At 49.0% G+C, this 58,640-nt stretch overlaps 2 protein-coding genes across 2 annotated transcripts; both read right to left on the bottom strand.

Annotated features, from left to right (window-relative positions):
• Positions 1 to 24,349: 24,349 nt before the first annotated feature.
• Positions 24,350 to 40,560, bottom strand: ACADS (acyl-CoA dehydrogenase short chain). The gene is made up of 10 exons (XM_020901576.2): positions 40,437 to 40,560; positions 39,001 to 39,164; positions 27,415 to 27,564; positions 27,084 to 27,195; positions 26,574 to 26,725; positions 26,125 to 26,295; positions 25,893 to 26,030; positions 25,620 to 25,715; positions 25,366 to 25,422; positions 24,350 to 25,187 (listed from the first exon to the last, which is right to left on the bottom strand). Exons 1-10 carry the CDS (start codon positions 40,480 to 40,482, stop codon positions 25,035 to 25,037), a joined length of 1,239 nt encoding a protein of 412 aa, XP_020757235.1. The 5' UTR covers positions 40,483 to 40,560; the 3' UTR covers positions 24,350 to 25,034.
• Positions 40,561 to 42,454: 1,894 nt separating this feature from the next.
• On the bottom strand, positions 42,455 to 54,465 carry UNC119B (unc-119 lipid binding chaperone B). Its single transcript, XM_020901575.2, has 5 exons — positions 54,163 to 54,465; positions 51,435 to 51,548; positions 48,519 to 48,639; positions 48,216 to 48,388; positions 42,455 to 46,138 (listed from the first exon to the last, which is right to left on the bottom strand). Exons 1-5 carry the CDS (start codon positions 54,404 to 54,406, stop codon positions 46,026 to 46,028), a joined length of 765 nt encoding a protein of 254 aa, XP_020757234.1. The 5' UTR covers positions 54,407 to 54,465; the 3' UTR covers positions 42,455 to 46,025.
• Between the last annotated feature and the right edge of the window lie 4,175 nt (positions 54,466 to 58,640).

Raw genomic sequence — 58,640 nt, 5'->3', positions numbered from 1 at the left:
ATGGGGGTCACAAAGAGTCGGACACGACCGAGTGACTAAACTGATTATCAATTCTAAACAAATTCTTCCAGAAAGTTAAACAGAAGGAAATACTTTCTCTATTAGGGAAGCATTTACCTGATAACAAAACCAGACAGATGCTGCCAGATCAGAAAACTACAGATCAGTATCCTTTATGAACCCAGACATACAAATCCTTAACAAAATTTTGGCAAACTGAATCCAACATATAAAAAGGATAATGTATCATGACCAAGTGTGGTTTATTCAACAAATGCAGGTTCGGCTTACCATTAATTATTCAGGGATTTCCTGGTGGTCCAGTGGTTAAGAATCTGCCTTGCAAAACAGGGGACACAGGTTTAACCTTGGTCTGGGAAGATCACACGTGGTGCGGAGCAACTAAGATGGTTCTCCATGACTAATGAGCCTGTGGTCTCGACCCAGCACACCACATGCTGTGGCAACTGACCCCAGTGCCCTGGAGCCCATGTTGTGAGCCCACGCTCCACAACAGGGGAAGACCAGCATGCCACATTTTTTTTTTAATTTATTCATATCAACAGACAAGAAAAATTCCAGACACCCAAAAGGCATTTAACGAAACCCAACATCCATTCATTTTAAACACTTTCGGCAAACTAGCAATAGAAAGGAACTTCCTTGATTGATAACAGCACCTACAAAAAATGAGTTATGCTTTATACCTATACTATTGATACTATGTAGAAAATAGATAATTAATGAGAACCTACTGTATACCACAGGGGAACTCTATTCAGTACTCTGCAGTGATCTAAAAGGGAAGAAATCCAAAAGGGGAATATATGTGTACCTACAGCTGATTAATTTTGCTATAGAGTGGAAACTAACAATACTGTAAAGCAACAATGCTCCAGTAAAAATTAATTTGAAATACAAGAGTCATACTAAATGTTGAAGGAAATCAACAGAAAATAGGGATCTGAGAAATAAAATGATATCCAGGAATTCATGTTTCTGGATGTGCACAGATAAGTTTTTCTCATGATTTCCGCTAGCATTGCTTTAAATCAATCAGCTATATAACTGATACCATCAGATGTTTTATCTTCTATATAGTTGTGTTCTGGGAAAAACTTAGCCTCAATAAGGGGGATAGTGTGAAAAATAGGAAAGTGAAGGTCAAGTGACTGGCACTAATCTAGGAGGGAAAAAGTCATTTACTAGAAGAAAAAGTTCATATTTGACCAAAAAGATAAATTCAAACGCTTGTAAAGTGACTCAGTTCCAAAGTAAAAGAGTAAAGATACACCCAGCACATGCACGTGAAAGCAAGGATGTGACAGTCATACCCAGAAGAGCTGGAATTCGGTGAAAAGCATGAAGCACAACAAAAGTTTCACAGTCTGAGGACCATACTCCACTCAGTATTTCATCATTCAGCTCAAGCTGTGAACCAGCATGACTTTCAGAAAGGGGAATGGGGCTGGGGCTTCGCAAATACGGGCTATCCATAATTTCAAATACTTTGTAACAGTCTCAAGCATTACTACAAGAATTAAATATAGAAATCTTAAGATCGGACATTGTTATGAACCTTAACTGTCAAACATATCAAACTCTCAGAAAAAAATGCAAGACAAAAAATTGATAGCAATTAAAATGTAGTGGAATTACATAATCTCTTTCAGTCCTGGACAAGTGGGGAGCGGGGAATAAAAGAACTGTGCATAGAAAAAGCTCATCACGCCTGAGCCAGATCAGTGCTGTCCCCAGCTCCACCTCTGACAGCCATGTCCCTCTTCTGTACCAGTGACTCCACCATCCACGCAGCTGGACGAGCCCCACTACCCCCATGACCAACCAATCCATCACTGTCCACTTAACCTCCTGCATGCCTTTGGAATCTGTCCATTTCTCTCCATCACCTCTGTCTCCACTCTGATACCAGACACTAGTGCCTTGCCCCTAGATTATGACAGGAGCCTCCTAACTCACTCTGACAAACTTCCCTTTCCACCTCTCATCACCTACTCTGCACACCATAGCCAGAGCCATCTTTACAAAATGGAAAACTCTTTACCACTCTGCTGGGTCCACGATCCAAGGACTTGCCCTTACTCTCAGGATATGGCAGAAATCCATCCTGTGACCCTTAGGGCCGTGTCCACCATGGCCCTCCCCGCCTCTCCAGCTCCTCTCACATCGTGTCACTACTCCGTCCTCTGGACATCTTTCCGTTCCTCCAAGACCATGCTCCTCTCCCATATGGGCATTCATCTGCACCAGCCATATCCTGGACCTGGACTGCTCACCTCCGGCTCTGTCTCACTAAGGCCAATTCATGCGTCAGATCTCAACTCACCTGTCACCTTGTCAGGAAAGCCTTCCATGACCTTCCACTCTAGCTCAGATGCCTCTGTGTCTAGAGAGCTCGGCTCCTTTCTCGCACAGGACTTCTCCCATTGAGGCTATTATCTGATTAATGTCTGCCCCCACCACGACCTCCACCACCAACCTATTAGAGTTCTGAGTAAAGGAATCCTGCTTTTGCTCACCTACCATTTCCCCCAGTGGCCTGCACAGTATCTCAAATATAGTAGGTGCTGCAATAAACATGGGAGCCATGAATGAACCTGAATCAAAGTATCAATACTTATTAGATTGATCTGATTCAACTCATTTACTATCACAGAAAATATAACCTCCTTAGTGTCCCATGGAATAGCAATGGAAACATCATAAACTAGACCCTCACAAAATCACGTATTCTATAATGTGCAAACAACTGATTGCTTTCTCTCCAAAGCACTAGAATATGCTAGCATATTGCTTTGGAATATCACTAGAAATACATGGGAAAATTAGAAGCAGCAAGGGCATGGGACTTATTCATTGCTGTATCACCAGCACTTAAAATAGGTTTTTGATACATATTTGCAAATGAACATACAAAAACATGGAGATGAAACTGACAACCCCCCAAAGAGTAGGATGGAGAGACAAGAAGGAAGATAGGAGAGAAAATCAGAGGTTCAGTCAAGAAGGAATAATCACAGGAATTTTAGAAAGAAAACAAAATAGAATAAAATGATCAAAGAAATAATGTAATTTTCTGAGAAGTTGAGAACATGAATCTCCAGATTGAGAAAGCCCAACAAGCACCCAACTAGATGGATGAAAAAAATATGCGACATACACACAGTGGAATACTACTGAGCCATAAAAAAGCATGAAATAATGCTATCTGCAGCAACAATGTTGGATCTAGAGATTATCATACTAAGATGGGAAGAAACATATATGCTATCACAGGCATATCTAAAATATGAGTAATGAACTTGTTTATAAAACAGAAACAGACTCACAGACATAGAAAACAAGCTTACAGTTTTACCAGAGGGGAAGAGGAGCAGACAGTTTAGGAGCTGGGACTCACAGGTCACTCTACTATATATAAAACAAGAAGAACAAGGACCTACTGTACAGCACAGGGAACTGTGTTCAATATTCTGTGATAACCTAAAGTCAAAAATAATCTGAAAAAATATATATATGCACACATATACATGTATAACTGAATCACTTTGTTCCAGAAACTAACACAACACTGTAAATGTCAATTTAACAAAAGGAAAATCACCCACACCCCAAATGACCACACATTACCTTAACATTGCAGACACTGGAAACAAACGCTATAAGCTTTCCTAGAGAAAATACAGGTCACCTACAACCACTGAGAATCAGAAGGACTCTGCATTTCTAAGTCATGTCCCAACTCTGCAACCCTATGGACCCCTAGCCCGCCAGCCTCCTCTGTCCGTGGGATTCTTCAGATAAGAACACTGGAGTGGGTTGCCATGACCTCCTCCAGGGGATCTTCCTGACCCAGGGACCAAACCCACGTCTCCTGTGTCTCCTGTATTGGAAAGCAGGTTCTTTACCATTAGCGCCACCTGAGAAGCCTAAATGGTAACACTGGAAGCTAAGAGACAATGGATACCTTTAAAATTCTGAAGAAATATAACTCCAAACTAGAGTTCTACACCCAGCCAAACATAAGGGGTTAATAAAGGACAGAATAAACACTGATACACAGGAGTTGTTTTTTGCTTTTTTGGCCACACCATGCAGCTTGTGGGATCTTGTTCCCTGACCAGGAATCCAACCCGGGCCCCAGCAGTGAAAGTTCCTAGTCCTAACCGCTGGACTGTCAGAGATTTCCCAAGAATTTATCTTTTAAATGCTAATAATTAAATGAAGAAAAGTCTCAAATTACCTAAGCTTCTATCTTAAGAAAGAATACAAAGACCACAGTCGGCACAAGAGGAAATAATACAGATAAAGACACACAAATTGATGAAATCAAATACAGAAAAAGAATAGAAACATGAGTTAAACCAAAAGCCGACTGTTTGAGAAGATCAAATTAAAATTCATAAACACTTAGGGCTTCCCTGCTGGCTCAGTGGTAAAGCCTCTGAGCCAGCCAATTCAGGAGACATGGGTTCGATTCCTGGTCCCAGAGGATTCCACGTGCCACGGAACGACTGAGCCGCAGCGCTCCAGTCCTGAGCCTGTGCTCTCCAGCCTGAGCCCGGCAACAGGAGCCACCCCAATAAGAAGCCCGCACACTGCAGTGAAGAGCAGTCCCTGCCCCCCGCAATTAGAGAGAAAGTCCTCACAGCAACGGAGAGCTAACACAGCCAAAGATAAATAAAATTGAAAACTTACTAAAAAAGATTAATCTTCAAAATATACAGACAGCTCATGCAGTTCAACACCTTTCCTCCCTCCCCCCCCCCCCCACAAAAAACACAACCTGATCAAAAAATAGGCAAAAGACCTAGTCATTTCTCCAGAGGAGATAGACATGGCCTCTTCGAAGCACATGAAAATATGCTCAACATCACTAATAATCAGAAAAATGCAAATCAAAACTACAGGGGGTTACTACCTCATGCCAGTCAGAACGGCCATCATCAAGAAAATCTAAAAACACTTAATCTAAAAATCTAAATGCTGGAGAGGCTATGGAGAGAAGGGAACCCTCTTGCACTATTGGTGGGAATAAAATGGATCCAGGCACTATGGAGAACAGTATGGCGATCCTGGCTCCGGGGGGTAAGGGGCCCAGAGCCCCACACAGCACGTGGCCGTGAAGGCGCCACCTCGTGGGAGGGCGTTCAGATCGGGCACCGCCCAGAGGCGGCCTGGGGGGACACTGGAATAGCCTAAAGGCAGAGCCGAAAGGCCAGCTGAGGAAGCACTCTCAAAGGATGAGTGCTGTCCGGATGCCGCGTTTTTATTAAATCCGAGGTTTCTATCCGGTTCTGAGTCCCCAAAGGAAGGACACACGGCTCTTGGCTGGAACAGACAAGGGTAACAGGGGTGGCCCACTCCCGTTTTGCCACCACTCTGGGCTCTGCAGGGCTGCATGGCCTGGGACCAACAGCCCGGATCCTATCGTGCAGCAAGCTGCAGCTCCCGCCAGGACACGGTGGCTCCTGCTGCCCAAGGATGGGCTGCCCCACGTGGGTGGGGGTGACCCTCAGCAGGCGGGGGCGGGGGACAGGAGACGATGTGGGTGGGCCTCAGGTGATCCACCTGGACATGGCTGGTCTCCCCTCACCCCACCACAACGGCCAACAGACATGCAGAACCCCCACCGGAGACGCACATAAGTGTTCAGACACTTCAGAAACGAAGGCCTGGGCCGCGCCTCCAGGCAGGCCCCCAGCGCCTGCTCGGGTGATGCCCCGGGGTGAGAGGTGTTTGGAACGGACGTGGGGGCGGTGAGGATGAGCACACCTAGGAGTGTCCCCTGCGGAAGGAGGGCCCACAGAAACCACGGGATTGCTGCTCCCCAAACCGGGTGGAGAAGGGGAACTGAACACTGAAAGTCCTCCGATTTCAGGCACGGTGGTTGACCAGGCGCCCCAGCCGCTGCCGCAGGAGCTTTGAAATCCACCTTTCAGTCTGTGTTGAGGCCACGCCTCCCACAGGCCTCCCCCCTGCCGAGGACACAGGACATCAGGGACACTGAGGCAGGCTGGTTGCTGGGGACCCAGGATGCCTCTGAGCCAACTCTGGTTTGAGGACTCCCTGGCAGCTTTGTGGAGACTTCCTAGGGGTGCACGGCCGTCTCAGGAGCTTCTGTCCACCCTTCTCTGCTGCTCGTTTTCGCTGGAGGCCGTGCAGCCTTGACCAGCCCCTTCCCTGTCTCTCTGGGTATTTCCCCAGATAACCCCACCACCACCACCCCGCACATTTAGTCGCACCCTGGTGTCCCTTCTTGGAGGTCCTGGACCAACACAGGAGGCCTTCTGAGGGGATGGTACCAAGAAAAACTCAGAACCTATAGGACAAGTGATGTGTGTGACTATGTAGAAAATCAGAAGAGCTGTTTCCTTCTGTTGCAGAGATGAGAAAACTTAGTGATAGATACACAGAGCTAATAAACAGGAAAATGAGGCCATTTCTAACTCCAGGAAAAAAGAGCATTGTTTAAAAAAAAAAGGAAATCATGACTTGGCTCAGTGTGACAAGGGTTGACGTCGAGTACTAACTAAGCCGGGAATGAAGACGGTAAACCAGACAGAGGGTGTGATGGACAGGGTGGGGAGCATGGTTTGGGGAAAGAGTGCTACAGTTTCAGCCTTTACAACCAGGACATGAACAAGGAAAGTCAACAATTATAAATCGACAAACGGACTAGGGGTCTTCTCTGGTGGTCCAGTGGCTAGGACTATGCGCTCCCAATGCAGGGGGCCTGGTTCAATCCCTGATCAGGGAACTAAATTCTACATGCTGCAACAAAAGACCCCACGTGCCACAGCTGTTGATGAGGGTAAAAGAAGAGTGGAAAAGCTGGCTTGAAATGCAATATTGAAAAAACTAAGATCATAGCATCCAGTCCCATCACTTCATGGTGAATAGAAGGGGGGAAAGTGGAAGCCGTGACAAATTTTATTTTCTTGGGCTCCAAAATCACTGCAGATGGTAACTGCAGCCATGAAATTGAAAGGAGCTTGCTCCTTGGAAGGAAAGCTATGACCAAACTAGACAGCGTATTAAAAAGCAGAGACATCACTTAGCTGACAAAGGTCCGTATAGTCAAAGCTATGGTTTTCCCAGTAGTCATGTATGAGGAGAGTTAGACTAAAAAGAAAGCTGAGTGCTAAAGAATTGATGCTTTTGAATTGTAGTGCTAGAGAAGACTCTTGGAAGTTCCTTGGACTTCAAGGAGATCAAACCAGTCAATCCTAAGGGAGATCAACCCTGAATACTCATTGGAAGGACTGATGCTGAAGCTGAAACTCCAATACGTTGGCCACCTGATGCAAAGAGCTGACTCATTGGAAAAGACCCTGATGCTGGGAAAGATTGAAGGCAAAAGGAGAAGGGGGTGGCAGAAGATGAGACAGTCTGATAGCATCACTGACTCAATGGACATGAATCTGAGCAAACTGGGAGATAGTGAAGGACGGGGAAGCCTGAAGTGCTGCAGTCCATGGGGTCGCAAAGTCAGACACAACTTAGCAACTGGACAACAACAAATGCCACAACTAAGACCAGATGCAACCAAATAAATATTTTTTAAAAAAACAGGCTAAATGGAATAAATACGTAAACATCAGCATTCACTTATTTTTAAAAAGCATATATATATCAGTACTGAACCAATCTGGGGAAGTGAGAAGGTGAGGCAGGACACCAAGGGTTTTGTTTTGTTACAAGCCTTGCAATACAATTTAACCTTTGCATATTGTTTTTTGGGAAAAAAATTACAGTAAAATGAAAACAGTATATGTCAAAACCTGTAACAGTTACACCAGTGAAATTTTAAATCTACATAAACGGCCCTACATAAACAGGGAAACATAAATTAACAGAATTGATCCTAGAAGAAGTGGGGTGGGTGGGGAGAAAAAAGGAATAGACCAGTTAGTACAGAACAAATTGAAAAAACAGGTAAGAACCTGCCCTCTGAGGGAAAACACCATATGATACTATAAAGGAGGGTGCATGTCAGTATACACTTGTCCAAACTATGTAACACCAAGGGTGAACCATGGTATAACTCTGGACTCTGGGTAAGGGTGTTTCACCCTAGGGCCATGACTAGTGACAGAAGTCCCCCTCTCAGCAGGATGACAATGGTGGAGGCTGTGAGTGTTGGAGGGTGCGGGGGATGGGGAATCTCTGTACTTTCCCCCTCGTTTTACTGTGAACCTAAAACTGCTCTAAAATGAAGTCTTAGGTTCAGTTATGCTTGGGGTTTTTTTGTTTGTTTGTTTTTACCACAAATTGCCTGTTCTCCTTTGCGCGGCCCTGCAATAAATCTCTCTCTGCTCCAAATAAGAATAATAATAATAGGACTTCCCTGCCCTGATGGTCCAGGGTTTAAGACTCCATGCTTCCAATGTAGGGAGGGCAGGTTTGATCCCTGGTCAGGAAACTAGATCCCACATGCCATGCTGTGAGGCCATAGTAATAATAATAAAGTCTTAAAACGTAATTTTTAAAACAAGACCTGCCCCTTGCCCTGAAAAAGGCATCTCATAACAAGGGTCAGTTGAGACATGGAGCCGCTGGAATTGTCCCTCTTGTGAGCAGGACAGTAAATAGGTAGAACTGCTGTGGAGAAACAGTGCCCAGTAACCCCTAAACATATCCATGCCCCATGCCCAGCAATTCCACACCCCGAGCATACCTCCAACACAACTGAGAGCTATGCCTCAAAAGACACAGGCAAAAAAATGCTATCTGCATGATCTGTAATAGTGAAAATCTAGAAACCACCTAAAAACCCATCAACGACAGAACGCATAAATAACTCACGGCACATTCATACAGTTAATACACAGCTTGGGAAAAAGAATAAACTACTCAGCATACTTTGACATCACAGATGAACCCCACAGACAATGCTGAGTGAAAAAAGACTCCAAAGAGTTCACACTGTACCGTAATTATATGAAATTCAATGCAGGCAGAGGTCATCTGTGGTATGGAAATTAGGTTTTGGTGGTGGTGGTGGTGGTGGTGTGGTTTTCACTTTTAAACCAACCAAACACATTTAATATAAAAATCTGAGAAGGGAAAGGCTACCCACTCCAGTATTCTGGTCTGGAAAATTCCATGAACTTTATAGTCCATGGGGTGGCAAAGAGTCGGACACGGCTGAGCGACTCTCACTTTGGTGGCCCAGGGGTAAAGAACCTGCCTTACAATGCAGTAGACGCAGGTTCAATATCTGGTCAGGGAACAAAGATCCCACATGCCATGGAGAAACTAAGTCGACTCATGACACGGAATGAGCAGTCACGGATCTTTGCTTAAAGATCCCGCCTGACGTGACCAAGATTCTGAGAGGCACAGCTAAGACCTGACACAGCCAAATACAGTAATTTTAAAAGTCCACCATTATCTCAAAGGCTATTAAAACATCCCTCCCTTGGACTCCCCTAGTGGTCCAGTGGTTAAGAATCCACCTGCCAGAAGACCTAAACCCACATTTCTCCAAAGAAGATATACAGATGGTTAATAAGCACATGAAAAATTACTCAACATCACTTATCATTAGGGAAATGCAAACCAAGGCGAAAATGGTGTATCATCTCATACCAGTCAGAATGGCCATCATCAAAAAATCTGCAAACAACAAATGCTGGAGAGGATGTAGAGACAAGGGAACCCTCTTGTGCTGCTGGTGAGAATGTAAACTGATACAGCCACTATGGAGAAGAGTATGGAGATTTCTTTAAAAACTAGGAATAAAACTACCATATGACCCAACAATCCCACTACTGGGTATGTACCCTGAGAAAACCACAATTCTAAAAGACACATGCACCCCAGTGTTCATTACAGCACTATTTACAGTAGCCAGGACATGGAAGCAACCTAGATGTCCATTAACAGATGAATGGATAAAGAAGTTGTGGTACATATATATACCATGGAATATTACTCAGCCATGGAAAGGAATGGATTTGAATCAGTTCCAGTGATGAACCTAGAGCCTGTTATAGAGTGAAGTAGGTCAGAAAGAGAAAAATAAATATCATATATTCATTGAGAGAGTAGCACTGAAAAATATACCTTACCATATGTAAAATAGATAGCCATCAGGAATTTGCCATGTGACGCAAGGAACTCAACCTGGTTCCATAATAACTTAGAGGGGTGGGAGGGGGGATCAAGAGGGAGGGGACATATCTATACCTATGTTGATGTATTACAGAAACCAGTACAACATTGTAAAGCAATTATTCTCTGATTAAAAATAACTTTTTTTAAAAAAAGAACCAAGTTCAGTTCAGTCAGTCAGTCGTGTCCAACTCTTTGCAACCCCATGAACCACAGCACACCAGGCTTCCCTGTCCATCACCAACTCCCACAGTTTACCCAAACTCATGTCCATTGAATCAGTGATGCCATCTAACCATCTCATCCTCTCCATCCCCTTCTCCTCCTGCCTTCAATCTTTCCCAGAATCAGGGTCTTTTCAAATGAGTCAGCTCTTCGCATGAGGTGGCCAAAATATTGGAGTTTCAGCTTCAACATCAGTCCTTCCAATGAACACTCAGGACTGACCTCCTTTAGGATGGACTGGTTGGATCTCCTTGCAGTCCAAGGGACTCTCAAGAGTTCTCCAACACCACAGTTCAAAAGCATCAATTTTTTGGCTCTCAGCTTTCCTCACAGTCCAACTCTCACATCCATACGTGACCACTGGAAAAACCATAGCCTTGACTAGACGGACCTTTGTTGACAAAGTAATGTCTCTGCTTTTTAATATGCTGTCTAGGTTGGTCATAATTTTCCTTCCAAGGAGTAAGCATCTTTTAATTTCATGGCTGCAATCACCATCTGCAGTGATTTGGAGCCCAAAAAAATAGTCTGACACTGTTTCCACTGTTTCCCCATCTATTCCCCATGAAGTGATGGGACCAGATGCCATGATCTTAGTTTTCTGAATGTTGAGCTTTAAGCCAACTTTTTCACTCTCCTCCTTCACTTCATCAAGAGGCTTTTTAGTTCCTCTTCACTTTCTGCCATTAGGGTGGTATTGTCTGCATATCTGAGGTTATTGATATTTCTCCCGGCAATCTTGATTCCAGCTTGTGCTTCCTCCAGCCCAGCACTTCTCATGATGTACTCTGCATATAAGTTAAATCAGCAGGGTGACAATAGACAGCCTTGATGTACTTCTTTTCCACCAGGGGGGCGGGGGGCGGGCGGGAAGAGTCCAGCTGCCAATGCAGGGGACACGGACCTGACCCCTGGGCCAAGATGATTCCACATGTTGCAGGGCCACTAAGCCTGTCGCCACAACTGCTGGAGCCCCTGCCTTAGAGCCCTCGCTCTGCAGCAAGAGGAAACACTGCGCTGAGAAGGCACAGACAGAGAGCAGTCCCCGGCTCGCCACAACTAGAGAAAAGGCCACGCAGCAGTGAAGACCCAGCATGGCCAAAAACAAATAAATAAAACACCCCTCCCGTAAAAAAAAAAAAAAAACTTCAATACACAAATGGTAGTCAACAGCATCGCATGGCGGCCAGGAGCATGGCAGGGGAGGGGAGGTTTTCACTCCTGCTCCCCCTGCCCGAGCTCTGTGACCTGTGCAAGCATGAGGTCTTGGCAGAGGGCAGACCAAAGCCAGCACTTCCACTGCCACGGCCCAGGATCAATCCCTGGTCAGGGAACTAAGATCCCTCAAGCCCTGGGGCATAGCCAAAAAAAGGGGGGGGCAGCCAGAAGTAGGAGGGGAGGTTCCCGAGACTGATGCTGAGACAGACCGAGCACAGCAGTTCCCCCCAACATGCCATGCCCCCGAGTGGCCGCTCCAGGGAAAGCCAGGTCCAGTTAGGAGGTAGCGGAAGGTGGCTGTGATGGACAGGACACTCAACCACCATTCCTCAGCATCGCGCTGGCCACATCTTTGGGGAACAGCACCTTCTGAGGGCCTTCTGAGATTGGTTCTGTCAACCACAGACGTGTGCGCTATCTGCCCAGGGAAAGCCGCCCAGGTCTTGGAACATTGCTCTCATAAGAAGACGGGTAACACAGAGGACTTCCCTGCTGGTCCAGCAATTAAAACTCCATGCTCCCATTGCAGGGGGCACAGCTTCAATCCCTGGTCAGGAAACTAGATCCTGCATGCTGCAACTAAGACCCAGAGCAACCAAATAAATAAATAAAACTTTCTTTAAAAGAGTCAAGCTTACCAAAACAAACAAACTCACAAGATGGTCAGACATGTTCCTGCTACATGACCAGCCATGGTAACTAAAATGCAGGGCTCCAGAACAGATATCAGGTGCATAGCCTAAATCTTAACGTTTACATGAAACATTCTGATACCTGATACTCTGCTCCATTGTACCCCTACTGCCCTAAGCCTACACAGTAACATCATTAATCAGGAGAATCCCTTAGACTGCAAGGAGATCAAACCAGTCAATCCTAAAGGAAATCAATCCTGAACACTCATTGCAAGGACTGATGCTGATGCTGAAGCTCCAATACTTTGGCCACCTGATGCAAAGAGCCAGCTCATTGGAAAAGACCCTGATGCTGGGAAAAGTTGAGGACAGGAGGAGAAGGGGACGACAGAGTATGAGATAGTTGGATGGCATCACCGACGTGATGGACATGAGTTTGAGAATGCTCCAGGAGTTGGTGATGGACAGGGAGGCCTGGAGAGCTGCAGTCCATGGGGTCGCAAAGAGTTGGACATAACTGAGTGACTGAGCAACAACAGTGAGCATCCCCAGAGCTTAGTTCTCAGAGCTTGTCCGGGTTAGGACCAGGGCTCCAGGTGCCACTGGAGGACAGAAAAGACAGTGAAGCAGGCAGACTGCATGGCTCCCCGCCTGCAGCAGACACACAGACGGAGGGGAAGCCCTGGGCTTTGCGCTTCCCGTCTGCAGACACCTCTCCGCCTCTGAAGGGCAGAGAACCAGCCGAGGGAGCCCAGCCCCAAGCTCACGCTGCGAAGGGACGACTGTGTAAAGAGTAGATAAGAACAGGTGTAGGAGGACGGTGCTGAGGCCATTTGATGAGGGAAAGGCAGTCTTTTCACGATGGTGCTGGGAAAATTTAATATCCACAGGTAAAAGAAAGCAGTTGGACCCTAACCTTACACTAGACACAAACATTAACCCCAAAATAGATCAAAGTTTTAAGTATGAGAGTCCACATTATAAAACTCTAAAAGTTTTGTGACACTGGATTTGGCAACAACTTCATGGATATGACACCAAAAAAATGGAAGACAAAAACAGATAAATGGGACTTCATCAAAATGAAAAATTTTTGTACATCAAAGGACACCATCAACAGAGTAAGAGGATCTTCCCTGGTGGTGCGTGGCTAAGACTCCATGCTCCCAGTGCAAGGGTCCCCAGTTTGAGCCCTAGTCAGGAAACCAGACCCCACATGCTGCCACTAAAACTCCTACATGCCACAATGAAGATGGACGATCACGCAGGCTGCAACCAACTCAGTGCAGCCAAATAAAGAAATAAATACAAACAACAACAATGAAAAACAGTAAGAAGGCAAGCCACAGAAAGGAGAAAATATTTGCGAATTACATATCTGATAAGAGATTAATACAAAGAACTCCTACAATTCAGTGACAAATGATCCAGCTGAAAAATAGGCAAAGGTACTGAAATACACATTTCTCTGAAGAAGCTACACAAATGAAGCTAAGCACATGAAAGGCTGATCAACGTCCAGTGATGAAGGAAATAAATATCAAAACCACAGTGAGAGACCACTTCAACCTATTAGGATGGTTATTATCGAACAACAACAACAACAAAAACAAAGCAAAGAATGCCGAGTGTTGACGAGAATGTAGAGACATCGGAACACTGGTGCATTGCTGGTAAAAATGGAAAATGGTGTAGTTACTATGCAAAACAGTATTCCTCAGAAAAAGTAAACATAGAATTTACTATATGACTCAGCAATTTCACTTCTGGGCTACAACCAAAAGGATTGAACCAGGGAATCAAACATATTTATACAATCCATGTTCACAGCAATATTCTTCACAATAGCTAAAAGGTAGAAACAATCCAAAAGTCCATCAATAAATGAATGAACAACATGTGGTCTGTTGGGAATTCTCTGGCAGTCCAGGGGTTAGGACTCTCACTGCCGAGGGCCCAGGTTCAATCCCTGGTTGGGGAGCTAAGATCCTGCAAACTGCTCAGTGTGGGGGAAAAAAAAGGTCTATCCAAACAATGGAATATTCAGTTCAGTTCAGTCTCTCAGTCGTGTCTGACTCTTTGCAACTCCATGAATCGCAGCATGAATCCTTGTCCATCACCAACTCCCGGAATTTACTCAAACTCATATCCATCGAGTCGGTGATGCCATCCAGCCATCTCATCCTCTGTCATCCCCTTCTCCTCCTGCCTCCAATCCCTCCCAGCATCAGGGTCTTTTCCAATTAGTCAACTCTTCGAATGAGGTGGCCAAAGTATTGGAGTTTCAGCTTCAGCATCAGTTCTTCCAATGAACACTCAGGACTGACCTCCTTTAGGATGGACTGGTTGGATCTCCTTGCAGTCCAAGGGACTCTCAAGAGTCTTCTCCAACACCACAGTTCAAAAGCATCAATTTTTTGGCCCTCAGCTTTCCTCACAGTCCAACTCTCACATCCATACATGACCACTGGAAAAACCATAGCCTTGACCAGACGGACCTTTGTTGGCAAAGTAATGTCTCTGCTTTTTAATATGCTATCTAGTTTGGTCATAACTTTCCTTTCAAGGAGTATGCGTCTTTTAATTTCATGGCTGCAATCGCCATCTGCAGTGATTTTGGAGCCCAAAAAAATAGTCTGACACTGTTTCCACTGTCTCCCCTCTATTTCCCATGAAGTGAAGGGACCGGATGCCGTGATCTTAGTTTTCTGAATGTTGATCTTTAAGCCAACTTTTTCACTCTCCTCTTTCATTTTCATCAAGAAGCTTTTTAGTTCCTCTTCACTTTCTGCCACAAGGGTGGTGTCATCTGCCTATCTGAGGTCATTGATATTTCTCCCGGCAATCTTGATCCCAGCTTGTGCTTCTTCCAGCCCAGCGTTTCTCATGATTTACTCTGCATATAGGTTAAATAAGCAGGCAGACAATATACAGCCTTGACGTACTCCTTTTCCTATTTGGAACCAGTCTGTTGTTTCATGTCCAGTTCTAACTGTTGCTTCCTGACCTGTATATAGGTTTCTCAAGAGGTAGGAATAATATTTAACCCTAAAAAAGAAGGCAATTCTGATACTCACTACAACATGAGCGAATCTTGAGAACATTATGCTAAGTGGAACAAGCCAGTCAGAAAAGGCTAAGTACTGTATGATCATATTACGTTAGGTTCCCAAAGGAGTCAAATCCATAGAGACAGAGAGTAGAAAGGTGGATGTTAGGGGCTGAGAAAGGCGGAGAATAGGGAGGGATTGTTAAATGTGTACAAAGTTTCAGTTCGAGGAGAGAAGGTTCTGGAAATGGGCAGTGGTGATGGTTGCCCAAGAATGTGAATATGAAACTGCAAAGCTCAGGTGTGACTCGAACTCTGGCCAAAACCCACACTGGGACTTGGACCCAAGGGCTGGGATTCAAATCCACTGTCTTTAAATAAGATCACAAACCTGATCTCAGGACTTAACGAAGCTCGGGTTCTTTACGTCTCAGTGTGGAAGGAGACAAGTGAGAGGCAAAGTGATAAGAAGTGATGAGTGAAGTCACTCAGTCGTGTCCAACTCTTCACGACCCCACGGACTGTAGCCTGCCAGGCTCCTCCATCCATGGGATTTTCCAGGCAAGAGTACTGGAGTGGGGTGCCACTGCCTTCTCCAGAGGATCTTCCCAACCCAGGGATCGAACCCGGGTCTCCCACACTGTAAGCAGATACTTTACCATCTGAGCCACCAGGGAAGTCCAAGATTTCAATATTTGCAAATGAAACAACTGACGAAGGATTAATCTCCAAAATATAGAAGCAGTTCATGCAGCTCAATATCAAAGAAACAAACAACTCATGACTTCCCTGGTGGTAACAGTGGTTAAGAATGTGCCTTGCAATGCAGGGGATGTGGGTTTGATCCCTAATCAGGGAACTAAGATCCCACACGCAGCAGAGGAACTAAGGCCACCTGCCACAACCAGAATGTTTGTGCATCTCGATGAAAGATCCCACACGCTGCAACTAAGACCCCACACAGCCAAATAAATATATTTTTTAAAAATTTAAAAATGAGTGGAAGAATTAAATAGACATTTCTCCAAAGAAGACATATAGATGGCCATCAAACACATGAAAAGATGCTCAACATCACTAATTGTTAGAGAAATGCAAATCAAAACCACAAGGAGGAATCACCTCACACTGGTCAGAATGGCCATTATGAAAAACTCTGCAAACAGTAAATGCTGGAGAGGGTGTGGAGAAAAGGGAACCCTCTTACACTGTTGGTGGGAATGTAAATTGATATAGCCATTATGGAGAACAGTATAGAGGTTCCTTAAGAAAACTAAAAATAGAACTACCATATGACCCAGTGTATACTACTACTGAGTATACACCCTGAGAAAACTGTAATTTGAAAAGATCCATGCACCCCAGTGTTCATGGTGGACTTCCTTTTGTGGCACAGTGGTAAAGAATCTACCTGCCAATGCAGGAGGCTTCGGTTCGATCCCTGGGTCAGGAAGGTCCCTTGGAGAAGGAAATGGCAACCCACTCCAGTATTCTTGCCTGGGAAACCCCATGAGCAGAGGAGCCTGGTGGGCTACAGTCCATGGGGTCGTAAAAGAATCAGACATGACTTGGTGACTAAACAACAGATGTTTGTTGCAGCGCTATTTACAATAACCAAGACATGGAAGCAACTTAAATGTCCATCAACAGAGAAATGGATAAAGAAGATGTAATACAGACATACAGTGGAATATTATGCAAACATAAAAAGGAATGAAATTGGGTCATTTGTTGAATCTGTCATATAGAGTGAAGTCAGGAAGAGAAAAACATCATATATTAACCCATATATATAGAATCTAGAAAGATGGTACTGATGACCCATCAGCAGGGCAGGGATATACATGCAGACACAGAGAGGAGACTTGTGGACACAGAGGCAAATCGAGAGGGTAGCCCTGACACATACACAGGACCACCCGTGAGACGGACAACCAGTGGGAAGCAGAGAGCTCCGCTCAGCGCCCACGATGACTGGGGGGCTGGGAGAGGGGTGGGAGGGCATATGTGTACATCCCGCTGATTCACATGTCCTACAGCAGAAAGTAACACGACACAGTAAAGCGATCAGACTTCAATTCAAAGCAGAGACGCACATGTCATAGACAGAATGCAAAAGGCAAGAGTGCCCCTGGGAGAAACACACGTCGCAGACAGGGTGTGGGCCATCTCAGAAGGCAAGAGGCCCTGAAATACAGGGTGGTTAGTTTTTATGGGCTGGCTAGTTTCATAGGCTAATGAGTGGGAAAGTGACAGTCGCTCATTTGTGTCGGACTCTGCGCCCCCGTGGAGTATACAGTCCATGGAATTCTCCAGGCCAGAATACTGGCGTGGGTAGTCATTCCGTTCTCCAGGGGATTTTCCCAACCCAGGTCTCCCTCATTGCAGGCGGATTCTTAACCAGGTGAGACACCAGGGAAGCCCAATGAGTGGGAGGATTATTCCAAATATTTGGGAGAAGGGGTGGAGATTTCCAGAAATGGGGCCACCACCCACGTTTTGGTCTTCTGTGGTCACCCTTGGAACTGCCGTGGCACTTGTGTGTGTGTTGTTTAGCATATGCTAATATATTACAATGAACGTATAATGAGGCTCAAGGTCAAGTCAAATCTTCCACCATCTAGGACCCCATTAGTTCTGACCAGTTTATGTCATTCTTTTAAAAGGCTGTGCTCTGCCCTTTTCTCTCCTGTTTCAAATATGCATAAGGCCACTGAACTATACACTTAAAAATGGTTAAAATAGTAAATCCCATGTTACGCATATTTTACCACAACCTTTTTAAAAAGGATTATGTGTAGACAGGCTGGCTGGTTGGTTCTCTCTTTAGTGCTAGGCAACTCCTGGATCCGGGCGGTGGCAGGCTGTATGTGCATATATGCATGTTTATATATGTGTAGGTGTAGGGGGAAATCTTTGTCCTAAGGAGAGGTACAGAGAAGTCACTTGGTGTAAAGGCCACGTGATACACAGAGTATTCATCCTATTTGAGGGGAAAGTAAATAACTGATCCTAGATGCACAGGAAAAGGTCTGGAAAGATGTACCCAAACTGCTCCCCAGGGGAAAACTGTCACTTTTTATCATGAAATGTGTGTCTGAAACATTTAGATAAAACTTCTGAAAGGTTTTTTTTTTTAAATTTTCAAAGTGGACATTAAAATGTAAGTGAAAATCACTCAGTTGTGTCCGACTCTTTGCAACCCTATAGACTGTAGCCTGCCAGGCTCCTCTGTCCATGGAATTCTGCAGGCAAGAATACTGGAGTGGGCAGCCATTCCCTTCTCCAGGGGATCTTCCCGACCCAGGGATCAAACCGAGTCTCCTGCACTGTAGGTGAGTTCTTTCTCATCTGAGCCACCCGGGAAGCCCTTAAAATGTAAAACCACTTTAAAAAGTTTAAGGGTGTCCCTGTCGGCTCACTGGTAAAGAACCCACCTGCCAGAGGTCCATCCCTGGTCCGGGAAGATTCCACGTGCGACCTCAGAGCAACGAAGCCTGTGCACCACAGCTGTCGAACCTGTGCTGAGAGCCCAGAGCCACTACTGCTCAGGCCCGTGCTCCAACCTCTGAAGCCCATGCACCCCAGAGCCCCTGCTCTGCATCAAGGGGGGCGCCCAGCAATGAGAGGGCCGCCCACCGCAACTAGAGAAAAGCCCCCGCAGCAGCGAAGACCCAGCACAGCCATGAATAAATCTAAATCCATAAAAAAGTTGAAGTCACACAAGGAAGGAGCCTTTTGGCAATGTTACAGTTGGCAAGTGATTAGCATCCAAAACACGCACACGGAGGGACCTCCCTGCTGGTCCAGTGACTGAGACTCTGCCCTCCCAATGCAGGGGGCCTGGGTTCGATCCCTGGTCAGGGAACTAGATCCCACGTGCCACAACTAAGACCCTATGCAGCCAAATAAATAAAAATAAATATTTTTAAAAAATCAACAAGAAGACAACCCATGGAAGAAACAAAGGACGTAAATGGCAATTCACAGCAGAAACCGGAATGGCCGATAAACAGTGAGAAGCTAGGCAATTCCTCTATCGACCAGGGAAATGCAGGTTAAAATCACAATGCGGATGAAGAAAAATCGTCAAGTCTGCTGGTACCAAGAGATGGACACTCTCCTCCCCCATTAGGAGGCGGTGTGCCAGTGGAAGAACAGTGCAGATCAGTCTGGCAGGCGCCGGTAAAGCTGAAGCAACCAACAGCCTGAGGCCAGCAAGCCCACTTCTATTTAAACACTCAGAAGCTCTCACACAGGAACAAGGAGACACGTTCCAGAATGTTCGCCGTATCATGGTTTATAACAGAGAAAAACTGGAAACTACCTAAATACATTTACACAGTGAGACACCATAGAGAAATCAAAATAAGTGAACTAGAGCTAAATGTATCAATGTGGGGGAAAAAAGAGAATCTTTTAAAAAACATTCAGTTTTTATAGAAGATGACTGGGGCCATGATACAAATCTCAACACATTTCAAAGAATTTAAATAATGCAGAAAATGTTCTGAGACCACAATGCAACTAAGGTAAAAATCAATGGTGATGGAAGAATTCCCTGGAGGTTCAGGGGTTAAGAATCGGTTTCCACCGCAGGGGGCAGGGTGGCATGGGGGTGGGATGGGTGTTCCCACTCCTGTTGGGGGGAGGGGAACTGGAGAACTAAGATCACACATGCAGTCAAAAGTAAAAAAAATTCAATATTGATGGGTATGGAGTGGCCTTCCGTTTGTTTTTCACTTTTTGGCATTCCAGCTGAGCTATTTCAAATCCTAAAAGATGACACTGTGAAAGTGCTGCAGTCAATATGCCAGCAAATTTGGAAAGCTCAGCAGTGGCCACAGGACTAGAAAAGGTCAGTTTTCATTCCAGTCCCAAAGAAAGGCAATGCCAAAGAATGTTCAGACTATGGTGCAATTGTGTTCATTTCACATGCTAGCAAAGTAATGCTCAAAACCCTTCAAGCTAGGCTTCAACAGTATGTGAACTGAGAACTTCCAGATGTACAAGCAGGATTTAGAAAAGGCAGAGGAACCAGAGATCAAATTGCCAACATCCACTGGATCCGAGAAAAAGCAAGGGAATTCCAGAAAAACATCTCCTTCTGCTTCATTGACTACGCTAAAGACTGTGGCTGTGTGGACCACAATAAACTGTGGAAAATTCTTAAAGAGATGGAAATACCAGACCACCTTACCTGGCTCCTGAGAAATCTGTATGCAGGTCAAGAAGCAACAGTTAGAACTGGACATGGACAGACTGTTTCAGAATTCCAAGTCTCCTGTAAATGTGTTATGCTTTCACAATTCAAAAAGAAAATAAAAATTAACCTGGCTGCACACTTCAAAAATGCCAATGTCACAAGAAACATTCAGTCGGAGAAACCACCCTAGAATAAGAGGCACACAGCGACATGATGTTTGCAACCCACCTGGGCAGTTCAGGTTCAAGGAGACCTCAGCTGGAGTTCAACATTCAGTTCTGAGCTGGAGAAGCTTCAACTAAGGAAGGCCTGCTCCCTGCTCAAAACCAAGGGTTCGTGGTTCACTCTCCCCACAAACTGGAATCAAGATTGCTGGGAAAAACATCAATAACCTCAGATATGCAGATGACACCACACTTGTGGCAGAAAGTGAAGAACTAAAGAGCCTCTTGATGAAAGTGAAAGAGGAGAGTGAAAAAGTTGGCTTAAAACTCAACATTCAGAAAACTAAGATCATGGCATCGAGTCCCATCACTTCATGGCAAATAGATGGGGAAACAATGGAAATAGTGACAGCCTTTATTTTTTTCAGGGCTCCAAAATCACTGCAGATGGTGACTGCAGCCACGAAATTAAAAGATGTTTGCTCCTTGGAAGGAAAGTTATGACTAACCTAGACAGCACATTAAAAAGCAGAGACCAACAAAGGTCCGTCTAGTCAAAGCCATGGTTTTTCCAGTGGTCATGTATGGATGTGAGAGTTGGACTATAAAGAAAGCTGAGTGCAGAAGAATTGATGCTTTTGAACTGTGGTGTTGGAGAAGACTCTTGAGAGTCCCTTGGACAGCAAGGAGATCCAACCAGTCCATCCTAAAAGAAATCAGTCCTGAATATTCATTGGAAGGACTGATGTTGAAGCTGAAACTCCAATACTTTGGCCACCTGATGCGAAGAGGTGACTCCTTGGAAAAGACCCTGATGCTAGGAAAGATTGAAGGCGGGAGGAGAATTGGAGGACAGAGGATGAGATGGTTGGAAGGCATCACCGACGTGATGGACATGAGTTTGAGTAAATTCTTGGAGTTGGTGATAGACAGGGAAGCCTGGCATGCTGCAGTCCATGGGGTTGCAAAGAGTCGGACATGACTGAGCGATTGAACTAACTTCTGCCCCCGCAACTGGAAAGGGAGACCCGAGACCTATGAGAGCTTTTGGAAACCCAGGAGTGCATATACTGGACCTTGGCTCAGAGACCCTGGCTTTTCACGGGCAAAATGGAGGGTAGTATGGCTTTATCTGGCCCTGTTGCTGAGGTTCTTCCCAGCCCCATCTGAGAAGAACACGGTCAGCTGGGGTGGCCACTGGGTAAGTCAGCATATTTCCCAGGTGGGGCTGACTCCGCTGGCCCAGCCCTGTGCCCTGCAGGAGCTCTGTGGCTCTGGCTGCCTGGCCCTTCAAGGCCTGGAGCCTTTTCAGCAGGTAGGCCAGGCTGGCTTGATGCCAGGCCACGAGGGGCCAGAGTCCAGAGCAGAAGTGGGTTCTCAGCCTGGCGTCCCGCCTGCGGCCGGGGTTCAGGAGAAGAGGAGGCTCAGGTTGGGCCTCCTCTGTTCCCCTGTGAACCTCAAAGCCACAAAGTGGAGGGCCACCACTGCCTGGAGGAAAGGCCCAGAGATCGCCTCGACCTCGTGCCTGTCCCCACACCCTCACCCAGGCCAGGAGCCAAGACTGCCTCGTTGGAGGCGGCGTGGTGCCATCTGGTCGCCTGTGGTGCCTCAGTTGGCAGGGTCACTGAGTCGGGAAGAGACTGTTCTTCCCCTACCTCCTAGGTGGTATGGCTCAACCGTGGCCGCTCCTGGGCAAGAGCCCTGAATCCCAAGCTGCTCCCCGCACCTTCAGCTTGCACCCCAGCCCAGGGCCCCGCAGAGGAGTGCGCTGGCCGCTTACCTGGAGTAGGAGGAGGCGCAGCTCCGCAGACGCCGAGAGGGCAGCGAAGCGGTCCGTCCGCTCTGCCCGGCGGCCGCGTCCGTGCGCTAGGGCGTCTCGGGATCCCGGGATCCCGCACCTGTAACCACTCACGCCCCGCCCGCCTGCGCGGTGGGGGAAACACGCCGCCGCCGCTGCGCCTCCCGGCCCCGCACGGCCAAACTCCTCCATCCCGCGCACCTGGATCAGATGCCCCGCCCCGACCTCAAGGAACGTGTGCCCAGAAAGCCGCTCTCTCCCGCAGGAGCCTCGGCTCGGGCGCTGCCCGAGGGTTAAAAGCAAGGCCGGCCCTGGGCGCCCGGGGGACGGCGGGCTGGAGGGCCGCGTGGTTGGGCGCCCACTGGATGGTGGCTTCAAATGGATCATGTCCCTGTCCCCTCTTGCCTCCAGAGACCTCAAGCCTACGTCTCAGCCCTTCCCGCTCGGCGGCGGAGGGCTGTCCCCACCTCCTCTGAAGTTCTCTTTGCAGGCTTTTCTCACCCCCACCCCACCGCCCTTTTCCGTCTTCTGCTCCAGCAGCTCCACTGTCTTCTCTGCCTTGGGCCACATCGGTGATCGTCGCGTGCTCCCCGCACCACCACCCCCCCACTCCCGCAGAGGCTCTTCCGTTCCAGCCAGCCCCGCATAACCGGGACTGAAAACCCAACCCTCCTAAAACCCGTTTCCTTGCTGCGTTTATGATTAATCTCTCTCTCCAAAACGCTGCGGTTCCCTAGTGGCTCAGACGGTAATGAAGCTGCCAGCAATCCAGGAGTCCCTGGTTTGATTCCTGGGTCGGGAAGATCTCCTGGAGAAGGGAACGGCAACCCACTTCAGTATTCTTCCCTGGAGAATCCCATGGACAGAGGCACCTGGTTGGCTACAGCCCATGGGATCGCCAAGAGTGGGACAGGACCAAGAGACTAACACTTTCACTTTCCAAAACTTTATCCCCTTTCTGGTACCCCATGACCTCAGTCCTCTGCTAACTGAATCTCACCCAGTCCAAGGCAGATGGCTACAACTGCTGTCCATATCATTGCTATTGTGCTCAAATTGCTATTAAAGATCCTATCATCATCTTACAAACTCGGGTTGCTTCTCCAGGGCAAGAGGAGCTCACAGACTCCCAGCCAGAGACCACTGGGCCAGAGAATTGTAAATCAGAGACATCCCCAACTCCCAAAACTGCTATTAAGAAAAACCACAGAAACCATTAATGCCGGCCTCTTTGCTCTTCCCCTTAAAAACCCCCACCTCAAGGACCATGCAGGAGGCAGCGACTTCGGGGTTTGCCTCCCACTCCTTCACTTGACACTTGCAATAAACCCCGTATGTTCTTTCACCACAGCCTAGTGTCAGTAGACTGGTTTTGCTGCATGTCAGCTGAGTGCACCTGAGTTTGGCTTGGCCCCGGGACCCTATCACTACAGGTTCAGTGCAGCCCTCGGTGAACAGACAGTAAGCAAAAGAGATGCTATGAAAGTCTCCATTTGTTTCGCTTTGCTCCTTCTGTTCTCCCCTACCCCCAGCCCCTCTGGCATCCTCTCTCCTCCAGCCCCGAGGCTAGGTCTGCCAGGTTCTCCCCTGCCTGCCCGCCCAGCAGTGGCCCTGACCTGGCTGGCCCTCCCTGCCCAGCGGCTAGTCTTCCAGACACCAGCGGCCACGGGATTCAGCTCCTTATTCTCCTGCCTCCTGCGGGAGCTCTTCCAGGCTGGAGGTGCAGCCTGCTGCTGCAGCAGCCAGCTCCTCTCACACACACACACACACACACACGCACACTCACACATGGTGGAGGTCTGTAGAGGGCAGACTAAAGGACCATCGTTCCCTCCCCAGCAGCACCCAGGCAAGGACACACGGGTCAAGGGACAGGTATACTTTTTTTTTTTTTTTGGACTGGTGAATCACGACTGCGCCGGCAACAGGTATGCTTTATTACTCGGTTCCCACATATGACTGTCCCAAAGCACCAAGACAGACCCGTCACCTGTACTCATTTATACTTCACAAAGGTTATCGGTGCGCAGGAAGGCTTCCGTAACGACCTAGCCCCAAGGCGGGGGGTGGGGGGGCCTCAGAGGACATAACTTCTGCGTTGAGATGTGGTCGTTTGGGCCCCCACCCCACTCCTCCAGACCCTGATCTCAGAGGAAACGGCAGACGCTGGGTCTCCTGCTGAGCGCCAGGACCCACAGGACAGAACCCGGGATCCCCGAGGGGATCATTTCTCTCTTCCCACGGCCCAGCTCCCAGATGAAGAAAATAAAGGCACTGTCAGCGGTGGAGAGGCAACAAAGTCAAGAAACAGCTGGAGATGGGCGTCCTCAGGCCAGGTCGCAGCCCCGCCTCCGCTTATTCCCTGAAAGCCGGCTCTGGGTGGACAGAGGTTAAGGGCGGGCAGCAGGCCCACTCAGGAGGCTGGGCCTGGTGGGTGGGAGGGGTCTTGGCAAGAGGGGGCGTGGCCCCACCCCTCCTTCCGCCCCGCCGCCTCCCGCGGCGGAGGCAAGAGGAAAGCCACGTGACTCCCGCCCCCTTTCCCAGGGTCCTCAGGCCAGCCCGGCTCCCCGGCCGGAACGGTCGGCCCTCCAGAGAGGGCTCAGCTCCGGTAGCTCTTGAGCAGGTGCCCGGCGACCACAAGCCTCTGGATCTCACTGGTGCCTTCATAAATCTCGGTGACGCGGGCATCGCGGTAGTGCCGCTCGGCCGGCATCTCCGTCACGTAGCCCATGCCGCCCAGGATCTGCATGGCCTGAGGGGGAACGCGAGGGCTCAGGAAGAGAAGACTATCCCCCCCACCCTCCCCAACTCGTGGGGGAAAGACAGGGCAGGACCATCCACACAGAAGGACCAGAGGGGAGGGAGAGGCAGCTGGCACACTCCCGCTTACCCAGCCCTGGGGAGCTCACCCAGGCAGTGGGGACGCTCACCTGGTGGGTGATGGCAGTTGCGGCCTCCGATGCGGCCAGCTTGGCCATTGCCGCCTCCTAACCACAGAGGACAGTGGCGTCAGAAATTCTTAGTACCTGGCCTGTTCAACAGGGCGGGCCTGGGGAAGCCGCCCCTTGGAGCGATAAACGCAGAGGCTCAAGGAACTGGGACCCCACCCGGACGTCTCCCTCAGCGCCTCTGCCGCCACCGAAGCTCCTGGCTGGGCCCGAGGAGACCCCTGCCCTGCCGGCACCTTGGTGAAAGGCTTCTTGTTGTCCTTCAGCATGGCAGCGCGCCAGGTCAGCAGCCGGGCACTCTCCAGGGCCAGGGCCATATCCGCCAACTTGAACTGCAACAACCCAGACCCGCCCCACCGGTCACTACTAGCCAGCCCTCCCCTCCCCCTGAGGGGCGGGACGGAGGAGGGCGGAGGACAAGGCAGCGGTTGAAAGCCGTCTGGGAGGCAGGGAGGAGAGGCCGAAATCACATCCCCTGGCGTCCAGGCAAGGCTGCGCGCCTCTGTTACCTGGATGCCCTGCAGCTTGGTGAGGGGCGCCCCGAAAGCCCTGCGGTTCTCGGCGTAGCTCACAGCACAGTCCAGGGCGGCCTGGGCGATGCCCAGGGCTTGGGAGGCGATGCCGATGCGGCCCATGTCCAGGGTTTGCTGTGAGGACCCACCTGTCAGGGGCGGGCCGTTCCCCAGGGCCTCACCCTAGGGAACCCCCCGCCCCCCGCCCGCCCCTCGCTGCCGGGCTCACCATGGCGATCTTGAAGCCCATCCCCGGCTCCCCCAGCAGGCTGTCCTTGGGGATGCGACAGTCCTCGAAGATGAGGTTGGCCGTGGACGAGGCCCGGATGCCCAGCTTATCTTCCTTCTTCCCCAGCGTGAGCCCGGGTGTGGGCATGGGGACCAGGAAGGCACTGATGCCCTGGAGGCCGGGACACGCCCCTGGCTTGCTCACCGGCCCGAGGCCACGCCCCTCAGACTAACCACCAAGACTCCCACTCAGGTCCCCCCCAACACTTCCACCTCCCTCAGAGCCTCGCTGTGACGCCCTCTGCTGGCTCCTCCGGGGACAGCGCCGCCCCGGGGACGGAAAAGGTGGGCTAGCAAGAGCCCCAGAGCCCAAGAGGCTCCACTGAACCGCAGAGATGTGGCTGGAGAAACTCTGAGCGGCTCGTCGCCCCTCCCTTGCGGGCCCCCCACCTTGTTATGCAAGGATCTGTCGGTGCTGGCGAAGACCACGGCGGCCGAGGCCTCCCAGGCATTGGTGATCCAGGCCTTGGTGCCACTCAGGACCCACGAGTCACCGTCTGCCCGCGCGGTGGTGGCCGCGGCCCCTGCGTCACTGCCGTTCCCTGCCCCACACACAGACTCAAGAGTTCACCGCCGCCAGCTCACCCGGGACCCAACCTCGCACCTCCCACACCAAGCACCCCCAACCCCCCCAAGCAACCCCCCTATTCTGCCCACCCCCCAACCAAGCTGGTGAGCCAGACCCAGGTGCAGGGAATCAGGGTCTGGCTCCTGAGAGAAGGGGCTGGAGGGCCACACCAGCTCCCTCAGCTCTCAGGGTGGGGGGATGTGGCACCCAGCTGTCTCCAAGCCAAAGGGACCCCGGGGTCCAAGTGCCTCCCTCCCAGCTCAGTCAAGGTGGACGCCAGGCGGGGTGGGGGTAGGAGTGGGGGTAGGTGACCCACTGTCCCACGGTGGTACCTGGTTCACTGAGGGCAAAGCAGCCAATTTTGTCACCACTAGTGAAGGGAGTGACCCACCGCTGCTTCTGCTCCTTGGTGCCAAACTTCAGGATGGGCCCCAAGTAGAGGGACTGGGGGGGACAGTGGGGGACAGTGGGGGACAGTCGTTGCAGGCCCCAGCACGCCCACATACCCACCCCCAGGCCTCCTCTCTCCAGAGGCCCCATGCAAAGGACCAGGCCTCGAGGCGGTCAGGGGCAGGGAGCCAAGGGAGGGCTGTGCCCTGGATGCTGGGCCACCCGGAGCCTCCCCCTCTGCCTGTGTGTCCGCAGCCCAGGCAGGAGACTCACATTGTTGACACTCATGATGACTCCCGTGGAGGCGCAGCCCCGGCTGATCTCCTCCATGGCGATGGAGTAGGCCAGGTAATCAAGGCTAGCTCCGCTGAGCTCCTCAGGCACGTCCATGGCCATGAGCCCCAGCTCGCCCATCTTCTTCACCTGGCCCCAGAAAAGGATGTCATGGCAAGGGGAGGAGGGTGGAGGTGGGGCCAGGGCCCAGCCTCTCCAGCCCCAACCCACCTGACCCCAGGCTGGTGCCCACAGAAACTCAGGTCATGCAACCCTAACCACCCACCCTGGAACCCCCAAGGCTGGATCGGTAAGACAGCCCTGTTGTCTCAGGCAGCCCTGCTTCCATACTCTGCCCTCACTCATCTCTGTGTCTACAGCCACAACCAGTGAGCAGGCAGGAGGCACAAGAAGGCTTCGGCAGCCTCCGAGGTGAAGGAGCAGGGCAGCACAGTGCCACACAGACCTTCTTTCAGTCCCTCACGCTCACCACACAGCCTGTCCTCCCTACCACAGGGCCTTTGCACATGCTGTTCCTGTCAGTGATGCCCTGTATCAACTGGCTGCTAACTGCTCCTGCCTGTGGGTCTCAGCTCAGGCATCACTTCTGCTGGGTGGCCATCTCGGACCTCACTGAGTCAAATCCTTTAATCACACACTCCTGCAGCACTTGTAACTTCACGCCTCTTCAGGTGCTTGTACTGACTACGGTCTCTCTGCCTGACCACAAGGGCAGAGACAGCGTAGTTTTGCCCACTGCTTATTCCAGTGCCAGTGAAAGATTCGATAAAGGGGAAGAGCTTGGAATGTTTGACTTGGAATCCAGGAGTGGCTGGGGTCAATTATCAAGTGCCTTTTACATGCTCAGCGCTGGAAAGTGCTTCATGTGTGTTCTCGGTCGAGTCTCTTCAAAGCTCAAAGCTTTGCTCAGTCAACCTCACGTCACAGGTGAGGAAGCTGGAGCTCAGGGAGGTGGAGCGCTTTGCACAGGACGGGCCTTGTAAATGGTGGGGCTGAGACTGAAACCCAGCACTGACTCCAGGACCACAACCAGCTCAGTCTGCACAAGGTGAGTGATCCGAGAACGGCATTTGAAAAAAACAAGTTTTGGGGACTTCCCTGGTGGTCTAGTGGCTAAGACTGTAGGCTCCCAATGCAGAGGACCAAGGTTCAATCCTTAGTCAGGGAACTAGATCCCATATGCTGCAACTAAGACCCAATGCAGCCAAATAATTTAAAAAAAGAAAAAAAAGGTTTTATTGAACGCTAGTCGATCTACAATGTTGTGTGAATTTCTGCTGTATAGCAAAGTAACCCTGTTATACATATTCTTTTTCATATTGTTTTCCATATGGTTTACCACAGGATACTGAATATAGTTCCATGTGCTGTATGGTAGGGCCTTGTTGTTTATCCATCCTTTATACAATAGTTTGCAGCTGCTAATCCCAAACTACCAATTCGTCCCTCCCTCACCCCCTTCTTCTTGGCAACTACATGTCTGCTCTCCCTGTCTGTGAGTCTCTGTTCCGTATTAATAGACAGGTTCAATTTGTGCTGTATTTTAAATAACATATGTAAGTGATGTCATGGGGTATTTGTCTTTCTCTGACTGACTTCACTTAGTATGATAACCTCTAGATCCACCACGGTGCTGCAAATGACATTATTTCATTCCTGTTTGTGGCCAAGTAATATTCCACTGTATATATGTACCACATGTTCTTTATCCGTGCATCTATCCATGGACAGGTTCTTTCCATGTCTTGGCTATCACGGACAGTGCTGCCAATATCCGCTGGATCATCAAAAAAGCAAGAGAGTTCCAGAAAAACATCTATTTCTGCTTTATTGACTACGCCAAAGCCTTCAACTGTGTGAATCACAATAAACTGTGGAGAATTCTGAAAGAGATGGGCATAAAAGACCACCTGACCTGCCTCTTGAGAAACCTGTATCCAGGTCAGGAAGCAACAGTTAGAACTGGACATGGAACAACAGACTGGTTCCAAATAGGAAAAGGAGTACATCAAGGCTGTATATTGTCACCCTGCTTATTTAACTTATATGCAGAGTACCTCATGAGAAACGCTGGGCTGGAAGAAGCACAAGCTGGGAATCAAGATTGCCAAGAGAAATATCAATAACCTCAGATATGCAGATGACACCACCCTTGTGGCAGAAAGTGAAGAGGAACTAAAAAGCCTCTTGTTGAAAGTGACAGAGGGGAGTGAAAAAGTTGACCTAAAGCTTAACATTCAGAAAACTAAGATCATGGCATCTGGTCCCATCACCTCATGGGAAATAGATGGGGAGACAGTGGAAACAGTGTCAGACTTTATTTTTGGGGGCTCCAAAATCACTGCAGAAGGTGACTGCAGTAATGAAATTAAAAGATTCTTACTCCTTGGAAGGAAAGTTATGACCAACCAAGATAGCATATTAAAAAGCAGAGACATTACTTTGCCAACAAAGGTCCGTCTGGTCAAGGCTATGGTTTTTCCAGTGGTCATGTATGGATGTGAGAGTTGGACTGTGAAGAAAGCTGAGCGCTGAAAAATTGATGCTTTTGAACTATGGTGTTGGAGAAGACTCTAGAGAGTCCCTTGGACTGCAAGGAGATCCAACCAGCCCATCCTAAAGGAGATCCGTCCTGAGTGTTCATTGGAAGGACTGATGCTGAAGCTGAAACTCCAATACTTTGGCCACCTCATGTGAAGAGTTGACTCATTGGAAAAGACCCTGATGCTAGGAGGGATTGGGGGCAGGAGAGGAAGGGGATGACAGAAGATGAGATGGCTGGATGGCATCACCGCCTCGATGGACATGAGTTTGAGTAAACTCCGGGAGTTGGTGATGGACAGGGAGGCCTGGCGTTCTGCGATTCATGGGGTCACAAAGAGTCGGACACAACTGAGCGACTGAACTGACTGATGAAACTGGGTGTTTGATCCACCTTGAGTTGTTCCCATGTGAGACAATTTGCAAGACTCTAGGCTTGGGGTGGGCCTGACCCACCTCAGGGTCTCCCCTGTAATACAGGGAGGAGATGGCCCGTGCCGGGGAGGCAGTATTGACAGCCTCACAGAGACAAGCGCGCCCTAATCCCCAGGTTCAAAGAGACTGAGTATGTTCAAAGAGACTCTGCCAGGAGAGTAAGCAAAGGACCTGAGGTGAGGAGGGGCTTCCCTGGATTATCCAGGGAGGCCAGTGTACTCACAGGGTCCCTGTAAGGGAAAGAGGAGAAACTGGAAAAGGCCAAGCAGTGACTCTCCCTGAGGCCCGCCCAAAGGCCTGCCCACACCCTGATCAAACCCAGAGAGAGCAGCTTTGGATTTCCGTCCCCAGGAACAGTCAGGTACTAAGTGTGCTCTGCCTGCTCTAGCCACTGATTCTGGGGTCAGGTGCTGCAGCAGCAATAGGAAGCTCGTACGCAGTGAAGAATAGGATTCGGAGCCACCAGGAATGTGGCATTTCGAGTCACTAAAAAAAAAAAAAAAAAAAAATGTGGTCACTGCACACCTGGGGGCAGCAGGGGGTGACTCTGCTCAGGAAAGCTGGCGGGAATCGAGGAGTGAGTGAGGGTGGGAGGGTCCGAGAGTCAATTTCTAGGTGCATTGATAAGAAGTCAGGGGTCCCCGAGGAGGAAAGAGGGGTCTGGGGCTTTCAAAGAGGATAGGTGTTTGGAGCTCTCGAGGAGGAGAAAAGGACAAGTTTTTCCCCCTACATTCCTTAGTCTTAGTCACATAAGACATTTTTTTCTTTAAGCCCAGAGCTGATAAAACTCAGCTTAAACTCTGTACTAAGGATTTTATATATAAAACAACAATGTATCCTGCTTGAGGACATGTTTCTCTTGTCCATGATCCTGTTCTCTTGAACATGATGTTTCTCAGTCGTGTCCGACTCTTTGCAACCCCATGGACTATATAGTCTATGGAATTCTCCAGGCCAGAATGCTGGAGTGGGTGGGCTTTTCCTTCTCCAGGGGATCTTCCCAACCCAGGGATCAAGCCCAGCAGATTCTTTACCAGCTGAGCCACCAGGGAAACCCAAGAATACTGGAGTGGGTAGTCTATCTCTTCTCCAGAGACCTTCCCAACCCAGGAATCAAACCAGAGTCTCTGGCAATGCAGGTGGATTCTTTACCAACAGAGCTATGAGAGAAGCCCAAGGATTACATATATAACAACAAGGATTACATATATAACTTATATATATACACATACATACATACATACATACATATGTGTATATATATATATATATATATATATACACACACATATAAAACATATGTATCCTGCTTGAGGACATGTTTCTCTTTCTTGAGAACCTTCTGACTAATCCTGTTATCTTAAAATGTATATTATGGGAGGGGAGTCTAGTAAAATCTTTCTATTGTTAGTTCTAATTCTGTCATCTTAAAATATAAATTGTGGGAGTGGGTCTAGTAAGATCTTTACAACCTTGAGACATTCTTTTGATTTACTGTAATAACCAATTTAAAAAGTATATAGCTCCCTTGCCAAGACTAGCACTCTCCGCCCCCTTCTGATGTCTGTGTCAGAAGCTTCCTCTGTCCCTTCTCACTGTAATAAAACTTCTGCCACACAAGAGCCCTGAGTGGTCAAGCCTGGTCTCTGGGCCCGAAGCTGAATCTTCTTCTTGGGAGATCACTGAACCTGACATACTTCACTGTAAGTTATCAGATCAAAGAGTGGGTGAAGGTAGGAAGCAGAGAGCAGTTGAGCCACTGTCTGTCTCTGAGCACGACCTGGGGACTCAGAGCCCGGTGCCAGCCCTGGGGTGGCCTCAGAACAGAGCTGCTTTCAAACCCACATGGGGGCCTCCGGCAAACCTATTCCAGAGTGAGGGGGTGGTTTACTGGGGAGGCTGGTGCTGGCTTACCAGCTAGGGCAGCATTCTACCAGGAGCCAAAAATACACAGGGTTCCCAAGATTCATGCTCAAGCCCAGACAGGAACCCCAATGGAGGGCTTTCTGTGGCCAAACAGCAAAAGAAACTGAAGTAGGAAAAAAAAAAGCCCCATTTGTCTCACCCTACATGCACCATCCAGCTTCTCTAGGCATTAAGACACACACCCTCCCCTTCAGTCTCTCTCTCTCTCTCTGGTCCACAACTGTGGGATAAATGACACATCAGCCCATCACACCAAGACGACTCCATTTTACGCCAGGAGACAGAAGGGGAACGGAAATTCCCAGGTGGAGTACAGGCGGGACAAGGATGACCCCGTTTTCCTGTAACGGGGGGCTCTTGCACAGATGGTGGCGCTCCCAGGACACCCGGAGTCTGATGAGAAAGCCGGGGCCCCTGGCTCTCGGCCCCTTGCCCTGCCCTCTGGTGCTCTCAGAACAGAAAGCTGCCGGAGCCCACAGTGACTGCACCCGAGTGGCGGCCTCACCAGCATGCTGTTCCCCCAACCTTCCTCAGTCTCAAATGTATCTGGAGATTTCTGGCAATACGCCACGGCCAGCTGCAGGAACGTTCTAGGGGAAATGTGGAGACAGGAAGGCAGTGGAGAGAAGAGATGGTGTGATCAAGAAGAAGAAAGCGAAGACAAAAGAAAAGCAGCGCACACACGCAGGCTGTGTGCCCAGCTGCAGAGACCATTTCTGATCCCACATGTTTGATGGTAACTGGCTAACGGCAGCCAGCCTCCCTAATGTTTTTGCCAATATTTTTGCCAATTTTGAGCGATCTTGAGAACCCCTCAGAGACGCTACCCACGGGGGTCACTCCATGCCTGCGTCTGTGAACCAGGAGTGTGGACCTGCAACCCTGACTGGGCCACGCCCAGTGGTCTCCACACCCGCCAGAGAGGGACTTCCCTGGTGGTCTAGTGGTTAAGACTCCCCGTTTTCAATGCAGGGGTTGCGGATTCAATTCCTGGTTGGGGAATTAAGGGTTCCCACGCACTGCGTACATTCTCAGTCATTAAGTTGTATCCAACTCTTTTGCGACCCCATGGACTGTAGCCCACCAGGCTCCTCTGTGCATGTGATTTTCCAGGCAAGAAGACTGGAGTGGGTTGCCATTTCCTCCTCCAGGGGACCTTCCCGACCCAGGGATCGAACCTGCGTCTCCTGTATTGCAGGTGGATTCTTTACTATCTGAGCCCCGGGGAAGGCCCCACTTGCATGGCCAAAAGTAAATAAATAAATAAATATTTTTAAATGCACGAAGTGTATTTAAAAAAAAAAAAAAATGAAAAAAAAAAAACTCCCAAGAGAAGATGTGAGGAAGTGAAAGACCCCTTTCCTAGCAAAGCGAGCCTTCAGCACCTGCCGCCTTCATATGTGGGACCTGTTTTTAGAGGATGCTTTGTATAAAAAGCGGTGCTTTTAAGTCACTTCTAAAGCTCACATTTCTAAAAAATCAAATTTGTCCTGAGTCGGCCGATGCCCATGAGAGTCCAAGCTCACTCCCTTTAGAGAATCACGTCTCCTTACTTGTTGAAGATCTGTTGCTTTGTTCACGGGAAAGGGCCACGGGAGCCACCTCCCCAGTTTCTACTCTGTGCCGGTGGGTGCCGAGCGCTGGGACAGTAAGAACATTCAGGATGACTTGACCAAAAAGTTCAAGTCCACTCAGCAAACGCCTGCTGAATGCCAAGCACTTACTTGGCAAGGAGGTGTTTTGCTGGGCCAGGAGGTAGGCGTTTGAACAAGTCTGGCCTTCAGGAAGGCAACCTTAGAAAATAACTGGGACATATGACACACACAATAGCATGATAAGCACACCCAGATAACCAGGGATTATGAACACAGAGTGACGAATTCTTGGTGGGAGAGGTGAAAGGTGATGCTATTCAGGGGACACCGCCAGGGTGGCGTTAACAAGAATCTGTGCATACGAATAAGAGGGAAAATGGAGTATGGCTCCAGAGGCTTCTATGGACGTGGTAAACTATCATCTGACATTAGGGCAAGAGGAAGAAAAGCAGATTTTGCACCCAATATATTAAACTTACTCAATCAACATTCACTGAGTGAAGGAAGAGAGACTGGGTTCAGTTTTCTAGATATAAACACGCACATTCGGGACTTCCCTGGCAGCTGCAGTGGTTAGGACGTGGTGCTTCCACTGCAGGGGACTTGGGTTCAATCCCTAATTGGGTAACCAAGATCCTCCAAGCCACACAGTACAGCCAAAAATATATAAACAGATAAAAATGCACATATACATTCCCAGGTTCCAGAGTCCAAAGCTGGTTTGGAAACACCATTCTATTTCTAATTTCCCTTTATTACATAATAGCATTATATATTCATAATTGTTCCATTTTTCCCCCCAGGAGTTGTAGGAGGTAGGTTTGGACACAGAAAGACCAAAGTTCAACCTGGATTACAAGACCAGCCAAATGAGCAGAAGCTGGCACTAGTCTTCAGCCTCCTTCACGGCAAGTCCACCTCTCAACTCTTCTCCCCTTGACTCTTCCCCAGGAAACCCACTTTTCCTGGGAGAAAAGTCTTCAGGAAACAAAATATTAGAAAACAGTAACTAAGTATCTCCTGCAGGTTGGAGGGAGCACAGAATCTACATCTGGCTCCTCTGATCCCAGCCCTGTGGCTTTATTGACCGAGAAATGTAATTCCTGGCTTCTGTTTCCTCATCCGAAAACTGGAGATCAATGACAAAACTGCCTGAGTGTCTTGTTGACGATTTAAGGGTAAGTACATGAAAATTATCAACTTAATGGACAGAATTTGAGCAAACTCCAAGAGGCAGTGGAGGACACAGGAGCCTGGCGCGCTACAGTCCATGTGGCCGCAAAGCGTCAGACACGACTGAGCGCCTGGACAGCAACCTGGAATGTGGAAACCCCCAAATGAGAGTCACTCCTGTTATTATTACTGTCGTCATTGTAAAACACGAATGGTATTATTTTTAATTTTTCAGCCTGTCCCCTGTGTCTATAGTTTTGATCCTTCTGCTTGTTTAAGTCCTGGATTTCCTTCTGTTAACTATAGCTGAGCACCACCCATAGTAACAGAGACAGTGAGAAAAGCAATGAGCCAATACGCTTTGATCCTCAGCAAAGGGACACCTTTGGCAACCACTGCATCCCATCAGTGACCAAAATGAGAGTCCAATTCATGCGAGGCAGTGGCAAGATCAGAGATCAGAAGATTTAGCGCTATTTCTCCCCAAGCCCTACAACCTCAGGCAATTTCTACAACTGTTCCTTTATCCTCTGTTGTTCAGTCACTAAGCCTGCAGCACGCCAGGCTTCCCGGTCCTTCATCATCTCCCAGAGCTTGCTCAAACTCATGTCCATTCAGTCGGTGATGCTATCCAAACATATCTTCTGTTGTCCCCTTCTCCTCCCGCCTTCAATCTTTCCCAGCATCAGGGTCTTTTCCAATGAGTCAGCTCTTTGCATCAGATGGCCAAAGTACTGGAGGTTCAGCATCAGTGAATATTCAGGGTTGATTTTCTTTAGGATTGAGTGGTTTGATCTTTTTGCAGTCCAAGGCACTCTCAAGAGTCTTCTCCAGCACCACACTTCAAAAGCATCAATTCTTTGGCAATCAGCCTTCTTTATGGTCTAACCCTCACATCTATACATGACTACTAGAAAAACCATAGCTTATATAAGTACTATACAGACCTTTGTAGGCAAAGTGATGTCTCTGCTTTTTAATACACTGTCTAGGTTTATCATAGCTTTTCTTCCAAGGAGCAAGCGTCTTTTAATTTCATGGCTGCAGTCACCATCCACAGTGATTTTGGAGCCCAGGAAAAGAAAGTTTGTCACTGTTTCCATTATTTCCCCATCTGTTTGCCATGACATGATGGGACTGGATGTCATGATCTTAGTTTTCTGAATGTTGAGTTTTAAGCCAACTTTTTCACTCTCCACTTCATCAAGTGGCTCTTTAGTTCCTCTTCACTTTCTGTCTTAAGTGTGGTGTTATCTGCATATCTGAGATTATTGATATTTCTCCCAGCAATCTTCAATCCAGCTTGTGATTCATCCAGCCCGGTATTTTACATGATGTACTCTGCAGATAAGTTGAATAAACAGGGTGACAATATACAGCCTTGATGTACTCCTTTCGCAATTCTGAACCAGTCTGCTGTTCCATGTCCAGTTCTAACTGTTGCTTCTTAACCTCTGTACAGATTTCTCAGGAGGCAGGTCAGGTGGTCTGGTATTCCCATCTCTTGAAGAATTTTCCACAGTTTGTTGTGATCCACATAGTCAAAGAATTTAGCATGGTCAATGAAGCAGATGTTTTTCTGGAACTCTCGTGCTTTTTCAATGATCCAGTGGATGTTGGCAATTTGATCTCTGGTTCCTGTGCTTTTTCTAAATCCAGCTTGCACATTTGGAAGTTCTCGGTTCATGTACTGTTGAAGCCTAGCTTGAAGGGTTTTGAGCATTATCTTGCTTACAAGTGAAATGAGTGCAATTGTGTGGCAGTCTGAACATTCTTTGGCATTGCCCCTCTTTGGGATTGGAATGAAAACTGACCTTTTCCAGTTCTGTGGCCACTGCTGAGTTTGGCAAATTTACTGGCATATCGAATGTAGCACTTTCACAGCATCATCTTTTAGGATCTGAAATGGCTCAGCTACAATTGTTACCTCCACTAGCTTTGTTGGTAGTAATGCTTCCTAAGGCCCATTTGACTTGGCACTCCAGGACTTCTGGTTCTAGGTGAGTGACCGTACCGTAGTGGTTATCCAGGTCATTAAGACCTTTTTTGTACAGTTCTTTCCTCTAGGCCAAGGAAATAATGGCAGGACTCCTGATAACCTAATAGGATTACAGATATGAAGACACTTATCCAAGATAAAATGAAATAACAAATGGTATCACTACTCTAAGCTAGCTAATGCATTCACCAAGTCTGGACTAGACAGCCTCTGTGTGCTAGAATGTGCCAGAAGGGAAGGAGACTGGTGCCTTTGGTCTCTTCCTTCCACATCCTTTTCTACCACTGTTTAGTGGCAGGGTTAATTTACAAATTCCCCAGCCCTATAAAGTAAGTAAGAGATAATAAAGCCAAAGAACTGGTTAAGAGCAGGTTGGTAGAAAACCTGCTGCTACTGCCAGCTTTCTTATGTAAGCATAAGTGTTACATAATAAGTAATCTGAAGGGATATAGAAAAAAAAAATCAAGTTGTCTGTCATTAGGCAGGAAAAGCTGCAATATATGGCCACATCATAGACAACGGCCCTGGGACAGCACCAGAGTGTGTGGCTATGGAGGATAATATTTCCAACCAGAACAGGGCTTCCCAGCTGGGCTTCTGGGACACCCTGTGGCTAGTGGGTGGAGAAGGATTTTGGAGCCTACTACACCTGGAGCATGAATTCTGGCCCCCCAGATCGGTAAGCCTTGGAAAGTCATGTCCCCTCTCGGTGCTTCAAGTTTCTCAACTGTGGTAAAAATAAGAGTATTAATAGCTTCTGTTTTTCAAATGCACCATGAACTTGACATACATGATCACCTACAATCCTCACAACCATTCCAGGAAGCCAAATGGAGATTAGACCTGCAGCTGAGGATGCCTTTAGGACTAAATGGGATAATGATGACTTCAAGGCTTATCACATAAAAGTTGCCCAACTCATGTTGGTGCTCAGAATGCCACCCACCTACCCTACTTTGAGCTCTTTAGATGTTTATCAACAGTCAAGGCACAGTGCCCAGTACACTGTGAACACAAAACATGCACTAAGATGGGAAAGTGGCCCCAAGGCTGAAGAAGCATGGTAACAGTGATCACAAGTTTTGAATTCCCCAGATGGGCAAACAGGGCGTGAAGGCCAGACAGAATCACTTTATCACAAGTTATCTCAACAAATGTCTACCAAGTGTTTATAACCATGTACCAGACAACTTGTTAAATCCGATGGGAGAGCAGAGCAGAAGCACTTGTCTTCACAGGAATGATACAGTGACACAGGGAGGACGCACTGACCAGGATCTCAGCGGCTGGAGAAGACAGGCTGGAACCTTAGCTCTGTAACTCATTAGCTCCATGCCCTTGGGCACATCATTTACTCCCCTCATCAATCTGAGTTTCATCAACTACACAACAGGATACAAAACAATGGCACCTTCACCTCATTGGACAGTTTTAAGAGATAGATAAGCTAGGCACTTCCCTAGTGGTCCAGTGGTTAAGACTCCAAGACGCGACTGAAGGGGGTATGAGTTCAATCCCCGCTCAGGGAACTAACATCCTGCATCACACATGGTGCAGCCAAAAAAAGAAAAGAAACAGGTGTGCTAACCCATAAGCACTTAGGAGAGTGCCAAGCACATGTAAGCATAAGTGTTAACTATTATTATCAACACAATGCCTGGTATATAGTTAGCATAGCAATCATCCACCATGATTACTGTTATTCCAGAAGTTATTATCCTGGCTACAGGCCTCATGCTGGAGAGCGGAAGCCTCCAGGGCATTTTCTGGCTCCCAGGATCACATGCCCTGAGGGTTCCCTGACTGCAGTGTCACTGCCTCTGGCTGTCACCATCACCAGTTATCCTGGAGCAGAGGACAGATTCCATCACTGGGTGCTGAGGGCGGAATTCTCACCTGAGCTGCTGGGAAGCGATGCTCCTTGTCCACCTGGGCTGCGATGGGAAAGAGCTCCTTCTCGGCAAAGTCGCGGCACGTCTGCCGCAGCATCTGGTGAGTCTCGGGCAGTTCAACAGACTGGTAGACGGTATGTAGGCGACGCCAGGCCCAAGGCCGGGGGACTGCCAGAGAGAAGAGGAGTCAGTGGAAAGGGAATGCAAGAGGTCTCATGTAGTAATAATAATAACAGTGATCCACTTACTGGGTGGGCTTCCCTGGTGGCTCAAATGGTAAAGAAACTGCCTGCAATGCGGGAGACCCAGGTTCGATCCCTGGGTCGGGAAGATCCCCTGGAGAAGGGAATGACTATCCACTCCAGTATTCTTGCCTGGAGAATTCCATGGACAAAGGAGTCTGGCAGGCTACAGTCCATGGGGTCACAGGGTTGGACATGACTGAGTGACGAACACTTTCATTTTCACTTTTTCACTTACTGGGTGGTTCTCCACCACAGATGACTCGGGTCCCCCAGGGGACATCTGGCAAAGTCCAGAGACATTTTTGGTTGTCTCAACTGGTGGGTGGTAGGGAGTGGGGAGAAGCCAGGAATACTGCTAAACATTGTACAGGACGGAACCCACGACAAAGAACTAGGGGCCCAAAATGTCACTAACACTGCTGCTGAGAATAGAATGGAATGTTCACCATGTTTGCTGAATACTTTGTACAACAGTCCTACTCATGGCCAGTATAACACCAGTAACAGTAAGAGCACAACTCTGTGACCTCAGGCAAGGATCTTAACTTCCCTGGTTTCTCTAAATGTGGAGGACAACAGTACTCTGCTCCTGGGCTAGAACCATGAAAACTAACTGTAGCACTTAGCACTTAACCCTGCTGAGAGTACCAACAGCTCTCAAGAGGGTCCCCTTTATTATTATTCAGGGTGAGTGGGTCCTGATCAGGCAAAGGAAGCCCTGGCCACAGGGGCCACTGCTGCTACAGGGTAGAGAAATTAGAAGATGGAAAAGAGGCTACCAGTGAGCTCCTGTGATCTGCCAGGCACCTGTGTTTTAATCCTTGTAACAACTCCAGGAGAACAGCAGTATTACTGTGGTCGTTTCACACAAGGGCCCAAGGTCACAGATGGCACAGTCTGGGTTCAACCCCAGGCCTGGCACCCTAGGAATGGCGCAAACTGAACCACCTCCGCAGGTGCAATAAATGTGTGTGTGTGTGGGGGGGGGGGGGGGTGCAGTGTGAGAAGGGGGTTGGGATTGGGGGTCGGAGCAGGGGCCGAGGCCACGCAGGCGCGAGAAGCAGCCTGGGGCAAAGGCCTCGCGAACCAGAGGGGCACCGACCGGCCGCCCGCCCTGCTGCGGGGGTGAACCCGCTGCCCGGACCCACGCCCGCCCCTCCCGCCGCCCCACTGTGCGGGGTCGGAACGCACTCACCTCCACGGACAAGGCCACAGGCCCGGATGAGCAGCGTGGCAGCCATGGAGGACAGACACGGCGGGCTGGTGACTGTACTCGACTTCTTCCTGGCGACCTCAGTGCCGCGCGGGGAGGGACCTGCGCCGGTCGGGAGCCCCGCCCCTCGGGCCTCGGGCGGACTCGCGAGCCCTCGAGCTCCGGGGGCGGGGCTGGCCGCGGGTGCTCCCGAGCCCCGCCTCAGCCCACCAGCCCCGCCTCGGAGAAATTCCAACTCTTTAGGGAGTCTCCGAAGCTGGTTCTGTTGTTGTTCAGCCCGCTAAGTCGTATCCGACTCTTTGCGACCCCATGAACTGAAGCCCGCCAGGCTTCCTTATCCTTCACCATCTCCCGGAGTTTGCTCAAATTCATGTCCATTGAGTCGGTGGTGCGATCCAACCATCTCATCCTCTGTCGTCCCCTTCTCTTCCTGCCTTCAATCGCCTTCAGTCTTTCCCGGCATCAGGGTCTTTTCCAATGAGTCGGCTCTTCGCATCAAGTGGCCAAAGTATTGGAGCTTCAGCTTCAGTCCTTCCGATGAATATTCAGGGTTGATTTCCTGGTTTTAGGCTGACCTTAAAACTCTTCAGGGGGCGAGCCTAGCTCTCTCCTAAAATCCAGTTCCATGATCTAAAAAAACTCCACTTAGCCTTCCCCTACCCCAAACCCACCGCGCCCCCGCTGAAGCCTCACAGTGCAGCTTTTCTCCAGGATCTCTAGCTGCTTCCTGCCTCAGGGCCTTTGCAGTCACCATTCCCTCCACTGGAAGACTCCTTCCCATCAACACCTCCCTGAGGAAGCCGGTGCTTCCCCTGGCAAACTCTCCATCCCATTATTTCTGGCAGGTAGCATCTGAAATCTTACCAAGTCCCCTACTAGCCTGTGAGTGCCCAGTGGGGCAAGGATCTTACGCTGCTGCTCATTCTCTTGGCATAAGGAGTTGGGGTGCTAGGAGGTTGTGAAGGTGGGGCAGCACTGATGCTTCCCTGTCCCCCTGTGGTCCCGCGTCTCACTCCCAATTGTGGAGCAGAGCACCCCACCTACCCCTCCAACGGGAGCCTTGAACGCTGTGCCCTAATTCCCTGCATTTTGTCGTTTGTCAGGACCCCTTCACCCCGCCCCCCCAAAATTACAGCGATTTCTCTTGCCTAACAAGCATCTTCCATGGGCCCAGGTGTGAGTCAGACTTCCACAGGTTCCGGGAACCACCCACATGCACCCAGGAACCCAGTCCCTCCAGCTGCCTTTCTTCTCCCATTAACTCAGCCAGCCAACTGTCTCAGGCTGAAACCAGAACTTACTCTGCTTTCTGAAGATCTATTAAAAGATGTGGCAGTCTTTCAAATGTTTTGTTCCTTAAGTCACTAAGTCATGTCCAATTCTTTGCAACCCCAAGGACTGTAGCCCACGAGGCTCCTCTGTCCTCCACTATCTCCCTTAGTTTGCTCAAATTCATGTCCACTGAGTTGGTGCTTCTATATTAAGTTGCATTTAAAAGAAATGCATTCAAAAGAAAGCCTCTAAACCTAGAGTACATTTACTGTCATTGGCAAATGCTCCTCTGAGGCTTCCTCACCTTTTACCACCGCACCTGGGCACCAGCCCTGGGTAGAAGAAAAGGGGGAAGTGAAGGGGAAAATAAATGAGTGTTTGTAGGCAGAGGCCAACAGACCTTCAGGTGCCACTAACTGTCTAAACAAGAGTTATTTTTAACTTACATTGTTTGTGACCTTAAACATGGATGTAAGTTTTATATTAAAAGTATGCATGTTTTCCAAAAAAACTCAGAAGTTGGTTGCAAGAGGTTGGATGGAGGGAGGGAACTGGCGGCAGACACCAGGAAACTTTCCAGAGTGATGAAGACATCCTTTATCATGACTGTGATCAGGTATCCATTTATCAAACTCATCAAACCATACTCTTAAATGGGTTGAATTTACTTTTAAATGAGGTATGGTTAAAACACACCTCAATGAACCTAACTTTAAAATATATATGCATTTTAAATTCTGAAAGCATTTTATTAAAATGTAAAGCAAAAATACATGAAACCTAAAGCACAATACTATGTCCTAATCACTCTAGAAACCAGCGCTACCCATTAAACCAGTATTTACAGAAAGGCCACCCCAACTCCACCTACTCCCCCTGTGAAGCAAGAGGCCCAGTCAGGAGACACGAGAGGGCACACATACTGTGAAAAATCTTTCTTTTATTACTGTCTCTTGTGGCAAAATAACATTTTATACAAATAAGTCACCTAGTTTACTTTGGACATAAAGACAATACAAACTGGAATGAGGATCTTAGGTGAAGAAGAAAGGGAGGAAGGACAGATTTGGTCATTGACGTTTCTTATATTCTGTGAAAAATAGATTTACGGGGGGAAAAAATAGACTTTCACAAGTTCAACAACTTTACATGAACCTCTGTATACAAGGGGTAAATCCACCTCCTTCTTGTGCCTAAGACGTTCCGTGACATGGAATGTGAGAAACATGATCGACGCTTAGGCTCCTTCACCGGGTAGAGCGGCACCCTCTGCAGCAGGGGTCCTCACCCACAGACACTGAGTCTGTGCCGTAATCCTGAGAATGGCCCCCATTCCCCAACCTCACTGATGTCGCAGTGACAACGGCCACCAGGAAGAAAGTGACTTTACAGAAAAAAGTAACAGTACTGGGAGCACTGAACTAAGAATATCAAGGGTGGCAAGACACCCAACGGGCGTGCTGGACACAGCCTGTTAAGGCCATTCCAGAAATGAGTCCCACTTCGACTGAAAAAACAAGTTGAAGATCCCCCCAGCTATTGCCACGTCAAGACTCTCCAGTCTAAGGAGAGCTCCAAGATCCCCAAATCACTGCCTATATTTGAGAATCGGTGGCCCAGACTGTGAGTGCCTTCAGGAAGTCCTGCAAAGCCCTGAAAACTTGCGTTCCCTGCAAGACAGCTATAAGCTGACATATGAGGAGAGGATGACCGACTTTATCCCAGAACTACTTTTACTTATTTCCTGTTTACTCTTTAAAACATAGAATAAAATAAACCATGGTCTTCTCTGCAGAAGCTAAAAGGGTATCTTAGCCCAAAGGCGCCACAGGAAAAGAAAGGTGCTCTTCCAGGAGCCTCCAGGGCAGAAGGACAGGAGCAAGACAGGAGGAGGGGTGCAGGCGGCAGGCCCTCTGGCCACAGCGGGGCGAGCCGGTCGGCTGGGATGTGTTCCCTCCAGGAGCTGCCTCACTGGTGCCAGCTCTGAACAGAGGGAGGGTGTGTCTCCCTGGGCAGGCAGTTTCTGTCCTGCCACCCCAGTGCCCACAGGTAGGTAACTGCTGCCCACAGTCCATACTTCTCAATGCCACGGCCTCCTGATTCAGCTTCTGATGAGTTCAGAAGAAAGTATATATACTTTGAGAGAAAGTGTAATTTCCAATTCTCTCCCCAGTTCGGGTACAGAAGGGTTAATTTCAGACTTATCCCAGTTAACACCCCAGATGCTTCTCAAGGTTTCCTGAGTAGCTGGACACAAGAATCTGGAGTCCCAGGTACAGACACCAGACCTTCAAGTGCAGAAGGGGACCAATCCCTATGCCACCGAGCACAGAGCGGGCGCTCGGCCTCATAGTGGTCTCCAGTGAGACTAAGGCAAGTTCTTGGGAACAGGGTGCAGCACTCTTCAAGCCAGAACACCGGCCTCCTCCCCCACTCCTGCCCTCCTCCCAGCAACCGCTAACACTGCAGGCGAGGGACAGCCCACGAGCCCACAAGACGGGGTCTGCCTGGGACACGGTCTCCTGAGCAGAGCTCTGGGCAGCTCCAAACCATTTCCTAGATAGTAATTAAAACATCAAATAGCAGAAACTCTCCCGACTGGGCTTGTCACAGAGAGAAGGGGTTACTCCGAAGCCCAACGAACACAGATCTGCTGAAGGTGCCCCAGTGAGAGAGAGAAAGTGAAGAGGCAGTGCTGATGTCGGTCCGCCAGGGACGGGAAGGAGCCACGCCGAAGGCACCTGGATTTGCAGCCAACTCCAGTTCTGGGGCTCATCGGGTCTGGGGTGAGCAGCCTGCCCTGCAGGGAGCCCGGTTTCTTCCTCCCTTGGGGGCTGGGTCCAGGGCCAGCACCCAGGATGAACCAGGGTTCTCTCAGTGAGAGAGCTGCCAGCCTCTGGCACAGCCCAGACTCTGGCCTGGCACAAAGCGCTGGACCAAAGCTGAAGGCCACTCACGCTCTAGAAACCAAACAGGGTGCAGCACAGGGCAGCGAAGGCCAGGTCCGCCTCTCCTGGCCCCACCCGGCCTTTCGCCCCAACACGGGAGACGGCGCTCCTGTCAGAGGCACCACGTGCCTGGGTGCTTCCTACTGCGACCTTCCTATGAATGCTGAGCCCTGGCCACGGCGACAATCTCATCAGAAGGGCAGGAGTTTGGCCTGAGCACCTACATCCGCCCACATAGACAGCGGTAGGGAGCTGAGGCGGGGAGAGTCCGCCCAATGAGGGCCTGAGGGAAGTGCAAAGAGACACGTTTTGGAGAACACATGTCTCTGCCAGGCCTCCTCAGCCCATTTCCCCCTTTCCCAACACTGCGACCATTCCAACTAGCGGTCCACAGGACCAGAATTTGCCTTACTTAGGTGGGACCAGCTAGGATGGTTCCAGAGCAGCTTCAATACAAAAGCAGAGGGGACAAGGGCCAGAGGAGCCGCAGGAGCCTAATCAGTACTCGGAGAAGTCTAGCCACACATCACGTACGCTGGGAGCACCCCTGACACTTTGTAAAACCTCCCCACAAGAAGCCTAGAAATAAAAATACAAAACAACGAGGCCTGTGCTAGCCTCGAGCGACACTACGGTTCCCAGAGCGAAAACGGACACATTCGATTTCAGGAGAAACTCAAAAGGTAGGAGCTAGGAAAAGCAGAGCAAGCCGTCTTCTGTCTGGAAGGAGAACAGGAAGGCACAGCCAGGCTGAAACCTCGGGGGTGCCCCAGGAGGAGCAGCCAAGATCCCGGAAGTCAGACAGGTAAGCGGCTCCCTAGGCTCGGCAGCTTTGCCCACCCCCGAGCCTCAACTCCTGGCCCCATCCTCCCCTCCGCTCGGCTCAGGGTCCTCTCCAGGAGGTTAAGGACGATACTCAGGCTGACGTCAGAGTGTGCTGATGGCGGCCCTGCCGGTGAGGGAGGAGTCTCAGCTTCGCAGAGGGCCCTGAACCTACAGAAGAGCCTTCTCTCCCTGGTACAGCTGTGCCTGCAGGGACCCAGGCTCATCAGGACATCCTGGAGGAGCCGGGAAAATAAACTTTCTTTCTATCTGGATTCCAGGAGTCTTATTCTAAGATTTACAACTTCTGCGACCTAAGGGGCAGGGGGCAAAGGGAGGAAAAAATACGGGGGGGAGAGAGACACAGCACTGCCTGGCACCTCTCCTGGAGCACAGGAAACTGCCACCCCAGCCTCGGCTGCCTGGGGCCAGGTCCCAGACACGTGTCGGCAGACAACAGCTTCAACCACCTCCGTGCACCGGGGCCTCGGGCCACGGCAAGGCGCCTCCCCGCCCGTTCCAGCCGCTGCTACTGGCCCCCGTTATAGGCATAGTCGGCCTTGTTGTGCATTATCAGCTTGTTGTCGACGAAGTAAAAGCTGTCAGAACGGGTCTCATAGGGATTTTCAATCATCAGACGAACTGCAAGTTAGGAGAAGGGAAAAAATGCAAAGAGTTGTGTGTGAGTCTGCGCTATGGGCCAGGTGGGAAAAAACTTAGCATCCCCTCTAAATTCCCAGGTGGCTCAGTGGTAAAGAGCCCGCCTGCCAATGCAGGAGACGCAGGAGACGCAGGTCCAACCCCTGGGTCAGGCAGGCTCCCCTGGAGGAGGAAATGGCAACCCACTCCAGTGTTCTTGCCTGGAGAAGCCCATGGACAGAGGAGCTTGGTAGGCTGCAGTCCATGGGGTTGCAAAGAGTTGGACATGACTGAGCACCCACACACAAAAATGCATAAACCAGCCCTTCCTAAAAATGTGAGCATGTGCTGTCAGAATAACGAGGTCAAAACAGAGGGAGCCAGGCCTGGACAGCTGGGGAGACCTGGGACCACCGAGGCCCCCCGGTGGTGCGTGCCCCCCACTCCCACAGCAGGAGGCCACAGCACTGGGCCTGGCCCTCCGAGGCCACTGCCAGCCTGGTGCCCAGTCAGAACACCAGAAGGGGGCTCGCCAGTCTGCCAACATGCAGCAAAGCAGCTGACTGATCGGTGCTTCTGGCCCCCACCTCCAGACATTCTGGCCCAAATTTAGAATGCGGTGCCTCACTGGGCCCACCCACAGGCGCCCCTACAGCAAAGGAATCCTAGGTGTGCATGAGTGCAGGGGGCAAGGCGTCTTCTCAGAGATGGCGCATGGTGTTAACTTGTCAACGACCCTGCAAAGGCAAACCTGTCCTGCGACCCAGACTTGAATCTTCTGTGCGTTGAGGCAGCTGCCCCAGGTCTTTAAATGGAGGGTCAAGGGACCTGCGAGCCACCACCCCTGGTTGATTCTGAGTCAGTGATCATGTGCTATTATGAATCCCCTGGAGGAAACGCTGTCGCTGACCACAGTTCTCAAAAGGCACGGTGACTGCTTCAAATTCTTTGAACTCACCGACGTTATTTAGCTCACATCCAGAGGACTGACCCCCATCCTCTTTTAGCTTATCTGGTTTCAAGGAGAGAAAGTTAGATGGCTGGCCTTTGATAAAAAACTTGAAATGCTGTAATCTTCTCTTGCAATTATCAACATGTTCCAGGCCAGTCTGGGGAGAGGGCTTTAAAAACAGGATCATGATGACAGTAGATGCAGTTGACACCCTGCCCACTCCTCATCAAACCTCACTTTACCTGCGAACAGCACTGCTGCACAAGCACCGAACACTTGTCAGAAAACAACACTTTCAAGGATCTGGGACTCTGAGAAAACTGGTCAGTGTATGTAGACCCTCGCCCACAATTCAACTAAACCCCACCACTACTCACAGGATCCCGTCGTATCCTCATTGCTCCGGGACAACTTCCCCTCATGACTCACAGGCGGTGCTAATGTGAGAGAGCCAGACGGAAGCCACAGGACTGCACAGCCTGTTCGTCCTGTCATCAGGCCCATCTCCTCCCTGGACTGGCCTTCCCTGCCTGGTGCCTCCCCCAGGTCTTCCTCCCCGTATCTCCTCCTAAGACCCTGTTTCCATTCTGTCACTCCTGCTCCCAGGACTCGACCAGCTCGCTATTTCCTGCCTGATCTATTCTGACAGTTTATCTCATGACCCTTCTACTGGCAGAGAATGAGAAAGAGGTGCTCCTCAGATCAAGAATCCCACTCAGCTCAGTTTCACACATAGCTCTGATTAAGGAGAAAGCAAAGGGCCAGCGCAGTGCTGAGCAAGAGCTAAGGACCAGAACCGTGAAACCGTGACTGGCTGTGGATGGAGTGGGCGCTCCAGGGAGGGTCGGGGTCTCCTCTCATCTCCCTCCATCACACCCTTCCCCACAGCAGACTTCCTAGAGGATGGCCTGTGTTAACACCTTCAGAGTCCCACCGCCAGCAGAGCCAGAGTGTGCGACGTGAGACAGGAGTGACAAGAGGCGAGAAGCCTGAGAGCGAGTGACTCGAGACCCCTCATGTCCCTGTTTCTCTGCCAAGGGCGTCGCCAGACCAGTTGGATTTCATTTCAAGGTGCACTCCTGCTAAGCTGAAAGATCCAGAACATTGCACAAGTCGGGGGATACGTACTGACATCCTCAGAAAGTTGGGGAAACTCATAGATGTGCTCGCAAGTGTTCCTGCTGCTGGGGATGCAGAAGCCGAAATCAAAGTCGAAATTTTTCAGCAGGCGTTCCCGAAAGTAGTGCCGCTCGATCATCCGGAAGTTAGACACAGGTTTGTCTCCCACCGTGAACTCCACCCTGCGAAACACAATCTCCATGAGCCCGGTTTTGTTGCCTCCTCCCTCCACTAGGGCCAACCCCAACCCAACAGAGGACATTCTCCTCTGTGAACCAGAAGGTGCTCCCCTCAGGAGAAGCCGGGACTCACGTGGCACCCACGGTGCGGAGGCGGAGAAACGCCGGTGTGAACTGGTAGCGGACGAAGCGGCCGGCGCTGACGTCCACATCCCCGCCTGCTTCCCCTTCCTCGTCCTCTTCTTCCTCCTGGCCTGAAAGGGCACACGGAACGCCAGCTCAGCAAAGAGCACGACCAATCGGGGATACCGACACCCACAGCAGCACTCACTGAGCACCTGCTGGCATGCCTGGCTCCATCCTGCACACCTCACAGGGTCCTAACAACCCTGGAGCTGTTGTCTTCATTTTATCTCCACTGTACAGACCCAGAGAGGTGAGCTCAGGGGTCCAAAGTCCCCCAGTCTTCAATCAAAACCCCAGAGTTCAATCCCTGGTCAGGGAACTAGATCCATGCCACAACTAAGACTCAGAGCAGCCAAAGAAGTAAATTGAATAAATAAATATTAAATACTGCTGCTGGTCCAGTGGTTAGGACTCTGTGGTTCCACTGCAGGGAGCATGGGTTGGATCCCTGGTCAGGGAACTAAGACCCTGCAAAGCCACATGACATAGCAAAAAATAAATAATGTTGCTACATACAATATCGCGTAATAAACCATAATGGGAAAGAAAATGAAAAAATATATATGTATAACTATACACCAGAAACTAACACAACACTGTAAATCAACTATACTTCAATAAAAAAAAAAATTTTTAATGTTGTTGAAAAAATGGAGCCAACAGACTTAATACAAGGTTGCCATGAACCTTCAATTTGTAAAAAAAAACACACTATCTATGAAGTTCAATAAAGTGAAGTGAGCCTATAGTAAATTGAGGGAGCAGGGATGTGGATCCAGGCCCATCAGACTCGAGGCCTATTCTTAAACACAAGGCTATTTGCCTTTTATATAATCTGAGGTCTTGGGCCATGTCCTAAGGCTGAAGCCTGGAAGACCAGCTGGGTACCAGGCCCCTGAGGTGGTCTGTGCTATACAAACCAGGTCTGCTGCTGACCAAGTTAATGTGCTTGCTGCTAAGCAAAATAATCAGGCTGCAAAAGTTGAAACTATCGAGAAGGCACTTTCAAAGAATGCAGAAATTTCTGACACAGCAAAGACAAATCCCTAGAAATAATTCTGCTATTTAAATGAAAGACCGTGACCTTCAGCCTTGTGGGAACTGCACCTCCTTGGATTACTGCCTATACCAGGCCCAACACTCTGACCATCTGGGAAAGAGTGAAGCATGAAGCAGATGGGCCATGCACCAACATGTGGGACCCAAGAAAGGAGATGGTCCACACCAGTAATGATGGGCTCTGGTCTAGCCCACTCCTGAATCCAGGAATGAAGAATCTGTAAAAGGAACTGGGAGCCACTCTAATGTGAACCAGGAGTTCACCCAGTGTCTAGTAGCCACCCAGTGTCCAGCAAGAGCATTTTTTTCCAGGTCTAGGCTGAACAAAGGTACAATAAAAGAGAAGTCTTTTTCAGCATCAAACATCCCAAGAGCAGTGGACGACCAGACAGAGTGGGAGTTCAAAGGTAAAGACTCCAGAGGCCCGGCTCCAACTATGGGATTCAGAAAGAAAACATAGAGCAGATCTCGGGGATTCGAGCTCATCAGAAAAGTGCTGCAGGAGGGCTCTGGTTCAGCGTGAGCCTTAGTGAATCAAGATCCTTAAAGACTGGATGGGCTGAAAATCACGGTATTTTTACAGTGTGTGATGCTGACCTTCCCGTGACAGTTCAGTTTTGTACCGAAATGACTAGTCTCAGTCCTGTCTCATCCAAATCCATACACCGGAAGTAGCCCTGGTATTCCCTGGGTCCTGGGAACATCTTAACACCACAAGGACAGGAAGCTTAGAGATGCGAATGGGGTTACAGACCCAGGAAATTAGGTGGCCCTGACCCTCCCAATACAAGATAAGTATCTACAAGCTCAAGTCTTTTTTTTTTTTCTTCAAGCTCAAGTCTTTAGTGCCCTGGTCAGTCCGGGATTACGGTAGCACAAGGAATCTCAAGCGGGGTCAGGAGACGGATGCCTTAGTCTTGGCTGAGACTTTTTCATGAAAGCCTCTGACTTACTTGGTTATTAACAGCTGTCTTACCAAACTTACAGGCTCTTTCTGAATAGCAAATAGATGAAAAAAGCTTGGCAAAAAGAGTCATTAACACAGACTGTGGCTGCAACTCTGGACTATCTGGGCTGGTGTTCTAAAAACAAACTCCAGGGGGCGCTCAATCTCCAGTGACATGCTCCCCAGACCTACAAGTGGTCCCCTAGTCAGAAATGAAGTGCCCTGGAACCGCATCACTAGCACAAGCTGTGTTATTTCAAGGCTAACTGAAGGGGTCCCAAGCAAATGAGTTCACAGGCCTGGGCCTTCTGGTCATCCAGAAAATGCTGGAGATTAAAATCCAAATTGGGACTAACTAGGAAATCTGAGACACTACTCAATGGAAAGGGTGTGAGAAGAGAAACTCACGATGTGCACTGGAAGCCTCCCTATCGCCCTTCCAGAGTGTCCCCAGGACGCAAGGCTCGGGCAGGCTTTCTTCATTATACTTTCATTTCAAGGATTCCTTCCTAAGTGGAGGTGACACGGTCAGATCAAAGAGCACGGGACCTTAGGAAAGTCACTTGGAAATTCTGGGCCTCCGCTTCCTTATCTGTAAGGTAAGGATAATAACCCCGCACAGAGGTGTGAGGACTCCATGAGCTGACAGAAACAGAAAGCTGTGGAACCGGTAACCGCTGCAGAGTAGATACTCAACAAGCACAGCTTCAAGCCCGCAGGACAGGCTTTAGGAGGCGGCTCGGAGGCAGGCCTTGCTGGCGTCAGTGACACAGGATGCGATGGCGTGCAAAAACTCAAGCCTCAGACTCTTTGCTCCAACGGTCAACTGACTACTGTTGGTATGATCCTGAGACCTACCTGAAACACAAGGTTTGGCAATCTCAAACAGCACTGTCCCTGTCTCCAAATCTCGAATTTTGAAGCGGGTAAAATCAATACTGTAGACGTTGTCTTCGGGTTTACATAAATAATCTGAAAATGAGAGAGAGAGAAACCAATGTTGTTAAATAATCCTCCAAAACTACCATTTCTTTCTCAAGTTGTGAAGCAAACTCGGGTTGTTTTTTTCTTACATAATTCACTTAAAATATACCCCAAAACTTCCTTTTATGTTACAGGCAAAAGTTGTGTGGAGAGAATTATGGGATCCAAGAAAGGAGAAAAGTGCATGGACTTGGTTTAGATGGAAGATTATCCTAACACTTAGAAACAGGGATGGTAGAAGAGAATTTCTTTGGAAACACTTCAAAAATGACCTACAAACCTTTCATTAGAAGTCACAACACAACAACTTTTTTAGAAATCCGTTTGGAAACATTTATGCTGACCTAAAAGTCAGACGTGACTGAGCGAGCACACACGCACACACGTAGAAGTGAACATGGTGCATGCTTGCTGAGGGTATCACAAAGCAGAGATCAGCCAACTTTCTCTGTAAAGGGTCAGAAAATGAGTAATTTAGTTTTTGAGGCCACACAGTCACATCACAACTACTCAACTCTGTCACTGTAGCACAAATGCAGTCACACAACTATTTACAGACAAAAAAATACAAATTTTATATAACCGTGTGTCCCAAGAGAGTTTTTCCCCCAACCATTTGAAAAGATAAAAATCATTCTTAGATTGTGGGCTGCACAAAACCAGGTGGTGGGCCATACCCACCCAGGTGGCAGGACAGATTTGCTGGAGAGGGCATGAGGCCAAAGGGAAATGGAGCCTCCAATAGCTTCATCAACATGTTAATCAAGATAGTATTGACCAAAGATGATTTCATTTCTTTCTTTCCACGATGACTCCTGAGAGCATCTTCTCCACAGTTCACTTTAGTACTTTATCTTATACTGCCTGCTGTGTTCGCCGTTTCGTGTTTTACAAGCTGACTCTCCGATAAGATGGCAAAATTGAGAGCTACTGATTATTCCATAACTTCCCAAGGCACTGATATTGGTTCTACCCCTTTACAGGGGCCTCAATAAATAAATACCTTGCTAAATGGAACAGACTTTAAGTAACAAAATCCAGAGATCATCAAGCTGACTTACTACTTTCTCCAAGAAGCTGCAGAGGTGTTCTGAAGCAACGGTACCAAGCTCAAGTTCCTACACAGGGCCTGAGTGCCCTCTGAGTATGCCACTCAGCATCAGGCACTAGCGGCTGGACTCACCCTTGCTATCATGAGAAAGCAGGAGGTGAGTAAAGGTGAGGTGGTGAGCATCTCCGTACTTTCAGAACCCCTGGTGATAACTGGGTCAGATCAGAAACAGCTTTTTCACAATGTTTCTATGAAACAGAATAGCAAGATCTTCTAAAGACACACTCAGGTGTGCAAAGGATAGTCCCGAGCCAAACAGTGACTGAAAACGGACATATGAATACTCAGAATCAAATTAAAACTGTCTTACAAGATGGGCATTCCGTTTCACACAGGTTGAACCAAGGCCCGTCCCCTCAAACTGCCATCCTCAAATCACTGGGGTGGCCTTCAGCTTCCTGAGGGCCACCTGAGCTGCCGACCAAAGCAAGTCAACAGATAAAAGGAGAGCAGCCTTAATCCATCAAGCTGGTGCTGGGCCTTCAAAGTTAGAAGTCTAGAGGATGGGGCAGGTGAGTGGGCTGGGCAAGCACGATCGAACCTACGGACTGGAAACTCAGGGGGAAATAGCAGCAAGAGAAAGGGCATCAAGTCAGAGGATGACCTGGAAGAGAACAGGAAGAGGGAGGAGAACCAGGACAGCGAGCAGGCTATATATTTCTTCTATCAATAAAAGGTGTAAAACCGCTGCATTCTATGCAAGAAATGCATTTCTGATACTCTGACGTATTCTTTAACCACTAGAACAAGTGTCAAAAGCAGGATTCACATTCTGGTTTTATACGTGGAACTGAAACTTTATTAATATATACATTATTTACATATAAATGCGGCAGGAAACGCCGCGGCAATGTACTTAAGGAAGAGTCCACCTGCACACAAAGAGGGCAACGCTTGGGACCCAAAACAGGCAGGGGGCCGAGGCAGGGAGCCAAGGCAGGGTGGAACCTGGAGGGCTGTCCGGGGGGCCAGAGTGGAGGGAAACGCGGAGAAAGCAGGTAGGAGTCTGGACTGGCAGAGGGCAGCAGAGGCTGGCTTGGGTCGAGGGGACCAAGCTGAGCAGGAACTTCACTGATAGCAGGGAGCTGGGAGCTGCAGGAGTGGGGGAGAGGCAGCGGCCCACTTGCCAGGGTCAGGAGCTAGTTAAGAAGACAAGACGGGGTCCGTCCCCACTCAAAGAGATCCAGCGGAGGAGGAGAACGGTCGGCCGGGCCTGAGGGTCAAACAGGGACGAGCCACAGGGAAGCCTGGCGTGGCCGGAGTCAGGGGAGGGCAGTCGAGCTCAAGGAGACCCATCCCAACCAGGTGTAGGTGAAGGTGGGGAGCGCCGACTCGGCCGGGCGGAGCAGTGGGCAGCGAGGCCTGGCCAGTCGGGGGCGCCTGGGTGGACCCCCTGGACCCGCCGAGCGGCGAGCGGCCGGCTCCGCGGAAGGCGACACGGGGCCCGGGGGCCCGGCGCCGAGGGGAGGACGCGGCCGGCCCCGCACTCACTCTCGGTGACCCGGCTGAGGCGCAGGACGTGCTCGGGCCGGATGGTGTCCAGAGCCAGCAGCTCCTGCTCCGTGACCGCTGCCCCGATGCCGTCGTCTGCCGCGTGGTGGGGCGCCTGCCGCCGCGCCTTGAGCCTGTTTAGGACGCCGCCGCCCGCCTTCTTCTTGTCTTCCTTGCCAGTTACCAGCCCCCCGGGCCCAACGGCCGACCCCACGGCCGCAGCCTTCGAATTAGACCCGCTCATCGCTCTGCCGCCAAGATGGCCGCCGCCTCCGCAGCCGTAACTATGGAGAGAGGGGGCGGGACCGGGTCGGGACCTGGAGGCGGGGCCGAGGTGGGCGGGGCCTGCGAGCCGCGTCGATGGCGCCACCCCGCCCGCCCCTCCAGCGCTGGTCCAGCCAGGTGGGCCGCCACCTTAGTACTTCGGACTCTCCCCTTGGCCCCCGAAGTCACCCCAAACATCTAACATATATTTCGTACGGTCAAATGACTTTCTAACACGTAAAATGTAAACAAGACATCTTGAGAAAATGTGTTTTCATCTGCAGCCTAGAAGGTAAGGCTGTGTTTGCTGTGCAAAAGCAGCTTTCCGATTAGATTGCCATTCTTAAACCCTACTGCGTCAGGCTTCGGGCTAGACATTGAACTAGGCTACAAGGAATATAAGAATATGAAAGGGGGCAGGGATTGAGTCCGCTGTATTCACTGTATTTGGGCAGCCTATAAAGAAAGCTGAGCACCAAAGAACTGATGCTTTTGAACTGTGGTGTTGGAGAAGACTCTTGAGAGTCCCTTGGACTGCAAGGAGATCCAACCAGTCCATCCTAAAGGAGATCCGTCCTGAATATTCTTTGGAAAGACTTATGTTGAAGCTGAAACTCCAATACTTTGGCCACCTGGTGTGAAGATCTGACTCATTTGAAAAGACCCTGATGCTGGGAAAGACTGAAGGCGGGAGGAGAAGGGGACGACAGAGGATGAGATGGTTGGATGACATCACCGACTCAATGGACATGAGTTTGAGTAAACTCCGGAGTTGGTGATGGACAGGGAGGCCTGGCGTGCTGCAATTCATGGGGTCGCAGAGTCGGACACAACTGAGCTACTGAACTGAACTGAGCTATGCCTGTTGTTCAGTGGCTAAGTCCTGTCTCTCTGAGACCCCATGGACTGCAGCACTCCAGGCTTTCCTGTCCTTCATTGCCTCCTGGAGCTTGCTCAAACTCATATCCATTGAGTTGGTGATGCTATCCAACCATCTCATCCTCTGTCGCCCCCTTCCCCTGCCCTCAATCTTTCCCAGCTTCAGGGTCTTTTCCAGTGAGTCGACTCTTCGCATCAGGTGGCCAAAGTATTCAAGCTTCAGATTCAGTCTTTCCAACAAATATTCAGGTTTGATTTCCTTTAGGATTGGCTGGTTTCCTCTCCTTGCTAAGGGATTCTCAAGGGTCTTCTCCAGCGGCACAATTTGAAAGCACCAGGTGCTCAGTAATGATTGACTGACAATGAATGAATGAGTGAAGGAAGGCTTGCACAGCACGGTGGTGTGGAAGAGCTCCCACTTTGCTGGGGAAGACTGAGGTACATAATTCACTACATGGCCCTTCCTCTTGACCAGCCTAGTGTGAATGAACTAGAAGACAAACCAGACTGCTAACTGCGGCAGCAGAGGTGCTACCGGAGTACACAGAAGAGGTCTGGGGGGTGGGAGAGAGGCTTCAGGGGTAATGTCTGCACTGAAATTGGGAATTCACGTTAAGTCAACTGGAGGTGAGTGGGAGGGGGAAGATGCTGCTCTCTCACACCCCACGTGGCTCCTTTGCTCACTTCCGGATTCGCTCTCTTCTGTGTTGGGAGGCCCCTGGCCTGACTGCTGCAAAATGTGTCTGCAAGGCTGATGTCACCTGTTAGGCTCAGGCCAAAGTGAAACTCTACCCATCTCTCTACGAGTCTCTCTAAGACTCTCTTTTGAGTCTTAGCCTCAAAAGACTGGATTTATGCAGGACTTGCTGAGTCCTCTCACCTGATATGAGGGGTTTGGGAGCAGCTGATAAGCCTCATCTGGTTTCTGGATAAAATCCAAACCTGACTCCACCTCAGTTGCCCAGCAGGGTCAAACAGTATGTGGTCAAGTTCCTATCAAAACACTGTCCTGTCTTGGAGAGATTACCCCCCTCCTCCGCCCTGAATGGGACTTCTGAAACTGTTCTGGGAATTTTAAGATGTGTACAGAGAATTAAGCTCTTTCCCTTTGCAAACAATTCTTTTTAAACTACTCAGCGGTAAGTGACTACTGAAGAATTTCCAGAACTGTTAATATGCTACTTGATTGTGAATCACTAAGATGGTGATAGGCGGGGCGGGGGTGAGCATACAGCCATTTCCCACAATCACTTGCTCCATGAATCTTTGTTCTTGGAGCACCAGAACTCGAGTTACCTGGATCCCGGCTTTTCTCTTTTTAGGGATGATGACAAGCGTGTTGACCCCTCTATTTGCAATTCACATCCAGGAATTTAACTGATATGTATTCACAAAGATGCCAGACCATTCTAACACTGAAAAGTTAACAGTAAGTTGCATCTCTTCATGTTATACAGCTGTTAAAAAGAATGAGATCCATCTCCATGTACTAGTATGGAGAGACCTCAAAGATAGATTAAGTTTGTGGGGGGAGGTGGACAAGGCATACAATCTCATTCACTTAAAATTTAAAAGTACATGAATATTTGTATGTGACTGCAATGGAAGGGGTTTGGATATAAAGTATTAAGTGAGGTTCCCATTGGGGAGCAGAGTATTAGAAGGGACTGAAGGGGGATATATTCTCTTTCAACACTCTTGAGCTGCTTCTATGCTATTTTATTTTTTCTTTTTTTCTATGCTATTTTATCACAAGAAGCACATGATCATGGGCTGCTTGTTTACTTTGAAATAAATAACTTTGGATCTGTGTCTCGGAGGTAGAATTCTAAGTCAAAGTAGCCTTATTATCTCTTAAAAACTTGAAAGCTACCTCAGACTGGATCACTTTTTTCTGTTCAAAAAGAAATTTAAATAAATACTGCCATATATGGGAGTTGAGGCCTGTACTCTCTCTGATCACTGTCTGTAAACTGTGGTTAAAAAGATTATGTCTTTAGGAGAATAGCAAGCACACCAAAAAGAAAGAAAAATATCTGTGATTATTCCTTTTTAAAAAGGAGTTGGAAAAATCAGGGCTGTAAACTCCAATCTGCCTCTCCTCACCGAATCTTCCTTAGCTATATCAAAAGGCTCTTAAATAAAAAGTGTTTTTTGAAAAGTATGTCTTCTCATTCCCTGTTTGGTGGAAAAAGGAAAATAGATTTACTGCATTAAATAACAGCCCCCGTGTCTGCCTGGGCCAGAACATGGGAAGACAGGAGTGGAGAGGCTGGCCTCCCTTTCATCCCAACTTGGTTCCTCTTCAGGTCCCTCTCCTTCAGCTGGTTAGTTTCTTCTGAGAGGTGTGACAGTGGCTGTTTTCCAGGACAGTCTCAGAGTTGCCAGGCAGTCGGCCTCAAATCAGGCCAGGCAGGTGGGGCCCAGAGCTGGTGCAGCCAAGGTAAGCAGGACATCACAGGGCTTTTTTCTGCTGAGACAGGGAAGTTCAGTCCTTCTTGCTGCCTCCCTGAGGTGGCATCCATTGAATCGGCGGGCTGTGGCTGGGACTGCAGGCGGGCCTTGTGGTCTGGGAAACTGAAAGCTAGTAATTTCCCTAGTACCCAAGTCACTTCTCTCCCCGGCTGAGGGCTCTTTTTTTTTTTTTTAAGCATTCATTTGTTACTTTTATCCCACCTGCTTCCAAAAAAGATTCATCCTCTATTCCAAAGTCATACAGCACAAGACTGGTGGGTGGACATTCATGTAGTCTTCTTGACGGCAGATATTTCAACATTTTAAGTGCATATATTGATTTTGGTTTTTGTTTTGGCTGTACCATATGGCACACAGGATCTTAGTTTCCCAACCAGGGATTGAACCTGCAGTGCCTGCAGTGGAACTAAGGAGTCTTAACCGTATACTGTTTGCATATACTGTTTTCAGTAATTCCTTAATGGAATTCTAAAGGCACACTTGCACATGTGCAAAATAAATAAATATGTAAATATGTGTGTGCATGTGTGCTCAGTCGCTTCAGTCGTGTCTGACTCCATGGACTGTATACGTACATATAAATATATATAAATACATATAAAATGTAAGATATACACCAAACATGATAATTTGTATTATCCTCTAGGGATTAAAGAGGTAGGGCTAAGACAGATCAATCTTTTTCACATCCTGTACCCCATATAAAATTTTTAAATGTACTTCTGCACTTTGTATCACTAAGCCTTAAAAGGTTACTTTTCTTTTTCAGAGAAAGAATATAATAAACCTCCGTGTAACCAACACCCAGCTTCCTGTTATCTACCCTCAAAAGGTTCCTTCTTAAAAATAGTACATCATGT

This window comes from Odocoileus virginianus, chromosome 12 (genome assembly GCF_023699985.2).
Source record: "Odocoileus virginianus isolate 20LAN1187 ecotype Illinois chromosome 12, Ovbor_1.2, whole genome shotgun sequence".
NCBI classification, from domain to species: domain Eukaryota; kingdom Metazoa; phylum Chordata; class Mammalia; order Artiodactyla; family Cervidae; genus Odocoileus; species Odocoileus virginianus.
This window is presented reverse-complemented; position numbering and strand designations above follow the sequence as displayed.

Coding starts and splice junctions, on each gene's coding strand:
- ACADS (XM_020901576.2), bottom strand. CDS start 40,482: ATGGCTGCCACGCTGCTCATCCGGGCCTGTGGCCTTGTCCGTGGAG. Junction 39,165..40,436: donor CTGTGGCCTTGTCCGTGGAG/GTGAGTGCGTTC, acceptor TCTCTCTGGCAG/TCCCCCGGCCTTGGGCCTGG. Junction 27,565..39,000: donor ATCGCTTCCCAGCAGCTCAG/GTGAGAATTCCG, acceptor TTCTGGGGCCAG/GTGAAGAAGATGGGCGAGCT.
- UNC119B (XM_020901575.2), bottom strand. CDS start 54,406: ATGAGCGGGTCTAATTCGAAGGCTGCGGCCGTGGGGTCGGCCGTTGGG. Junction 48,389..48,518: donor CTCCGCACCGTGGGTGCCAC/GTGAGTCCCGGC, acceptor TGTGTTTCGCAG/GGTGGAGTTCACGGTGGGAG. Junction 46,139..48,215: donor CCAACTTTCTGAGGATGTCA/GTACGTATCCCC, acceptor CCTAACTTGCAG/TTCGTCTGATGATTGAAAAT.